The 64,914-nt window shown below is 40.9% G+C and overlaps 1 protein-coding gene and 1 long non-coding RNA gene across 6 annotated transcripts; one reads left to right on the plus strand and one right to left on the minus strand.

Moving 5' to 3' along the window:
- The first annotated feature begins 24,442 nt into the window (after positions 1-24,442).
- GNE (glucosamine (UDP-N-acetyl)-2-epimerase/N-acetylmannosamine kinase) lies at positions 24,443-60,333 on the plus strand. Of its 4 annotated transcripts, none has more exons than XM_032988461.2 (12): positions 24,443-24,656; positions 39,919-40,127; positions 42,873-43,324; positions 44,434-44,586; positions 45,056-45,268; positions 45,957-46,044; positions 47,127-47,337; positions 50,872-51,001; positions 55,064-55,285; positions 56,280-56,462; positions 57,090-57,206; positions 57,915-60,333. In XM_032988461.2, exons 1-12 carry the CDS (start codon positions 24,606-24,608, stop codon positions 58,148-58,150), a joined length of 2,265 nt encoding a protein of 754 aa, XP_032844352.2. In that variant the 5' UTR covers positions 24,443-24,605; the 3' UTR covers positions 58,151-60,333. The 4 variants fall into 4 exon arrangements, with proteins under 4 accessions (XP_032844352.2, XP_042643982.1, XP_032844349.1 ...); XM_042788048.1 differs by having other exon boundaries at positions 56,370-56,462; XM_032988458.2 differs by lacking the exon at positions 24,443-24,656 and adding an exon at positions 34,022-34,091.
- On the minus strand, positions 44,650-47,115 carry LOC116960611. 2 transcript variants are annotated; one of them, XR_004406473.1, is made up of 3 exons: positions 46,431-47,115; positions 45,776-45,846; positions 44,650-44,774 (listed from the first exon to the last, which is right to left on the minus strand). It is a non-coding gene; the product is annotated as an uncharacterized LOC116960611 (long non-coding RNA). The 2 variants fall into 2 exon arrangements; XR_004406472.1 differs by having other exon boundaries at positions 46,393-47,115.
- Positions 60,334-64,914: the final 4,581 nt, after the last annotated feature.

Consider the following 64,914-nt stretch of genomic DNA (forward strand, 5'->3'; position numbering starts at 1 on the left):
TTTAGGGGACTGTAGCATTACTGTTAGCATTATGCAGTATGTACTTGCATATCCCATGATAGTACAGGCTGTTCAAGCTCTCACCCATACAACTTGCAGCCATGATATTGCTTTGGTTGGACTCTTCATCACTGGGAAGCAGCCTGGGTCTCCTCAGGCTGAGCTCTAACCATGGTACCAGCCTGCCTAAATCATGGAGCAAATGGACCAACTTGTAGCCCAGGGTCCTGTCGTTTCAAATGACGACTGCTGAAGGCCTCACAAGACACTTTCTGTCATTGTCACTTCCCCATTCCTTGCCCATGATCTGTCACCTTCCTTCAGTATACCCTGCCTCAACTGCAAAACATCCCCTCCTTATGCCAAGCATGATACCAGGGATGCACAGGACCCTGCTAAGTTCTTGACAGCCGAGTGGTTGCAACAGTCTAGAGATGTCCATCATTGAGATAAGAAAGTGACACTCAGACAAATTAAGAATAATAGGATGCAGGACTGCATTTTTGCAATCAAATATTTTAGCTGTACCAAAGCAAATCTCAAAACAGCATTCCGTTAGAGTGAAAGGGTTGCATTTGCCTAGTTGGTGAATGAACTCAAGCCTGAGTGATATTTCTGGACTCTGTAAGATGAGAAGCCCAAGGTGGTTGACATTGGAATGTACAGTGGAAGCTGAAGCTCTTTATCTGACAACAGTTTAGCTCTACAGATGTAAAATATTTTTTGGAGAACAAAAGCTATGGGAGATCTTGGCATCAGAGGTCACTACTGTACAAAATAGTAAAGCGTAAGGTGGCAGAAGAACACGAAATGTAAGACTGACATTCTTGATGGAACACACAGACCCCAGTTGCGATTCAACAGGAGCCAGCATAGCTTCAGTTTCACTAGTTTGGGTTAGCTCAGCCTTTCACTCTAGCACCTCTTGAGATTTATGTGTAGCCTCTGTCAGTATCTGTCTTCTCTGACTGGAGTGGCTAGCTAAGGCTTTGCTAGGGTTTTAGGAAAAGAAGAGACATGGGAAGAAAGGTAACTCTGTGATTCTGTTTCCAATGGAGGCACAAAGTATACCTATCCTTGGCCACAACAGGAGATAAGAAATGGGAGTATTAACCTAAATCCCTCACCTCAGCCACAACTTGAACCATAATTTCTCAGCTTCTTCTTGCATTTCGCCACAAGCCACGACTCTGTGCACAGCTCTGCCTTTCCCAGAAATTGCTGCCTGAGAATGTGTCCCTTTCTGAGATGGATGCCCCTTTTGTTCCAGTTTTCTGACTGCATCAGGGAGTGTGAGGCCATCAGACAAAGATGGAGACCAGAACTGTCCTGAGGCCCAGGCTAGCCATTACACAGTTTGCTAAGAGCCCATTCCAAATAATATCCAGGCCAGGGGGCCCTCCAGAATGATTGCTGGCTGAAGGTCTACTGTCCAGACTGTCTCTTTCCTCCACCTCTTCCACCACCGCAGGCAGCCCAGGGAAGGAGGGGGCTCTCCACTGGGCTGAGCTGCCTGATTTCTGTACCCACTTTGTCTTCTGCACTGTCTTGTTCCACTTCCCAAACTTAGTGTAAATGAGGATTGTTTGCATGCAGAAATGCAGATTGCTTGTGTGCCTGTTCTTGCTACAAGCCAAATGACTCATCCCCAGGCTGTTTGCAAAGAGAGGCTTCCAGCTGACAGGAAGACAGTGAGTCTTATTTTTCTTTGAGTGTCATAAATGCACAACACCTTTTCCAGTGTCCCATTCGCTGCTACGTTCCATACAGGAGTCTCTTCTCTATGATTCACAAGTTCATCTCCAGACATTTTCCCTGGATCCCCACCCTGGTTTCGTAATCCCCAAGTTGTGCAATGCACTCAAAGACAGCTAACGCTTGGAGGGAACAGAATCACCTTTGCCAAGTGCAGAAGTAAGACACACAGAACTCTGAGCTTTCTCTTCTCTCTTGGCTGTTTGTAACTGTAATGGGAAGTTCTGAGCACATGTGGTTCTTCTGGTTTTCTGCTAACGGAGGACTTCTCTATGCTGCAAAAAGGACTGGTGCTTTACCACCAATAGTAGCCCTCCCTTCCAAAATAGGACATAAGACTTTCCTTTCTGTTGTTTCTTCTTTTTGCACTCTGGCAGGTGTCTCCTGTAGGCACAGAAAGTAGACAAGACCCTGTTCTGAGAGGTGGAGCTCAGTAAGGGCTACAGGAACACTTAGTTCCTGCATGGTGAATACCAGGCTATTGTATGTACTCCATCCTCCCCTGGACTCTGTGGCAACAGCAGCTGTATGCATCAGCCTGGCTGTGCATAGACCAGACCAGCAACCTGCCTCTGGTGCACAGAGTCCAGAAGCAGAAAAGACTGCTGTACTGTGGAGCTGCAGAAATAAGAGAAGTTGGGTTGAGAAAGTCATATACTCCTTGAATCTGCCAGACATGGAAGTTTCTAAGCAGAAATCTGATCCCATGGGTCTGGCAGCAAGGTAAGATAACCAGAAAAGCAAAGTTCAGTCCTGAATTTAGCCTCTGCAAAAGTGTCTCTAAACCACACGTGACCAGGTGTGAAAACCTGAGCAGCATTCAGGAGCTTGTGCAGTTTCCCCACACTTGCCAAACCAAAGCCTGTTAGATCCTCTCTCACCACCACACCCCCACTGCCCTGTGTGTGTAGAGAAACATTTGTGCTGTCATGTGGCCAGTAATTGTGGAGTGGCTGGAAGAGAATAGTCATGTTGTGAGCGATCCAGACCGAGGGGCCTCACAACTGCAGCTGTTGTGAAAGACATATACAAAGTCAAAAGAGATAATGAAATTGTGGGTTTGAGAAACTGTCTATGTTGCAGAGAGGTAAGGAGAATGGAATGTAAAAACCAAGATAACAAGAGGGAGAAATAGAATGTAGGTACAGCAGAATAAGGTGTGTGAACAAGCAGCTTTAACTTATTAGCAACCAAAACGTAACGCGTGCGCTTTGTGCTAGTGTATAAATTGCTGTGTATCCTTTAATAAAGTGGCATTAACTTGATCACAGTGATCATGCATGTTGTGTCCGAGACTTCCGTGTCAAGTAATGGCCATCCCTAGTGTCACCTGCAAGGTTAAAAATGGCTGACTTTCATAGACTTGCACAGTAAGAAACTGCTTTTTGGGAAACATCACTGTTGCTTCCTCTCTTCTCGTGTTGGGACATTCAGATGTAGGCTTCCACAAGCCTACTTCCTTATTGTTATTGTCTTATTTTGATTAGATTAGGAGAGAGTTTATGCTATCAATAATGTCTAAAACTTACACCAGGCTATCATACACCAGTTGAGCCAGTTTACAATGGCAATTACAATGGCAACAATTACAATTACAATGATAGCACAGTGCATGTGATACTGCCATATGCTCTGCACACACCCCATGCTTTTATCTGTGTCAAGGCATGCATTAGTTACCTGAGTCATTTTCTGCAATATTGAATGCCATCTCTGGTCTAAAAAACACCCCAAGTTTCAGTCACATTTATCATGCAAGCCTATCCATAGAAACACAGTTGTCTGCCAACTTAGTAAGATAAATGAACTGCAGGAAGAGATGAAGAAGGAAGAATGTATCACTAATATAAAATCAAAGAAAGATTAAATTATTTCCTAACTTCGGCAACATTTTTCTTTTTAAAATGTGGTTTTTTTTCATTGCACAATCCAGTTTACAACAAAAAGGTTTAGCATGTCAAGGAGATCAGATGTTTAGAAAGAATCCTACTACTCCATTTAAAAAGAAGAATGGGAGAAAATCCCATGAAACTGTAGATACCTAGCTCTCTTAGGACCCCTTAAAAGACTTAAGCTAGTACCCACTGAGCAGGCTGAAACTGTCAAGTGACAAAATAACTGTCCATCAAAAGATGAAACCAGCCTTGTCTGTTTTTGTCACAGGTCCTTCTGGATGAACACTGGTGTTCTGCCTGCAAAGGTTAACTTTTCTCTGACCCTGTTCCAGATAACCTAACATTTTCCATTACAACTTCTGGTTTGATTAGACATATGAGACATATGGTGCTTTCCTTGGAAAAAGAGAAAAATAAAACCACCTTTTGAACCATGGAGGATCCATTCAGCTTCTGTGTCTCAGAAAACTCACTACACATAAGAAAGTGTGGTGATTCACTGCCATTCACCAGAGAACACTAACAGCAGGTTACTAATCACTCCCTTTGCACAGCAGGAGGTCTCCTCCCCACTTTGTGATGTTATCTCTGCTGAGTTTACATTAATCTTCCACTTTTAGACACTTTTAATCACTTGAAGACACCTGCAAACTCTAACTTCAAATAACAGGTGCCAAACACCAGAAATATCTCTGCTAGGATCAAGTGTGAAACTAGCACTCCAGGACTCCTAGTTGTCAGGATCAGCCTGGAAAGACAACCCCAGTGTCACTTGAGAAATACTACCCAAGCTCTACCAGCATGACAGACCCAAAATGTTTGCACCGTTGCCATCACTGTCTAGTCTCTCTGCTTTCAGCAGAGCAAGGTAACCAATGACAGACTAATTTTCTACCTAAGTACTTAGCTGGAAATTTCATGCTGCATGCTATTGTACAATAGTGTGAATGGATTTTGGCAAGGAAGGAAATAGTCAATGCCATGGACACAGCATAGAAGGCTGAGAAGAAAGGAACAGCAAGCCTTGCTTTACTCTTTCTCTCCTTGTTCAAATGACTTCAGCCTTTCAGGGCTTAAAAGTGAAATCTTCAAGTATCTCTTGAAACATGCAACATTTGTTGCAAACATGTTGTTGCTCTACTTCTAAGTGCTATATGATGAACTTTCTCACTGGACCTGCATTCCTAGGAAGGCAGGTGGATTTTCAGTGTACTCTCCTATACTGACTGAAAATGGGAAGAAAAGGTGTGGGAAATGCCTGACACTTCATAATTCGTATTCATATATTCATCCCAACTTGAAATGGAAAACATAATTTTGGAACTCAGGGTTTTTTTTATAGTTTCTATGGGTTCTAAGCACTTTCCTAGAACACTGGTCTGCTTAGTCTTATTTCTTCAAATGGACCTAGACAAATAAAACTGATTCATGGACGGTCACAACTTTTAGGGTCAATTTCTGTTTAGATTTGGGGTTTTTTAAACTAAATGTTGTTGAAACTATAGCAATTTAGTGGATCGTTTTGTCTCATTCAAATTTTTATTTCCCAGAGGTATTACTCTGATGGAAATGTTCTATCCAGCTCTGCACAGGGACTATTAGTAAGGAGAAAAAAAAAAAAAAAAAAAAAAAAATGAAAAGCCACAGTCAAAGGCATCTCCCTTCCTGCCTAGTCAACACACAGTGACATTCAGATGGAAACCTAAGCCACCAAACATACTGATTTGATTCAGCAACATAACTTATTTTTTAAGATGGATGTGATTATAGTAGCTTCAGACACAACCTTAACTCAAAACCATGGGGAAGCATAGTTCAAAAGAGAGGGTGATAACTGAGGTCTAGAAATGCAGGACATGCTCCTGGTGCAATCACTAACTATTTGGGCAAACAGTTTAAACTCTTTATGGCTTTATGGTTTTATTTCTCTTTTCTTTTCTTTTCTTTTCTTTCTTTCTTTTCTTTTCTTTTCTTTTCTTTTCTTTTCTTTTCTTTTCTTTTCTTTTCTTTTCTTTTCTTTTCTTTTCTTTTCTTTTCTTTTCTTTTCTTTTCTTTTCTTTTCTTTTCTTTTCTTTTCTTTTCTTTTCTTTTCTTTTCTTTTCTTTTCTTTTCTTTTCTTTTCTTTTCTTTTCTTTTTTTTTTTCTAATTTGAAACAAAACATTTTATGAAAAGGCTGGTTATACATATTTATAGCATCTAGTACAACACTGACAGACTTCTGTTGCAGACTTTCAGAAAAATATACTGTAGTACTGGAGATGTTCATAAGATCTCATAAATGATTTGCTGGACTTGGCTGGATAGGTTCATTTCTGGACAACTCTCAATTTGATTGTGAATCTGGTTTGGTGAAACCATATGTCCTGAGTTTGAGTGAGTGGTGGGGTTTTTTTAGTAGCAGGGGAGGGGACTAAATCAGTGGCCTCTTGTGCGAAGCTTCTCAAAGCTCCCCAATTTCCAAGTTGGCCCCACCTCTGCACCAAGTCTGAGCCAATCAGCTGCGCCTCTGCAATAACATATTTAAGAAGTGGACTGGTGAGGAGTCATCAGACTCATGAGGAGGAGTTGCGGCAGCTGCATGAACACCAAAGTCAATGGAGGAACGGAGGAAGAAAGGAGGGGGCAGTAGTGCCAGAGCAGACACCCTCCTGTATCCTGTGGTGAGACAGAGCGGCAGCCTTCCGCTGCCACCGCTGAAGACCTATGGTGGAGCAGACACTGATTTATGGTCTGTGAGGGGCCTCACATGGATGATTAAGGTGGCTGTGTCCAAAGGGGGCCAGGATCTTGTGGGAGAAAGCAGCCCCCATTGTTGTAGTTCAGTGCTTGGAGGATTGCAGCATGCGAGGGTGTCCCACACCCAGAGCTCAGGAAAGGCTGCAGCCCATGGGAGGGACTTGTGTTGAAGAAAGTTTGTGGAAGACTGTCTCCTATGAGAGAGGGACCATGATGGAGCAAGGGGAAGAAGTTCCAGAAGCTCCCTCCACCAAAGATGGAAGAAGCAGCAGCACTGACTGCATCCCCCATTCCCTGCTCCTGTGCCACTGAGGGGAGGAGGTAGAGGTATCAAGAACAAAGCTGAGCCCAGGAAGAATGGTGAGGTGGGGGGAAGGTGTTCTCAAGATGTGATAATACTTCTCACTGTCCTACTCTATTAAGTGTTGTTATTGTCTGTAATAAATATATCTTATTTTTTTCTTCCCCTAATGAGTCTGCCTTTTGCCTGTGACCATAATGGGTGATTTTCCCCTCCTTGTCCTATTTTGAATCCCAAACCTAACTTATTTTCTCCTTCTTAGTGCTAGGGGATAGGAGGGGAGTGAGCAGCTGTGTGGTGCTCAGTTGCCCTCTGAGCTCAAACCATAACACCATACAAAATACACAATTGATTTTTGGAGACAGACTTCTTGGATCATTATTTATTCCCCTGCAAATTCAAAGACTTTACTGTTCTTATTGCAGTATCCAATCCCAACATGACTGGGTGCAATCACAACCTTCTGTGACAGAAAAGTTGCTTTATCTCCTGTTACAATGCCTGGATTGATTGTGCAGGATGGCTTTGCCATTACAGGAGGGTAAAATATTTCCAGACATCTCCCATTGCATGTTGTCTGACCGCAGAAAGATGGGGAGACAGGCAGTCTTTCCGTTGGAGTCTGCTGCTTGTTAGGGAGGTCTTTGCTACTCCTTTCCCTTCCTAAAGAAAGCTGTCCAAGACAGAGGTCACCAAGAGAAACAGTCCACAAGCTCCAGCAAGGAAGTTCAACTCTGGCAGTAAGGATTCTTCCATCCACCTGCCAGGTTTTGTGATAATCAGAGTCTTGGTCTTAATCTACAACAGAGATCTAAAATTTCACACACACACACTGGAGATCTTTTTGCAGGGAATCCCACTTATATTCCCGGAAAAAGCCCTTTCCCACACTTAGACTGAAACATGATGTGGTTGTCAGTGAAGAATGTAGGAGGAATGGAGGACAGGAGCAAAACATTCAGAGTCTAGTCCTTCTTCAACACCCTCACTAGCTTCTGACCACCATCCCTAGGCTACATCTGCAACAGCATAGTGCCCAGTGGATGATAACAATGCAATCATAGGAATGTCCCTCAACTTTGAAGACTGGATTCCTGTCTCAGCTAATGTGAAAATATACAAGGGAAAGCTGGTGCTGTTCTCTTAATTCCCCTACAGACTGACAGCAAGATAACCTCAGCTTTCTGTTCAGTGAATGCTGGGAATGTGGCAGGCCTTGGCTAGTTTTTACCACAGTCAAACAGGACTTTCTGCCCTATATATAAAAAAAAAGTATGCTTTGTGAAGAGTCACTTGATTTGTGGTTTACACAAGCAACTTCTAAGGCATGTTGCCTAATGAACAGTTAACTCAGGCCATTCCAGGACTCTGATGTGGAGCCACAAATAGACAGTTGGTACTGTCTGAAGGCAGAAGATTCAACTGATTATACTGGCAAGCACTGTGGTTTTGTCTAACGTCCCTGCTCCTGAAGTCAAAGGTTTTAACCTTCACAGTTGCAGAGAAAATCTTGAAAAAAAGGACACCCAAAAGACTCAAAGACCCAAAGAATACCATAAGAAGGCAGAATATATTTCTTTATGGTTTTGAGTAAATATCAGTACTTTTTGAATGTAGAGGACTGAAAAATACTTTTCAAAGTAAAGAATTTAAACTGTTTTGCAAAATAACTGAAGTTTTCTGAACTCTTGGGGATTAGACATACTCAGTATTCCCCAATTTCTTCTTAGTAGGAACTGAATGTTGAGTTCTGCCAGAAAACTTTGTAAATTCACTCTCAGTTTATAGATAATGGTTTCTAAGCTGAATGTAGTGACACCATTTGATCAGAACATAAGAATGAAGCACAGTTTAGATGTCCTTTTCAGAGTGCTTGAAAAGTTTTTGTCTTTTGAATAACAGACTACAACACATTCACAAGCTGTAAACTATACTATATTTTGTGGCACATACTCTCTGGGTTAATTATCAGCAGTGAATGTGCTTGGAGCATCTGATGCTTAAACCAATCCTAACACTAAAGCGTAAACTACACTGAAACACCTGAATTAAATTATTCTGTCAGAAGGTAAAAACTCTAAGACTTGGTTCTTATTGGTCTCGGAGAAATGAGAACTTGGAGAACTACTGATATAGTGCTTGAGATTTTGGCAGTGTGCTGGCTTCTGAGATGGCAGTAAGGCTGTAAAGCCTCCGCAGGATTTCCACTGCAGGAACACAGAGCACTTCTTGAAGGAATGCCAGGGTGATTGCTTCACCTCTTCCCACATCCTGCAATGATCGCGGAGCTCACTATAGCTCCTGCTTGACCTTTGGTACTATCTCCCTTGCCATGTTACCTGCTTCTTTGATGCACCAGAAAAGCTACTACCCCAGGACCACTCCCTCACCGGAGCAATCACAAAGAGCCAAGTTAACCTGTTTCACCAGTAAAGCTTTCCAGCACTTGGTGCAAAAAAGCACAATGTGTCACACACCTGTTTCCTCTCAACATTTCTTGGTTGTTAGATGTGAAAGTGTAAAAAGTGTTTAGCCAGGATTTGACTACAGGAGGAGGAAGGAAAGAACTGTGGTGGTATCCTGGCCATGTGCTACTAAGCCTCTATCATTTTTCCAAACAGTCTCAGTCACTGGAATTTTCTCTGGCTTCCCACTGTCTCTCTGTAGCTTCATTTCCTGGACAGAAAATCCTAGAAGACAACTGCATAGGTTTGGTTTGGGTAATTACACATGGTTCTTTTCATTGTTGAGAGGGAGCTTTTTACATGACATCACCCTGCCTGAATTTACAGAGACTAGAATATAGTTCAACAAACTAGACTGCCATCCTAAGCAGGATTTTAGTAGATGTTCACAGAAGGAGCTCATGAATGTTTTCTTAAGCCCCATCTGAGAAGCAGAGTTTAACAAATAGATTAAACTGACATTTTTTTTTTGTTGAAAGAGACAAAGATTTCAATGAAACAATTAATTTTCTGGAATGCAAATATATCTGGTCAGCAGGAAATAAATGTTTTGGTTTTCCTCCAAAATGTCAGATACTTATGGTTACCAAAAAAAAAAAAAAAAAAGTTCTCATTTCCAATCCATAACAAGTATTCATTACCTTAGTTAAGCTGAATCTTAGAGAAACAAAAATGAGAGACATGTTTTACTTCTGACTGAAAGTTTTTGTCTCTGAAGAAAACTATTAAGGGTTTTGGGTGATCAGCAAGACAGAAATTTTTATTTGGTTGGTGAGCTTTCAGTCAACCTAAAATTAAAACATTTTTCAGCTTGGCTGGAATATTAAAATAAAAATCTCTGTTGATCTGCAAGGATGAGTAGTCATTTTTCTATGAAATACTCAGTTTCTGATAGTGTCCACCAATCCCAGATCCACTATGCTTGGTCATGTATAAACATACATACAGCCATGGTCTGCAAACTGAAGATAAATTATTTGCTCAGGATTAGGATTCTCCATTTTGCTAACTCCCAGAATATTACGGGGAGCTCAAAGGAGCTGGAGTGACTACAATGAGGATCCAAGTGTGAATTGAAAACAGTTCAAATAAAAAATCTCATCAAATGGCAAACCAGACAGGTATGGAATGGATTAAACAGATGAAAAGGGAAAATACCTGCTCTGGGTCTTTAACAATGTAGCCTCAACCAGATCTCAGTAGCCCACTGAGGCCTGATCCAGACAACAGGGGAAACAAGCAACATGCAATATTTCTGTCTTTAGTTGGGACATGCCAACCTGGATGTTTCCCAGACACAGCCAGCCTGCTCCTGTGTATGGCCCTTACCTCTGCTCTGCTCAGCATGAGAGAGGAGCTGTCACACTCCTGCACTCCTACTCCCAGCACAGTAACATGATGTGAGGGGGCTGCTGCTTGTAAGCTGGCACAGGCAGGCTGACAGTTGAGGTTCTTCTGCCTAACATAGGCCTGAACACCATCTCATCTCTCCACACAGGCAAGAAAAAGCTGACAGAGACCAGGTTCAGAACCAGAAATTACACTTAAACTTTTAAACAAACATTTGCACAGAAATAACAACTTTTAAAGACCAGTGAAGACTGTCTTGCACAGAAAATTTGCATGCATGACTGCCATTGATTTGAGAAATACCTTTTAGCTACCCCATGTGAAACAGACGGTGTTCTCAGAACTACTGCATTGTGTTTATTTTTATCTCACAAAGATTTCCTTCATTAACAGTAGCGGTCAGGATTATTTATTAAATGCTCCAGCTCCTGGAGCAACATGGCCTGGTGAATGAAGCAAGTACTGTAGCATCTGCTCTTTGGACAGCTGTGACTCTGACCTAGATCATCTTTGTAACAGTTGAACATTGCTCAGAGGTGGGAATGAACTATACAAAATATAGCATTTTGAGGGCCTTACACACTATTTCTAAACAATTAGTCATTATCCCCATTGTCTCCTTCAGAAGAGCTAACTTTTCCTGCCAAGGTCCATATGTTATTTCATTCTCCTATCCTCACTCTGTCATATTCACATGAGAGCAGCACTGATATTGAGTCTGTTTGTCACCTGAAGTAGGAGCCATGCCCTGAATTTCCTTTGTGAACCTTGCACCACAGGACGTCACCAGTCACCTTCAGAAATATGAGACCAGTAAAACGCAGAATGGAAAAGAAATGTAGCTCTACATTTACAAGTGGGACTGACTAATCAATGCAAAAAAAAAGTAGAGTTAAGTAAACATCTGAAAAACATGGTGCTGGATTTGAGTGGCAAGGTTTTTGGCAGTGGGGGAGCGTGGCTACAGTGGTGGTCCCTGTGAGAAGCTTCTTAAAAGGTCCCCCGGCTCCAACTCATACTCACCTCTGGCAAGGTCCGAGCCAATTAGTGACAGTGGCTGCGCCTCTGCAATAACATATTTAAGAAGGGGAAGCTGAGAGGGGCTTGGGGCTTATGAGGAGGAGTTACCAGGACACCTATATGAACACTGAGATCAGTGGAAGGAAGGAGGAGGAAGCAGGGGAGTTGCACTGTGGCAGAGCCCCCTGTATCCTGTGGTGAAACAGCAAGGCCACCCACCCTGCTAGCCATGGAGGTCCACGGTGGAGCAGAGTCTGACCTAAAGCCTGTGGAGGAGCCCACACCGGGACAGGCAGCTGCTCTTAAAGCAAGCCAGGACTCTGAGGAGAGAAGCTCCTGCTGTTGCAGTTCAGTGCTGGGAGGACAGCAACATGTGGGGGTGACCCACACCAGGGCAGTATAGGAATGACTGCATCCCCAAGGAAGGACTCATGCCAGAGAAGCTTCATGGAGGACTGTCTCCAGTGAGAGGGGAGCCACATGGAGCAGGGGGACAATGTGCGGTGTTTACCCCACCTCCCAAAAAGGAAGGAGTGGCAAACTGACTATAACCCACTTCCCCAGCCCTTTGCACTGCTGATCATCAGATCTCCAATTGCCTTCAACAACTGAGAGTCTTGGACCCATATATTAAATGCTCTATGTTTATAAAAGTGTCTATAATTATAAAATACTGCTATTAATTCTGACCTGAATGATATCACATACATTCTTCCCTGTGAACACACAGATAAAATTGTATGAATAAGGGAATGTTACAAACATACTTTCTTGTCTGTGGGTTCCAAAAGCCACATACCACAGTCATCAGATGGCCTTAGGAGAAGAACCCCTAAAGACTGAGAAAGTCATGCAGAATTAAAGCTGTAGGATGTCCCCACACTGTAGCCTTGCAAAGCTCTCTCAAAGAAGAAAGACAAAACAGTACAGCTAGAATGAAGATGAATGAGCAACAACAGTCAGAAAAATAGCAAGGCATGGGTTTACTCCATACTGATTTCAATAAGGAATGAGTTATATGTTTAAATTCAAGTAGTTAAATTCAAAAAACTTCTACTCATTCAGTCTGGCCAGCACAACTTGCACATGCAAATGCATACAGATAGGTCCCACAGTGATCTAGGGTTGGTTGTGTCTAAACCAAGTCATACAGATTGGCTATGCTAAAGAACAGTCACCAACCCTAGATCACTGCCAGCCCTCCAGCAGGTTTGTTAATACCTTCCCTACCTTCAGACAGAGCTGATGTCCAGAATGACTGCACTCTCAGTTTCTTAACAGCCTCAGAGCTCTCTGTTTCAGGACAAAGCTGGGCATCACACCATCAGCTTCTCAATACACTGAAGTCCCTACAGATAGAGGAAGGCCTTGGTTGGGTTAGATCACTACTGTCTAGGTACTAAAGGGAAGGGAAGTTCTGAATCTCAATATCTTCCAATACATATTCAAAAATCCCAGTGTTGTCTTTCTACATTTTCAGTTCCAAAGTAGCTTTCAAAATTTGCCCTCCCTCAACTAAAATTCAGTAAGACCTAACTGTTAAAAATGGCTTTCAAAACTAGGCTAAGAATAATTCAGTTAGGCCTGCTATTTGTTTCAGCACATCTAACTTCCTTCATTGTGCATAACTTGCTCAAACAAAATCTCTTTCAGTCTGGAATGTTCTAATCTACATTCTCAAAAGTGATTTATTTTCTTCCTTTATGAAGTATTTCTGTTTGTTTAATTTGGAGTAATTGAAATACAAAAAATAAAACATTTTCAAAAGCTTTTCAGATACTAGAAAGCCCATACATGTGTAATTGCAAAATATATGAAGCACTACAAATTTTCAATAGGTTAATGCTATGAATGCTTGAAACTTGTGCACTCTGCACTTGCTTTCTTATCCTTTCTAGATATATCTATGAAGATGAACACCCTGGGGCACTGGGAAAAGAGTCTCTTTTGAAGGCTTACAGGGGGATTCACCTCAGGACTCTCCGTGTACAGCAGTGAACGTCAGAGAAGCTTAGAGAAATCAATGAGGTAGGCTTTCACTGCAGAATTTGTGAAGAGGTGTCACTTATACCCTACATCTCTGCTTCCTAAACCCTCCCTCTACACTAGGCTGCTGGTGTCACCTAAAGAAAGGAGTCTGCTAAATTCCTCACTTGGCCTGAAAACCCAGTGAAGAAAGAACAAACCATAATGTCCTCCAGAGCCTTCCTGTCTCTCTGTGACACAAACAGATAAGATCTCCCTCATCTCAGCAGCACACAGCCACAGAGCAGCTCAGCTGCAATTAGGATTTCTTCAGTTCTGCCTCAGGAACGGATTTCATCAGACATTCAGAAGAGGAGAATGAAAGCACCAGACTGAACTGCTGCAATAAGGAGCTGTACTGTCGGTCTCTGACATAGACCTGCACAGGAAGGACCCAGAAAGGAAGCTTCAGACCAGCACTTCTATCAGCACAGCTCTGAGGGGCAGGAGTGTGCCAAAGTGCAGTATTAACAAAGCAGTGCTCACAAATATCACAGGAGGGATTCAGCTGTCTCATATTCTGGGCTTTTATTGGGATACCACATCTTGCTCTTGGAGAAGAAGTGATACAAGTGTATAATATGTTTACTCACAGAGCTGAACTGTTGCCAAAGCACTTTGTTGGTAGAGCATCATGTAATTTTGGATGAGCAGAATGCTGAAGTAGTAGGGACCTCACTTGTTCATGAGGTGACCTCAGAAAAGCTACTCCCAATATGAATGCAAGCTTTGTCTTTTCATTGTAGAAGAGAGTCAGCCACACGGCTCATTGCAAATACTTTTGCCAAGAAAAGAAAGACCTGCTCTGTCTCCTGTTCATATCAATCATAGAGTATGAACTCATCTTCAGGGCTATTCTCACAGAGTATAATCAGTGCTGCTCCCCTTGAATTTAATGCAAGAATAGTGACTTGCAAGCAGATGGCTCTGCCTTTCTGTCTTTAAAGAAAAACTTGCTTAATAAATACTCCCTTGAGTTTGGCTCTATTACATATTCCCTTCTGCATGATGCCTATAAATATGCTTACTATATCCATTATATACAGGTAATCTGCATCATATAGGGCTTGTTTTGACACCTGTGGATTTTCAAAGATGTGTTGGAGGTGTAGATCCAGTACATTTCAGATCCTCACTTCAACTCTCATGACAGAATTGGACCTTTTGTTTTTGGGATTGATCCAACAGTAAAAAATGGTCATGAAAGTAAGACTGTCCTGTCAATCATAGTTTGCACCAGGAAAAAGCCTAAATCAGACAGAGATCCAAATTTCTCCAGAGACAAGATTCCAGTACAATGGTATCTGTTTCAGCAGTTTTCTGTTTTAGTCTATCTTATAGTCAGATACAGGCAGGATGAGATCGCAGGTGATCTAGGATGGAAAGATTGTGTGCCTACAGTCAACTGTAGTACAATCTTGCAAATTTTCTCTCATCAATAAAGGGATTTTCTCCTGCTATTCAGCATACCCCAAATGGACCCCAAACCTAGCCCCTCAGCCTAAAGACACCAGTGCCCAACCCTGATTTCAATTCTTCTATCAAAGTCTCCTGGCCCTGACTTTCTCTCCAAAAGCACCAAGTCCCAGGCATTTGGCTCAGAGCCACAGACACTTTCATCTTCACCTTTTTAAGTACCAAGCAGCAAGGACCAGATCTATAAAGGTATTTAGGTTCCCAGATCTTTTCTACCTTGACACTTGAGACCACATATTTCAAATTGTCCCTTGCCACCCATAAGGAGCTGAAGGAATTGATGCCTCAAACATTCATTGACACAGAAAGCCTCAAGGATGAGCTGTGGCCTTTGTGATTAGTAAGCACAGAATGTACTGAAGGGTGTACAGCTTCATTCCCTTGTGGTTGTATTGCCAAATTCCTTAGATAAGCCCCAAAGTGGAGGATACATAGACTGAGTGAAATCAGACGTTGGGTTAATGGCTAAACTTTAATTTATGACTGTACTGTTGAAGAAGGGTTACTAAAGGCTAGACAAGTACCCAAGAAGAAAAAAAAAACTGAGGAAGTAAAGGTGGTAGGGTGGAGCACAACCACTGACTCAATTGGGCAAGGGGGTTGGTGCACCCCATCCCCCCTCAATGCGTATGTAGAACCCATGCTCCACCCTTTCCTCATCTCTCATGGAAATAAGTTTGTGGAGTACCTGCCTCTCTTCAACTCCTACGCTAATCAGCTGATAAAGATGAACTTACAAGGTGACAGAAAGCTTTCCTGTGTGTGCAGCCACTACCCAATATTTCCAGACTCTTCTTTTTGTGCACCCACCACCCAAGATTTCTGGACCTGGAACAACATTGGAACAAGGGGTGGTGACTGGACTTCTCTTTTTCTCTCTTTTCTCTTTTCTCTTTCCTCCTTTCTCCTTTCTCCTTTCCCCTTTCCCCTTTCCGCTTTCCCCTTTCCCCTTCCCTTCCCTTCCCTTCCCTTCCCTTCCCTTCCCTTCCCTTCCCTTCCCTTCCCTTCCCTTCCCTTCCCTTCCCTTCCCTTCCCTTCCCTTCCCTTCCCTTCCCTTCCCTTCCCTTCCCTTCCCTTCCCTTCCCTTCCCTTCCCTTCCCTTCCTTCCCTTCCCTTCCCTTCCCTTCCCTTCCCTTCCCTTCCCTTCCCTTCCCTTCCCTTCCCTTCCCTTCCCTTCCCTTCCCTCCCCTTCCCTTCCCTTCCCTTCCCTTCTCTTCCCTTCCCTTCTCTTCCCTCCCTTCCCCTCCCCTCCCCTCCCCTCCCCTTCCCTCTCCTCCCTTCCCCTTCCCTTCCTATTTCTCTTTCTTTTATTTCTTATAAATTTATCAATAAGAGACCCAATTGCTTACTACCCTTTTCCAAGTAAGTTGTTTCTAGCACAAGTAAAACATTTTAACTGTTCATGTGATGTCGTTTCACCTTCATTTAACCCAAGAGGATCACAGAACCTTTACAACTCCCCAGGCTCTCAGTCCAGGTCATAACACTACCGTAAAAGCTAAGCACTCACCTGGTTCTACAAAGATCTAAACTGCCAAACAATAAAATCAAAACCTTATCAAGAAAAAAAAATAGAGGAAAAACAACACTAAGAAATTTATGCTTGGGAAAAAAGTGCAGGAATTTCTGCAATGCGTCATTTGACACACCAAACGAGCCAACACCTGTAAGTCAAATATCTTTTTCCTTTTCAACAGGATCTACATCCTGTCCCTGACCTTCAACAGATAGAACACTAGGTGGAACAGGTTTGCTCTGTGGAGAAGTTACTGCCAAGGCACACTGCAGGAGTAATTCAGGCATTTAGATATAGGTGTCCAATATCATTTTAGAGCCTTTAAGTATCCCTCATGACCATCAGCAGCCAGTATGTGACCTGCAAGATCTTTTTCCATGTCTTTACAACATCTGTCACAGAATCATAGAATGGGTGAGATTGGAAGCAATCTCTGGGGGTCATTTGGTTCAACCTCCCTGCTCAAGAAGGGCCACCTAAAGCTGGTTGCCAGGACCATGTCCAGATGGCTTTTGAAAATCTCTAAGGAGAGAGACACCACCACCTCTCAGGGAAACCTGTGCCAGTGCTCAGTCACCCTTACAGTAAAAAAAGTGTTTCCTGATGTTCAGAGGGAACCTCCTGTGTTCCAGTTTCTGCCTATTGCCTGCCACTGGGCACCACTGAGATCCTGGGTCCCTCTTCTTTACACCCTTCAGATATTTGTATACATTGATGAGATTCTCCCCTGAGACTTCTCTGAGACAGTATCAGCTCTCTCAGACTTTCTTCATATGAAAGATGCTCCAGGCCCTTAATCATCTTTGTGGCCCTTCACTTGACTCTCTCCAGTAGCTCCATATCTCTTTCAGACTGGGGAGCCCAGCACTCAACACAGTACTCCAGGTGTGACCTTACCAGTGCTGAACAGAGGGGAAAGAACACTCCCTCAGACTGCTGACAACACTCTTCCTAATGTAGCTCAGGATACCATTTACCTACTTTGCCACAAGGGTACATTGCTGTTTCATGTTCAATTTGGTGTCCACCAGGACCTCAAGTCCTTTTCTGCAAAGCTGGTTTCCAGTCAGTTGGCCTCCAGCATATACTGTTGTGGGAGGGTTATTCCTCCCAAGGTGCAAGACTTTGCATTTCCCTTTGCTGAGATGTATTAGGTCAAGGCCCACTAAACAGCAGCACAACACTCTGGTGTATCAGCCACTCCTACCAATTTGGTGTCATCAGCAAACTTGCTGAGAGTGCACTCTGTCCCATCATCCAGCTCATTAAGGAGGATGTTGAAACAATATTAGACCCAATATTGACCTCTGGGGTGCACCACTAGTTACTGGCCTCAAACTTTGTGCCACTGAACACTACCCTCTAAACTCAGCCATTCAGCCAGTTTTCAAGCCACTTCACTGTCCACTCATCAAGCCCACACATCATCAACTTCTCTAAGGGTCTTATGGGAGACAGTGTCAAAAGCCTTACTTATGATGTCAAAGTAGGCAATATCTACTGCTCTACCCTCACCTACCAAGCCAGTCATTTCATTATAGAAAATTATTGGCTTCATAAGCAGGACTTCCTCTTTGTAAATCCATCCTGACTAATCTTGATCACTTTACAGAAATCAGTAGTTTCCAGGGTTAGTTGTTTCACCACTGTCTCAGGAGTCAAGATAAGGCTGACTGGCCTCTAGTTCCCTGGATACTCCTTCTCGCCCTCTTTGAAGACAGGAATGACGTATCCTCCAGTCCTCAGGAGCCTCTCTCAATTACCACAATTATTCAAAGATAATCAAGAGTGGCCTCAAAATGACATCTCCCAGCTCCCTCAGTATTCATGGGTGCATCTCATCAGGGCCCATGGCCTTAGGTATGCCCAATTTACTTAAGTATTTCCTGACCTGAATCTCTTCCAACAAGAAGAGAACCAAGTCCTCCTTTCTTCAGACTTTACCCCAGCTTCCTGGACATTTGAACAAATTAATTCCTATTGTACTTGATAAGCAAACAGCTAAACTGATGCCAAAACATTCTGTGCAAGAAATAAGGCAGTCATTGTTTACTGACCACAGACTGGGGGGTGAAGTTATAGGCCCACTTTCTGACTGTCAATAATGCATGAAAGGCGCTTTCAATCTCCTGTGTCCAACTCTGGGCTCCTTGGTTTGTTATTTGGGACCAAAGTGAAAGTGTTCTGATTGTTCCCAAGTGCTGGGAACTGCACAAATCCACTGGAGAATAGGGAAGGCTGTTTCCTGTCTATGCCTGTGTTTACTCACTATGACACTCTCCAGATAGGCCTGGGAGGATGCTCATTGCTAACTGTGGAGTGACCACCGTTCTTCAGATGAAAGACCCATGTAAACTTGCATTGCTGTTGTCTTCTGACAGGAGCTTATTGTTCTTCCTATCTATCTGGTATTAATCAAAAAATTGCACACCTTAGTTCTCTGCCGCTCAGATATTTTCAGCTGTGGAAGAAAACCTCATATCTTCCCTGCTCTGACCAAGGACAGGGAGTGAGCAGTTGTGAGGGTCATACCCACGCAGCTGAATAAATCCTACCAGGGCAACTTTCAAGCCTAGATATGTGGTGCCACGGGGGTGAGCCACCATCAGAGCAGGCACCTCTCTGAGACTTGGGACAGGAGAATTCAGTGCCTCTTACTGATCTGTCAGGGAAGATCTGACAGGGAGATCTGAGACCACCAGCCAGAGCTTTCTTGTGCTCAGATACCTGACCATAGTGCTCCCCTCATAAAGATCCAACTCTGTGAAGAACCAGGGTTTATTGGAAAGTGCTGGATCTTAGCAGGTCCCCCTGATATACCCCATGACATATACCCCATGAGGTAGAAGGCAGGTAAAGGTATCTTCCCCAAGTTTGGTTAAGGGCAGAGGTTGTCTGAGGACCATTCTCTAACAGTGGTGTTCTCTCCATAACCACAAAGTGCTCTTTTCTGCATACTTTTTCTCACCAAAAATCACATGTGAACTGGCCTAAGAGTCATATGGATCCTTTTCCTGAAAGATTAGTTACACCTCATAACTCCTGAATATGGTTTCAGTCTTCCTTAGAGAACTTTGAAATCCATGTGGCTTTCCTTGAGCTTATTATTCAATTCTCTCAAAATATTTGTTGTTCTCATTTGCCTTTTCTAGCATAGTGCAAGTGTCAATCTGAGTCACAAAGGTATATCAGGATCTGCAATCTTCCCAGGTAAAAACCTGTAAGCAAAATGTGACCCTTTTTTTAATATATGACATAAGATGGGCCCTTCATGTTTTCCAGGTAAACATCCCATGCTGTCTCAAATTAATCCTACCTCCAGCCTGCTTCTATACATATTTAGATTTATAAGTCTAGTGTTCCCAGACTCCTGCATCACAAGAATGTAGTCAGGATTGTAGTTTAATGCTGTCTGAACAATCAGAAAATAATTATCATTATAAATATTTATTCAAATTCCATCTGTGCAGGAACCTGCAAATCCAGCAGAGATTGAAGCTTTTCAAATTAGAAGAGCAGGAGTAAACATGCTTTCCTCTGATACGGCATAGCTTGTGTACTAAACCATTACTCTGAGAACCTCATTAAGTACAGTCACATTACAACAAAACAAAACCTGTTTCAGGAGTACGATCTGATTTCACTGAGTGTTGAAACAGGCTGTGGACATGTAAATAAATTAGATGTTTTGCTCCTGGTAGCAGCAATATGCTATTTATTTCAGATTATATTGATTTTACTTTTAATGAGTTATGGCTAGCTAAAAGTATTAGCCATTCACCACACTGTATGCCACTTGCTATAGAAACTCAAGTGCCTTTACCATGTTAACACCCTTGGACTTTTGGACAGAGCTTTGACCTTTTTTAAAATATGAATGAGCTAATATTCATCATCCATTTGAATCTGAACAAGCTGCTGTGTCTTATTAAGCCTGCAAGCCTAGGGAATTTCCACAGAGAGCTTTCCCGTTTGCCTCCCTTTCAACCTATAGTCCCCACTGTTGTAAGCCCAGGATCCCCTTTCCACTCCTGCCAGTCTGGCCAGGCTCTTACATAGGGGATGAAAAGGACCAGTGGATGGCCCAGCTGGCCTGAGTCATCCATTGCCCCTCACTATAGTGGTTGGTAGAAACCACCTCTTTTTCTGTCATTCTGGAAGTTCAGATCCTTCCTTTCTCCTTCAGTAACCTTACTGTCCTAATTGTTATAGTGAATTCCTGCAGTGCTTGTAGTGATAGTTTTGTAACTGAGCCTACATAAGAGTGTCTGCTATCTTCTGAGTGCATTTTGTTCACATGCCATTCTCACAGGAACAGCCTGAAGGCAAGTAAAGGGACAAAGAGGAAGGTAGAACAAGAAAAGCTAGTATAGCAAGATTAATTGTTTAATCAGAGATTGTTTGAAAACCACTTTCTATCCCTCCATGCCCCAAAGCAGAGAGAAGTAAGTATATCCTAGAAGAGATCAGAGGAGTTAACATTTACTCTGAACTCACACCACCATCTCAGGGCTCTGAATTCCTACACAGGAACAGAAAAAAATTACTGCAAAACTTCCAGGGCCACACTTATGTTTCCTCCATGCCCGATGCCTCCTCACTTGGGCAGGACAGAGGACTCCAGACTGTACAAACTGCAAAACAGAGATCCAGCAAACCTGTAAGATGTTGTTGAAATCCCAGGCAAAATTAGTAGGGAAAGGGTGGTGCTACCTGCCTTTCAACAGGAAAGGCCAGTGGAAGGGTGTGGAGAATAGGCATGGATGTTTGAAGCCATCATTGCGTATCCTACCTATCACTATATTATCCCTCATTTTAATATCCCATACAACTGTACAAAGGCAAAACCTTTTTTCTCCCTTCTCATTACCAGACATCTGGGCTGCTGTTAGCTGTGTGACAGCTGCACAACCTGTCCAGCAATGCAGGCAGAACAGTTTGAGTTCACCGTGCAGCCTGTTCCTCAGAAGAACACCCCTGTTCACTGGGGCTATCTCCATCCCCCAAGCCACTGGTCTGATCAAATGAGAGGAAGAGCAGGAGGAGTTGAAACTTCTTCCAAATTGATAAAAATTGATGAAAGTGTTATTAAAAATTTAGTAATTTTTTAGACTGTAGACTGAGTGGACATTGGGCAACATACCAAGATTTGTTCCCTAAAGAAGAGGGCAGAAGACAAGGCCAGATATGGCACCTGAAGGTCTGGTTTTGTGTGAGAACACAGGCACTCCATTAGACCCAAATAACTTGTACATCCTTAGGTGATTTACAAGCTCAGTCAAGATTAGGGAGAATACACCCCTCTCCCATATTTGTCATTTGTGTAGAGAAGGAGTGGTGGACGTATCACAGAAATGAGTTACTACTCAGTACCAAGGGATAGCAAGGGAAAGCCTTGCCAAGGGTTCACTTTATGCATTCCCCCCAGCCATTCTTCCTGCATAACCTTACACCTATGTGTTACCATGCCTATACTGGTATGTCTGTAGTCTGCCTTAGAGTAACAGTGACCTTTCTGCTAGGGAAGCCAAGGCAAAGGCACATAACACTGAGCTGCTCATACTACTTTGGTGTGGAACCTCAGAAACCTTTGGGGTACTTTACTGCACCTCTGAAGCCTGTGGTCATGTTTTCCTGCACACTGGGGAAAGCACCAGTACAACTCATATAGCACAAGGAATCAGGACAAGAACACTTGACTGCCCCTTAAGTGTGTTCTTTTGTCTGAAGGTGTTTGGTCAATTTTCAGAGCAGACCCAAAAACATCTCAAACTGACATCCCATGCTCTGGGGCTCTGGCTTATGCAGAGTTTCAGGAAAAGCAATAGACGGAGACCTTATGCTGGAAGGTAAAGCTAACACGAATTGACCCAGCAGACACAGTTCTTGGCAGACTTAAATTTTCCACTGTGCTTCAGAATACAGTACTAAAAGAACAATTGAATTAAATAAATGAACTTACATTGGTATTAATCCAAAACAAAGGCCAAACATTCTGGAAGTGGATTAATCATCAGGAGAATATGAAGTATAGGTCCCAAGCCAGACAAATCACTGAGATTTGGAGAAGCAGGATGACAAATGTCTGCTAAAGTGGAAAAGTATAGTAAGAAGGGAATAGGACTTTGGAGAGCACAAGGGAATTTGGACTTTTCTTTCTATGTAATGTTGTCCCAGGAAAAAAACAGAGCCTCTGGCTCCAAATCTAATGTCCTTTTTGTCAACAATGAGAAATTTTAGAAGACAAGTATCTGACATAGGGAAATTTGAATATAGCTTGTTTTCTGAAATCTCCAACAATGAGCAAACATGTTTAAAAAACATATACCTGCATATATATTTATGTGTATGCATACACATATACACATGCATAATGCAGCTCTGGGAGAATACAATCTATTAAGTGAATGTTTCAATGCTGAGAGGCAGTAAGAGCTGCAAACACGTGTGGAGGTTGTGACTTCAGTAGAACAGAATGTAATATTGCTGAATTTCAGATTAGATTGCAGACATTAAATACAAGGTATTTTTCTGAGACAAAGAAGGCAGAGAACTTAACAGCAAAAGAACTCATAGTTAAAATGCACTGTGAAAGAAGAATCATGCAGGTATGTAAGTATGTGGAAAATGGGAAAAAATTGCAATATATGGTTCACAGAAAATTAACAAAGTATGTCTTTGTTCTCTGATTCTACAGGTGCCCACACTTTTGAAGTCTTTTGATGGTGATTTATAATTCTTTCTTTTCTTCTGATGCTTTATTTAGCAGCCTGCCCTGTAGATGTGTAGCAGGATCAAATGACCATCTAGAAACACATTATGCTAACAGAATGCAAAAACTTCCATGGCTATAAAGGGATGAATTAAAATAGATATCAGCATCACACACTGATCCCAAGTTAAAAAAATAGTCATGGCCACTGCTGTTGAATTGTTTGTGTATAGGCATAAATCTGGCCACAGAGAAGAGCCAATCAGTAAAATTTATAGGTGCTGTACACTGATCTGCTTCTGCTACAAATTTATGTGTTAGGCTGAATGTGTGTGTTTCAGGAAAACAAGCAGGAAAGGACAGAATTGATGAAGACAATTTCTCTGCAAACACTAAGGCCCACATATTGGAAATCAAAAGACAGTTAGGAAAGAACTGCAAGTATCCCAAGGTGACCCTGAATGTCAGGGGTTACAAAGGTTCCTATAGCATCTCAGGGACCTATGTGAGAAGGGACTGCAGGGCTCACCTTGGGACAGGGTGAACATGCAGGCCCTAGTATCTGAAAGAGTCTGGGGTACAGCTGCAAACAAGCCACAGCAAGATGCAGCCTTGAAAGGGTGTATGTCAAGACAAGTAGAAGCTTGAATCAGACTTCTAAAGCTCTGGCTGCTGCTGTCTTCCAGACCTGTGCTTGGAAGACTCACTTGTTTGATGCAGGTGCCATACACACATTCCAAGCTCCATACCTTGAGACAGCTCCAGGTTCCTGTTGTTCTGAATGGATCTCTGTAGTCTTGGCAATGTTAAAAACACAAGGTGTCACTGTCACTGATACTAGCTGGTAATACCCACAGAGCAGGCTTAGCACCAGCAAGGTTGCCTGCATCTCCTAACTGTTGTGCATGCACGGGTGGTACCCAGCAGGAAAATGGCTTCCTGAGACGCAAGAACACACTAGGAGGCAATACCGTCTAACACCCAGGACAGCCGGAGTACAGATCCCCGTTTCCCATGTTGCCCTGCAGGGATACCGGCACAGCCTCTGTAAATGCTGTGCTAAAGCCTCAGCCCCCAGTACGCCTGACGACCCGCGGCGCGGCTCGGTGTGGGCTCATCCCACAATAGACCAGAAGTCCTATCAGAAGCCCGGCATCCTACGATCCTCCGGCGCCTTCCCACCACCAAGCGCAGCCCCGGCACGGCAGCGGGCGGAGGCGGTGCTTAAGGCGCGGGGCGTTCCTGGTGTGGCCCCGGCCCCGGGTGCCGCTCCCACGGCGGCCCGGTGCCCCTGGCTTGGCAGCGGCAGAGCCGCTCGGGAAGCGGCTTGGCGCCGGGGACCCGCTGGCCGCCATGGGGACCAACGCGCCGCCGCGCCGGGAGCCGCTCGCTCGCGGTCCCCACGTAAGTCAGAGGTTTCGCTTGCCGCCGGCGGGGGTCCCGAGGCGGGAGGGCCCGGTGGTGCGGGCGAGGGACCTCCTGTGGGCGTGTCCCTCGTGCAGGTGCTGCGGGAGCTGCCCTTTGTCAGCTGCTGTCCCGCAGGCAAGTGAGGGAGCCGGGACGGCGGGCAGCAGCCAGGTGGCCTGCGCCCTCCCCGGCGGGGGCAGCGTTCCGCCGAGCCCGTGCCTACAGGCGGCCCGGGCGAGGGCAGCCCTGTGGGAGAGGGTGAGCCGGCACCCGGCGTGTGGTCGCCCCCGGGATGGAGCTCTCCCCTGCCCCTCGGCGAGGATGTCACGGCAAGTGCCGTCTCCAGGGCCGACGTGGGACCAGCCTCTGTACCTCCGTTTCTCCATCTGGCATATGGGGTTTGCGGCCATGACGGCTAATGTGCTGGGCATTTAGACGTTTGCCGGAGAACAGTGCTAAATGATTGCCCATTTGTACCCATTCTCTCTGGATTCTCTTTTCATTATTCAGTCCATAGGGACTACAGGGAGCTAGTGACCTTCCCAAAGCTAGCACTCTATTCCTTGTCACTTGTCACTGTGATTTACCTGTCTATTATTTGGGAGATGAGAGATTAGGTTTGGACTCACCATGTTGGGATACTACCTGGAGGGTTGTCTCAGCAGGGTTTTAGGATTATTAGGCTCCAGCATGCCAGGTGCTATACAGGCACAGTGGGAAGAAAGGCATGGATCCTCAAAGGATTCACATTCAAGCAGGATATGGACTGGGGCTGGGAGAAGAAACATGAATGCATGCTGGGTAACAAGTGGGATTGAGCTCTATAGGGTAATTTTTTAGGTAGGTTTTCTCACAAGGCATTCAGCTGACAAGTGAACACAACATTGACGGAAAGGCAGAGGAAAGGCATACAGCAAGAAGCAGAAGGACAGCAAGTCCAGAAGGGGAAGGTGGCACTGAAGAGGGCCAAAGAGCCAGCCAAGCCCACTGGGGACAGTCCTGATTCCTTGCCCCTTGTCCAGCACTCCCACTGAAGGAAGTAGTTCTGCTGATGCTGTTGCCCCAGGCTTTTCACTTTGTCAGGTTTTGTGGCTGCCTGTAAACTGGTTTAAGCTACCAGGGGATATGGCTCTACATGCAGGAAGGGTGTGAAAAAGGCATTGGAGGGAGGTGGTATCTGGCAAAATACAAAACAAAAGGTGTGTATCTATTATGCAAATAAGGCCTGTTCCATTTGAATCTGAATGTCTTACCATGTCAGCTGGAAATGCCTTTCTCTGAAGTATTTCTTTACATATCCTCCCTTTCCTCTCGCCTCCCATCCAGCTTTGACTTCAGATTTGGCTCCAGGTCTCCCTGAGATCTGGATGTGTTGAGAAATATTATCACCTTGGATATTCTCCAATGAAGGTATCCAACCAGGACTCAGATTTAGGCTTTAAAGAAAAGGATTTCCAACAAGCACTGAAAATATTTCAGTACATCAGATGCTAAAAAGCAAAAATTTAGGGACAGAAGTGGAGTTTAGCAAGGCTCCCCATTCATATTAAGGAAATCAAGGGCAGTGATGGAAACTATAAAACGTTTGCATGTCCTCCAAGGCTTTAAATTAAAATGTTAGAACACAAACACAAAAACTAAAACTAAAACTTTTTGACTTGGAAGCAGTCTTCTACCAGAAGATTTCTCACCTCTGCTGCATTGCTCCTTTAGCATATCATACTTAACAAGTCTACCTGCAGCCTGGAGAACTTTAGCAAGTAAGAAAGTTGGCAGCCCACACCAGGGAAATAATTAAAGGAGAGGAGATTCCCATCACCACCATGCTACTCAGGGAAAGGGGATTTTTATGGGTAGTGTAAAATTGAGACTAAAGCAGAGTTAAGCATCCCTGTAAGCTTTTCTGTAAACCAGCATGATTTCCTGTGGTAGAAGCCAATCACAGTAGTTTTCCCACCAAATACTTAGCTTTCAAATGGGATCCTTCTTCTTACAATTTCATCGTAAAAAAGATTGAGATGGATTACAGAAGTTTGTTTGAGAAAATACATGCATGAGAGCATGATACACAATGTCAGTATTTCGGAACTGCTTTTCAGAGATACACAAGGTTTCAGAAAGCACAGGAAATGTAAGACGGAGAGCCTCTCACAACATGGAGTCTCACTAGCCAAATAGCAGGGACATTCAGGCTGAGTTTCTAATACTGTCTCAGCAGCCAGACCAGTCAGAAAGTGATCTGTAACCACCTGATTTTGAGTCAACTCCTTCATCCTGGCACATTGAGGGCCTTTGTGAAAACAGACTCCTAGTCTCAGTGGTGTATGGTCTTTCCCCAAGGGACTTGGCATAGGCAACGGACATGTGTGTTGAAGTTAGAACATCTATCAGAAGAGTTGCCCTTCCTGCAAAATCAGGGGGATATTTTAGCAGTTGCTTTTATTTCTTTTTAAATTTGGACCACCTTTCATTAAAACATCCAGTACTAAATCAAAGCCTTAATAAAAGAACATGGATAACAAATCTAGCTGAGAAAATTAAACTATCCAGAAAGTTAAGTCAGAGTAACAGCTGACTCAGATGCTCTTCATGTGACTTTTTCCCAGCTTATTATCAAAAAGAAGGAAGGAAAGAAGTAAATGGTCATTTAACATTTGGAGTTCATTTTTTTGTCTCCTGAATGTCATCCTGAACTCCAAAGCTTTGCTCTTCATCATATACAGGACCCTGGCTTCATGTTTAAGTAAAGCACATTCACAGAAGGTTTGCTGCTTGAAGGCTTTCTATGCACTCTTTAGATACAGTACCTCTTTTAAAATTGTGTGCTTGTTTTTACTTTTCTTTGACTTTTGTTTCTTGACTGGAAAAACAAAACTGTTTCTGGAGATTACTGGTAATGAAAATAAGGTCTGTAGATACTCCAAACAAAAAACAAGGACATTTTATTCTTGACCCAGAATTAAACCCAAAGATGTACCTTTGTGTAATGCCTGATACAGAAAACACTGTGCTATTGACTGGCATTTGAGCCTTCCATCTCTGCAAGCTTCTTAAAATGAAAAATCTGAAATTGTTTCAGGAAATTATAATAGCCATATAATAGTTTAGAATTTAAGATTACTCTAGAGATCACATGATTGAAGAAGACATTTGAATAACTCAGCTAATGATATCATCTCATGTGTTACAAGCTTCCAAGGCAGGAGGCTTTAACCTTTACTTTGTGAACAGCTACAGCTACACTTATTTGCCCATTTTATATTCTCAGCCTCTGAAATTTTCCCCATCTGTCTTTGAAAGTGTAAACTGACTATATGCTTTGTATTGTAACCATCTTTACAATCACATCTTCTTTTTTACATTTTTTGTATTAGTGCAGTTAATAGTCAATGTCCACAACCTACACACAAACCAAATTATTTTAATATGGAAAAAAGATGCAAATACATGTTTACTAATATACTTTAGTCCTGATATTAGATCTATGCTTAACAGATTTTCTTGTAATTATGTAGTATCATTAGTACACCTTAAAATTAGAAATTACCACTGAAGACAATATTTTAAATATTTGTCAGCCAACAGTCACATTGAAAACACAGTTGCATGCAAGTAGGATACCACAGAGCCTCAGAAGGGATAAGAAAGATGTAAACAAAGTTGGACAAGAAGAGCAAACAGGAACCTCTAGACCTGTTCACAACACAGGAGATATTTATTAATAGAGACATGAGGCCAGAGTTTGTATTCCCCCTTCATGGCAGCCATTTAACTTCTTTTTCAACACTGTATGTCAATTTTAAGTGGAAAAATTAAGCAGCCTTATCACTAGATGATAATTTCTGGTGCCTCCCTCCCTTTTCTCCCAGCTTCTGGCCTGTTGGACTTCCTGCTCCAAGACAGCACAGCTCTTGCACCTTTGTTAGAGCTCACAGGCCCCCACAAACCCATGTGCACAGCTGCTCCTGTCTGGACAGATAACATAATCCACCCTTAGTTTCTTTGCACCCACTGAAAGGAAGGTTGGAGTGAGGACAGAGGGCTGCATGGTGTAGAGCAAAACACAAGATTAGAACCACAGTACTACTGGAATATGGTAATTTTGGTATATTCTATCTTTAATATTGTGATAAGACAGTAGGAATGAAGCAGAAACAATGTAGGTTTAGCTTCCACTGAAATCTGGGTAGAGAATTAAGCTCAGTCTTGCAAACTTGTCTGTTTAAACAAATATAAACAACTTGTTCTTGTGATGAAAGCCCAAAGTGACCAGAACTGAGAAAGCTTAACAGAACTTCCTTTCTGGTCTGTCACACATGAGAGCCATTTGCATCCAGATAACTTGGCTATTCTGCATGGTTTCCTCAACCAAGTACGCATAACTAACTCTCCAACCTGTAGTAGAAGTGGAAACTGAGATATGGAATTTGGCAGACTTACTCACTGTTCTTACTTGGTGATGACAGCTTCCAATCAAGTTGATTCCTCACTGGCTTTTGTCCAAATATTATGAGTATGTGCAGTGCCTCTATTCATTCCTGTCTGAACATATCCCAAATTGTTTTAAGTAAACCATGTTGTCTACTGATCTGGGGGTTTAGATGCACAGCACAGGCATCAGCATTGTAAGAGGAAGAATTCCACCTCAAGAATCACCCCAGCCTAGGCTGCCATCATTGTTCATGACCAACTGGTTTGAAGTTAACTTGGGTATGTTGAACTATCATATTCCCCAGCGGATGTTCAATGTGTGTCAACAATCAGCAATAATAATTGTATTTATTCCAGCAGGACTGAACAGTAGCGAAGATTCAGAAGAAACAGAAAAACCATAACCTTTAGAACTTTTAATTCAAGAAAACAAACCCTTTTGAAGGATTAAGCAGGTCACACAAGCAGAGTGAATTACATGATGACAGCAAAAATTAGTCAGTTCCACTATTTTATTTTTAGAGAGATGGAATGGGAAATAAAAGTGCTTTTTTTTCAGCTGAAATTAAGATAAAGGCTCAAGGTTAGAGATTGAACAAATTGAAAAAAAGAATCCTACTGAGGTTGCCAGCACTCTTTCAGTGCTTTGCATGGGTTTCACCCCTCCCCCCCAGGCAAGGAATCCCATAGAATGGAGGTTGCTTTTCATACTTTACCTCTTTTTCATTCTGTAACTCTAGTTACTGGAAACATGACTCAAATTTGATAGGATATAGGCAAATGCAATTATATTGTAATGCACCAGACATCAGCATATGCCGTCTTTCCAATAAGAAAAAACAGGCTGTTAATCTGTTATAGAACATTCACAGATCTAAAAAAAATCCTGTGACACGTTTTAGCTAATTCCTAGTTATTTCAATGAGATTCACAACTCTGCTTGTTACCTGGGGTTTTGATGCACCTGATTTTAACATAGAATCATAGAAACATTTAGGTTGGAAAAGACCCTTAAGATCATCAAGTCCAAGTTAACCTAACACTACCAAGTCCACCACTAAATCATGTCTGTAAGCGTCATGTCTACACATCTTTTAAATACCTCCAGGGACAGTGACTCAGCCACTTCCCTGGGCAGCCTGTTCCAATGTTTGATAACCCTTTTGGTGAAGAAATTTTTCCTAATATCCAATCTAAACCTCTGCTGGTGCAACCTGAGGCCTTTTCCTCTCTTTCCTATCACTTGTTACTTGGGAAAAAAGACTGACACTCACCTCACTACAACTTCCTTTCAGGTAGTATAGGGACCGATAAGGTGTCCCCTTTTCCCCAGACTAATCAACCCCAGTTCACCCCAGTCATTCCTTGTAAGACTGCTCCCTTCACCAGCTTTGTTGCCCTTCTTTGAACACATATCCTCCCTGAGACAGGGAACAAATTTTCGCATAGTTTTGGATTTCCTTTCCCTTGGCCAGGAATTCTGTGCCTAATGATCTAATTTACATGCGGGTCCTCTTTTTGTGTTAAGACACTGAACAAAGATGTGAGAGATCTATGTTGTGGTGAGGGGAGAATAAAACCCCAAATTTCCCTTTGCATAGCATGTACATCATTGCCTTATCCTCCATGTCTTCCCTGTCTCCGAAACATCAGCTAAAAGCTGCAAGCCCATGATGTAATACTGGCCTAGCTAACAGACTGCTGTGGTTGCATACAGTTACCATTAACTGCACAGCTCACCTGGTAGTTTTAACTGGGAAGAACAAACAGGAAAATGCAGGAAGGTAGTAACTTGTTATGCTTTCTCTGCTGTGTGCGTATGTTTATATTCTCCTTATATCATGTGGTATGTGTTACTGGGTCTTTTCCTATAAGGGATATTCATAATGGAGTGTATTCACAGCAGCTGAGCACTGCTGTGCCAGAATCTTCAAAAGTTATTAGTCTGGCTGTGTCAGAAGAACCTGCTCTTCTGAAAGCACTATGACCCTTACCTTTAAAATTCAAGTTGCTTTCAAGTGGTTTAGGCTAGACAGTACAGAATTGACATGGACAATGTTCTAGTTGCTTTTGAAAATCTTAGCCAAAGGTTTCCTTACAGTCAGCAGCTGGTTTTGACTTAAATAAAATGGATGTAAATTAAGAGTTGAGGAACGAAGCAATGAAACCATCTCATTTAGATATTGATTTAAAAAGACATACTCTGCCTTCAGGAGGGAAGAAGTAACATGGTCCATAGCCGCAGTGCAGATCACAGTGCTACTGACGGTTCACACCATCCATCTCCTGGACATAGTTATACACTGACAAATCCCTTGTCAGACCATAGTTTAGCACCTTTCACCTCTTTTGGGGTGGGTTTCCAAAAAGTCTGATCTTTGAGCCCGCTGCAAACCAAAACAGATGATCTTGGTCCTTCTGTTCAAATCTTAAGCAGCATGACCTCTTTAGAATGAAGTAAGCTCATATCTCCAGCATTTTCCAACACTTTGTGTATTAAAGTCAGTTTAGTCTCTGCACAGCTGTTACCATTTCTGCATAGCTTTTTGGTGAGGATAGGGCAAATTAATTAATGTGAACACTGAGACCCTACTCCTGTAATGAGCCCTGGAACTGCCTCAGGGCTTGGCAAGGACAGGAGGCCATCTTCACAGTGTTGTTGGAGATTTTGAGCAGCAAAGACTAAGGCTGACTGGAGCAGGAAGATCATGAGTTGAGGCTTCTCCTCCCATCTTATATTTCTGGAGAGCATTTGTCTATCTGCTGGAAAGACTTGGGACCAGATTCACTCTGTAACACAAGATAAATTTAATCCTATTTATGTAATACATGAGGTCTGTGTGGGAGAAATAACCAAAAGGAACATAAACCTTCCCCCTTCTTCTGCAGCTTGTGCTGCAAGATGCTTAAATGCCATTAGAACACTTCTGGAAAAAACACATCAAGAGATGCAGTGATGCTATTGTAAGAATAATTAACTCTCAGTGAAGTTGCTTCTAGTTGCATAAGTACTACTGTATTTCAGAATTTCTAAATATATACACACTTTCATACACTCATGCTCAAGCATGCTCTTCCTCAGCATGTTGTTTGAGTGAAACCAGCTGTAGATAGATTGGTGAGCTTACTGTAACCCAAAAGCATTTACACTGAGACAATTCAAACTTACTTATAATGACATTTCCAGAACGCATATAGGTTTTTAAGCAATGTGCAATATGCATAAAGAAATCTAGTGATGCAGAGGACAATGAAAACAACTTAAGTGGGACAAGAATTTAACCTAAGGTGCTGTCCAGTTGCTATTACTACCTCTGGTTAGCATTTCAAATTAAGATCCCTGGTGATCTGAGAAGTGGGTGTGCTGCAATATTCTCAAAACACTGCAGCTTTAAAGAGCTATGACTCACTGGACCACAGCTGTCTGAGGACTTTCTGAACATCAGCAAATGATGTTCTCTCTTCAGAAACGGTCAACACAGTTTTAAATTCCCAAGGGCAAGTCTAAAAGTTTCTTTACTTCACATTTTAAATTATATTGCCATAATTCTTACTTAAGATCTCTTTTTTAGTTGACAACTTCAGTATTTGTTACTCAAAGCCTTTCTAAACAAATATTCCTAACTGCTAGAAAGCCAACTTTTTCTCCCTAGTAAAGGACAGGAATGTAACCATTCCAATTCCTTGCATCTATTTTCTTTTAGGTATGTAAGACACAGGAGTCACTATTAAGGCTAATTTTCCTGAGAAGTAAAGGGTGAAAGCAGAAGGGATTTGAGACACTTCAGATATTATATGGATGAACAATGATAGAATTTGGTCTGAAAAACTGTCACAGTACAGGTACCAAACAGCAGATTGTGGCATTGGCTTGATGGCCCTATCACACTAGACTGTTAGGTTCCAGCCACACAAGCATGAAATCTATCAGAGGAAGAAAAATGGGTGAATTCTCATTTTACTAGCATTGTGTGCCACCAGCTACCAAAATATTTTATTTATGTGCTTCCATAGCAAATATAGTGGGTATAGATTGCTGTTGTTATCCATGGTGCCTAGGCTACTGAACTTGAATCCAGGACACAGTAATCTAAGAGACCATTTTGACCCCAAAACACATTCAGTGTGTGAAAACAAGACGCATCTCTTACAATCCACTGAAACACACAGATGATCAGTAATACCCGACAACTGGTTTAACTGCTTTCTTGATTGTGTCACACACCAATGAAGGAAAAAGGATTTAAGGAAATGGAGGCATTCTTGGCGGAATTAACACCAAAAGAATTCTACAGCGCACTGCGAAACAGGCAAGTGCTCTAACCGTAGAGGGCTATAGCTCCTTACAGACTGTGAGATCAGGCAACCTCCACATTCTTCCATGCATTGCTGTGGGTTGTGCGTGCTTGCTTTGCACCTCCTACAAGCAACATCACAGTTCACAGTTTTCAGACAGCTCTCATTTTAAAAGCTCTTCACAATAGTAATCCCCACTGAAACTGCAAAATCAGTCAGCAGTTTTAACCTGATTCCTCTGATGTGTATCACATCAGGTTATTCCACATATAAACCGACTGTAAGAGGCTGTCCTAAGACAAGGATACGGTTCCTCATTATAAAAGCAAAACAGCACATGATCCTACAAACACCACCATGGGCAGCCCCGTGCTCAACCCCTCGTCAGGGCGACACACAGCTCGACGCTGCTCACGGCTCCTGCCCCGTCACTCTGCAATGCCAGCCGCTGGAGAAAGTGTGCGATGCCAAGCCAAGAGGGAATACCACGGCCCCTCGCTGCAGGGCGCCTGGTGGTGGTGGAACTGCGGCAGATCGCGGCCCGGTAAAGGCTCACTCCTCAGCACGGCCAGTCCGCCCCTCCCCTCGGCCTCCGCGGCGGCGGGCTGGGCGGGACCGCCCTGCTGAAGGCGGGGCTTTCGCGCCGGCCCAGGCTGTGATGCACTCGGCTCCAGCGCCGCCGTTGCGGACTCAGTGCGGATAAAGGTGACGGCAAAACGGGGCTGCGCCGGCCTGGCCTAGCCCGGCCTACGCGAGGTGTCTGGGCGCCTAGAGGAATCGGGGCCGCTGAGACCGTGCTGCCAGGCGCGGAGGGACGCGCGGCATCCGCTGAAGGGCCCGGGGTTACGGGGGGGTTGGCGGGAGCTCTGCAGAGCCGCCTGTGGCCGCGCCCCGGCACTGGGGCGTCATAGGGCAGGAAGAACTGCGCCAGCTGGGCGTGGGCTGTGGTCGCGCTCTGCGGCTGTCGTAGGGCTGGGGGTGGGTGCGCATGCGCCTGGGGGGAGCTGCTGCGAGGTATGTGCTGGGCCCAGCGGGTGGGGTGGGGTGTATGGACACGTGTGCGGCGGGGTATGAAGCGGATGGGCTTGCGGCGGGGGTACGGGCACGGGTCTCTTGCTGAGTTCCGCGGGAGTGGCCTGGCAAAGGCATGTGTGCACATATATGTTTTGGGGAGATGCAAGGTACTGTAATGCCTGCAGATGGAAAGGTGTGTGTGTCTTTTCTGTGGGAATAAAGAGAACTGGCCATAGTGTGTACACATGGGCACATTGGTGTGAATGGAAGGGTTGTCCACAGAAAGGCACGTGTGCACTTCTTCATATTGGAGGTGTGTCGAGGGACTGTCCTTGCACACATGGATTTATCAGGCCTAAAGAGGAAATGACCCTGCACACAGATACGTGCGCACATCTAAGTTGTGTGGCAGGGGTGCATGATAGTGTATATTGGGGATGTACATCAGGAATGGCACTTTAATGATGTGGAATAAAGGAGGTACAGAAGGGCAGATCCAGCACTTTGATAATAAATGTATCTATATTGTTACCGGAAAGTGGTAATTAATTCACTCTCTAAGACTCAATTTTGGAGTTTTAGAAAGCAGGTATTCTTTATTACAGCACCAGACACACAGGGGATAGCTCCTCCTAATGTGTGTGTGTGAGAATTAAATCAACAAGCATTTATACTACTTTAATCATACATATTCATTGCAGTTTTATCATATTCATAACTTTTGGGGGAACTCATTTAGCATATGTTCATGTCTCTTGCGCATGTCAGTTGTAGTCTTCAGGTAGTTTTCGGGGGTCTTCAGATGAAGGCTCATAGTCTTCTTCACCGTGTTCCCCAGTTGACCCTTACTTCTGCCCAAACTCAGTACTATAGTCACATACATCTTGTCCTTCAAGTCTGGCCTGGTCTGGTTTGTTGCTAATTTACAGCTTTATGTTTCTTTGCACCTGCCACTACAAGGCCAAACCATCTCCAGTAAGATTATTTATGAGTTCCTTATCCTACAGTTATTCCAACTGTTCCTCATAAGATCAGTATTTGTTCTGCAGCACAACTGTTAAATGATTAAAACATCTTAAATTGATCTTAATAATTCTATTCCATAAATATGTATTTTCTAATAATTTTAGTTTGCGGCTATCAGTATACTTGAGAGGTGTAGAGAGGGATGATCCCACATACACACAAAGAAGGAGGTAGCAATGAAGTTGATCCAATTTGTGGGGGGAAATGGTGGGAAAGGTTTCTCACCTCAGTACGGGGTAATATGTGCACAGAATGAGACTAGAAACAAATACTCAAGATGATAGAATGCTTTTTTTCCAACTTGCACAGATGTGTTCAAGGGAGTGTTAAAGGATTTGATTTTGTATATGGCCACCTGCATAGGGCTGCAGGAGCAGGCCCCAGCTGTGTGTGCATACAGGCAATATGGAAGAAATGGCCACATGGGTAAAGAAGGGTGGCATGAATACACATACTAGTACATGGTGTGGGAAGAGTTTTGGGCAGAATAACCTATGTGTATCCCACACAGCAAAACAAGTGGGAACATCAAATGACTCCACGAGCATACAGGCATGTGTAGAGATTCCAGGCTCTTTGATTTTGAAAATCACTGCCTCAGAAATGTGAATGCGGAATATACAGCTGGTATCATTTGTTGGTGAAATGCTGATAAAAGGGTGTCTCATGCACTTGTGACTGCTAACAGAAATAGTAGCTACTTTGTCGATGTAAAAAGTGGCCCAGAATTTCCCAGTCTTAAAAAGTCCTTGAACCTCTAATAGTCTAAAATCCTCAAGATGGGATATGGAAGAGCAGTAGACCAAAACAAGTAGAGATTCATTATTTCAAGTAGTCCTTCATAGAGCACTGTTTTATTTCTTCTTTCTGCTAAAAATTACTAGTCCCAGCAAGGTGGAAGAGGTAGACCTTGGAACAGGAAGAACCTGGACTGGAGAAGGCTGTGTAGATCAAACTCAGTATATCATCAAACACCTACAAACTAAGAGGCAACTGTTGGTGATTAATTATTTAAAACAATTTCAGTGAACAGTTCTGAAAAGAGATGGTTAGCCTGCAAAACCTGTTAATAAATTCTCAAATCATAGTGGTAACAAAATTATGTAGCTAGGACATTACATCTCAGCTTGAAGGAATATATTGTTAATGGTTGAAGCGACTTTGCCATTATTTGTTGACAGTGAATTCTATCTGAAAAAACAGAATTATTTTTGCATTTACAGGCTCAGAATAGGTCAGAGTCAAGATAGAATTATGTCTTTTTTTTTTAGACTGCAATGTAGCAATACATCACATGTTTCTTTAGAAGTCATCATCCAACTTAACATGAAAAACAATAAACTGGTTTAATCAGTGGTAAATTTCCCCATGTAGTTAACACATACTGGATTGTTATCACTGCTTTTGCTAGGGTAAATATTTTGGTTGTTCAGAAAAACAAAACTGACAGCAATAGAAGAACTGTGTCTGCACTAAGGCCTGTGTGTGGCTTACTTTTAATTTTTTGTAACTATTTGTTACAGAGGTTTAAGGCAGTACTAAAAATAATTCTGCTTTGGGGCTTACTGAAACCTAACATTACCAGAAGTGGAAATGCACAAATAGCATGAATTGCTTTTGATTCTGGCCAGTTCATATGCCTTTGAAGTATCTCCACATCTACCTCTGAAATTATTTCAAGAGACCATTATTGCAGTCCATAGGAACTGTAATTAAATGTGATCTGTGTGGCCAGAAAGATGTGTGATGTCGCGATTCAATTCTAGTAGAACTAGTTATGGTGAACCATGATATTTTATTTTTTTTTACAACTTACAGACTTAGTATTTTAGGAGGTGGTATTTTCTGGATTTTAATTGAAAGATTCTAGAATTTTAGACACTACTTGAAGATCAAAGAGGACAGAAAACTATTCTTCTTAAAAGCTTACTCTTTATAAAATAAAAGATAACTACTCTGTGATAGGGGAACTGATGGTTCTAGCTCAGGCACTTAACTTTGCGTAAGCTGACTGGTAAGCTCACTTTGTCATTTCCTTATTCTGTGCCCTTTTACTTTGGCTTCTCAATTTATATAGTATAGAATAAGCATGCATCAGTGGCTGACTTGAAGAGTCTTGTGAGAGGTTTGCTTCTAATTATACTAAGATTATTTATGCAGTTTCAAAGACAAGCATATAGGGATGTCAGAAGTGGCCTTCACATATTGAACATGATTTTATTTCAATTAGTGGCTGTTTTTATGTATGCAATGACAGGATATCCTGGTCAGAACCATCTCTGAGGAGAAGTTTCAGAAATGAGAAAGCAGTGGTTCTGTTATATCTGAGTCTAGCTGATGTGGTTTAAGGTTTCCCTTGGTGATATAGGCTAACATGCTGTCTGACCTACATTTATACAGCATCTAAAATCCTGCAAAGTAGTCTACATTTTCAACATGAGGTACTGAATTTCTTATATATGTTTAAAATATTTCAAACCTATTGGCAAAAAGAAAGACAAGATTAAATTAAAACAGCCATCATATACACACGCATAACTACAGATGTTTTCAGCATGAGGAAATAATTTGCCTGAATGATTACCATCTGACCCTTTGAAAGTATAAAACAGTAACTAACATACTACTTTTCAAGTAAGGTTCAAATGTAAATTCAAATGAAGGGACCCAATATAAACCAAACAATATGTATTACTTTATGGCTGAATCCACAGAACTCAGCTTAATTTGTCACAGTAATCAAATGCTGAAATTCCAGGTTGTATGTATTTTACCAGAGTTGGTTGGTGTAGTCGTAGCTGCTTTGCCTGAATAAAGGAGAAGTGCTGTTTCCTATGGACTTAATCATGGCAGCTGTCTGCTTTTCATCAATTCAGTTTTATTCTGAAAGGTAGTATAAAATGTGCTTTCAGGAATCATGGTTGCTGGAGTTAAACTAGAAAAAACATCACTGCCACTCACAGTTTTGCAGAGCCATAATGGATTGCAAGTGGACACTAGAAATATCCCTTACCTTTGGCAACTTGGGATATATTCCTGATCACCCTGATGTTACTATTACACCAAAATATTGTTTCATTATGTATGATAAAACCTAAACTAATCTGTGTTAAAAATAGGGAAATCTTTGAAAAGTTGCTGAATTTTGTAAGTTTTGTATGAGTGGGATGTCACAACAGACTTTCTTTTAAAAATTTTCTGAAAAAAAAAAGAAATGTAATATAAAAGGAGCATGAAATTGTATGTCAGTATTGTCATGCTTGGATAGCAGCTGCTCAGAAGGAACTTCCCTAGCTGTCAAAAACTGTAGAGATTGAACTGCTCTGAGTCAGATGAGCAATGCTTGTGCATGGAAAAAGTTTACTTGTCATTAAACTGGAATAAAAATCTGACATAACATTAGATTTCATACCAAAAGGATGGTACTTACATAAAATGAAGTTATTTTTGGAAGGAGAACAACAAAAAACTTACAGCTGGTCTGATAACCTCTGCTACCAATTTAGTAATTTCTGTTTGTGGGGAGAGAAAATTTGGGTTATTTTGGGGGAGTTACTGCTGTATCCCTTTTTAGTAGGCTTTTTTTTTCTCTAAAATGTTTTTTCTAATTGCTAAATGGAACACAGTATCTAGGCAAAATGGTAAACAGAATAGCTAAGCATTAAAAATTATTACATAGTTTAATAAGCTACTAAATAAGCTGTAAAATTTGATTAGAGAAGGTGTTACGGTAACTGTTGATGTTGCTTGTGAGAATACTGAGTTTGTGGCATTTCAGTTGTTGGAAACCCTTTTTTTTTTTTAATAGCCTTCAAATTCCCTGATGATAATCATCATCCTTACTTGTCTACTTGTCTCCAAAAGTTGTCTTATGTAATCAAATATTGTATTATTTAATATCTTGATGTACTTTGGCCTGCAAAACAGTATAGAAGAGTTTAGAAGTCAATGTTTAACTCACTTCACCTCACCAAATTGTATTTAACAGATATGTAAACTGACTCAGGCAAAAACTTTCTCTTTTTGTTCACAGTGTCTGTCAGTGGATGTATCTTTTAGCAGTTTGCTCCATTCTGTGGTTTTGGAATATGAGACTTTTTTTTAATTTCATTTACTAAGGTATCAGTAATTTTTCAGAAGTATCCATCTGAATAGGAAAAAGTCAGTTTACTGTTTAATTACAGTTGAATTTCTATATAAACAATATTTAAGTATTATGAATTTATATATATTATTTATAGAAATAGAGGTATTAAAATTACCTGAGTTTTAACTCAAATAAATAAATTTTTAAAAATAAATCTGTCCTTTTCTAAAATCCTCTAATGATAGATACTATAAGGTACCAGTTGTCTGTTACCAATGGATGAGTTAGTATGTGTGCATAATTCTGGGCTGCACTTCTGTATGCCTTTAATAAAGTAGACTATTTATTTGCTATAAAGATTATTATTAATGCTGGTTTTTTTTTTCTTTCCCCCTATTATTTCAGGAAGTATATTTCAAGAATATTTCAAAACAGAAACAAAAGGAAATCATGGAGAAGAATGGAAACAACCACAAACTTCGTGTTTGTGTTGCTACTTGCAACCGTGCTGATTATTCGAAATTAGCTCCTATTATGTTTGGTATAAAGGCAGAACCACAGTTCTTTGAGCTTGATGTCGTAGTGCTTGGTTCCCACCTTATTGATGATTATGGGTGAGGTGAATTTTTGTCTCTCTGCCAATCTGTTTCTGGGGTGTTAGTGATAACATCATGAATGTTAGGTAACAAAATCCTTGTCATCATGAATATACACAACAAAATTTTAAATTTATTTTTTCATATTTTATTTCATATTCAGCTCTGAGATTGCATATGTCAGGGTTTTTTTCAGCGAATCTTGGAATTTTAGAAAGTTTTGTGTAAAAGCTGTAATTGAGATCTTCAACAGAATCAGTACATGGAGTGAGAAACACAGTTCAGATTGCCTTAAGAATCTGGTGATTGTTGAATGAAAATGTGTTACAGCTTTTTAATTTTCACAGAGAAAAGATAATCTTCAGTCATTTGATGTTGCAGCTCTTCTGCTTTGCCTAGTTATTGGAGAAAGTACTTATATATTCCGTATCCCAGGGGAATACTGTTAGTTCATACCTCCAGGATTTTGGAGGAAGGTAGTCTCTGACAAAGTTAATAACTGAGAGGTATATTAGGTATGGTTTGGCAGGAGAGATTAAGGTCCTCTCCATAACACCCCATAAGTAAGCAGTCAGATCACCTGCCTGAGAGGATGGAATGTCTTCATCCAAATCCCTTCCTTTGAAAGGACTTTCCACATTCCAGGTGAATATTCTGCTGTTTGTTGGGAAAAAGGCAGAAGGAACTGCTTGCATATTCTTGCTGGGGTTGTGGTGGTTGGTTGGTTGGTTTTGCTCAGGCTGCATTTACCAGATTGGGCACAGTAAATGAAATAGATAGGAAAACACTTTGCAAGTCAAAATCAGACTTTAGCATAAGGCTTGCAGCATATAAGCATTGTTGAACTTTTAGAAATATGCATATCTTCAAGTAAAGACACTCTGGACTTTACAGTGAGAAATTTTGTCACTTTATAAGTTGGGGGGTGAGCAAATTATATTAATTCAAACTATTAAGGCAGGAAGTTCCACTGCTTTCTATTGTCAGTATAGTGCTGGTTCCTTGCTTTATACTGGATGTTATTTCCATCTAATAGCAGGGCAAGGTGAACTCAACACAAAACTAACCTGATTTAAAAAAGCAAACAGAAAAACCCCAATCAAACTTATTGCCAGGTTTGTATGTTGGAATACTTCCTGTTTAATTGGAGAAATAAGGTAATCGCATTTTATTTGCTGAAGAGGAGAAACACAGCCCTGATTCTTCTATAGTCCTGAACCCCTTGCTCTCTGCAAGACTTGTGCAAAGTAATATGAAATACTACTTTTCCAATTCCAAGGTGTTTCACACCCACCTCTCTGATGTAAATTATTTGTAAAGCATGAAGCAGTAAAGGCTTTGATCTGACAAATGTTGCTGTTAGCTGCTTTGTGGTAAGTATTCTTAAAACCTGGTACTGCTTGGAGGTTTTTTCAGGACCTACCTCTGCACTCCTTAATCAGGGGGATCCTAGAGAATTAATGGGTCCTCAAAAAGTATGTGTTCTAGTCATCTGAGTAGGGTAATCAACCGTAGCAGAATTCAAATGATAGTAATTCTGTGTAATATTTCTTACTGAAATGTTTGGAGACTAGTAAAAGAAACAAAACAACAAAAATGCAGTCTTATTTATTCCCTGGATTTTGACCTTTCAGAAATGAAAGAATATAGAAGAGAAAAAAGGTTTTTTCAGATAAATGTGCATAGTAAGGAAAAAGGCAGGTCTATGAAAGGTAATTGTAAATGGAGTTGGAAATGTAATGCAGTTTATGTTATAAAAATCTGAGCTGCTTCACTCAGTCACATAAGAAAGATTTGCCTTTTTAAAAAAACAAATTTCCTGACAAGTTACGTGTACAAATGTATCCTGTGTGTTACAGAAGTGAGCAGAATTGAATAAATAGATAGGGTTCTCTTTAGTTACACAGCATAAAGATTGCTTCTTTACTTGAGCTGGAGCACTTTACAGTAGTGATTTATTGCAGAGTGGATTTAATGAATATGAAATCAGTTCTAAATCAGTTTAAAAGTGTAATCCTTTGAATAAGACAGTGAATGTGTCAGGTGGGTTGAAGGCAAAATTGGAAAACTTCTGGGTCTTCTTTCTCTTTATTCCAGCCAGAGTGTGCAATTGCCTAGGTCAGGTTTAGTGAATGTATAAGACAGGTAATCTTATACAGATGATTAATGTTTTAACTTTCTCATTATGGAACGAAGCTGGTATTATGGGTGGAAAACGTCTTCTCTTTAGCGCAAAAGCCTGTTTCCTTTGAACTTAAGGCCTTTGTGCAATGATTTCTTAAGTGTTTAAGTGTATAGAATCTGAAAAATGAATGTTAGCCGCAGGATGTTTTCCTTGAAAATACAGGCCTCAGCTTTGCATAATTTCTGTTGTATTTATGCATTTTCCAGCAAAGTAGATAAGTTGGTGAGTAGTCAACATACCTTTCCTAAAATGAAATCGTGCCATATCTATTCTCCAAAAGGTGCTGCAAACACATGAACAAAGAGTTTGATTTCTGGGTATTTCCAGAACACGTTCAGCAAAGCTGCTTGTTAAGGGTGTCTAGAAAAACTTGATGCTTGCAATATGAGGGAAGATCTTCATATAGATGAAAACATTCTGTTAAAATCTTAAAAACTAGTTCTCTCGATGAAGGAAATGTGATAAGCAGGCCTTTGTTCAAACCCAGTACAACTGTTCTAATACACAGTTATTTTGTAAAGCTATGTTGCTGTAAAACCAAGTTGTATTTACTCTAACCCTTTTCCTCTTACCCTCAGTAATACCTATCGTATGATTGAACAAGATGACTTCGATATTCATACAAGATTGCACACCATTGTAAGAGGGGAGGATGAGGCAGCTATGGTGGAGTCAGTGGGGCTCGCATTAGTCAAGTTACCAGATGTCCTGAACCGCCTGAAACCTGATATAATGATAGTTCACGGGGACAGATTTGATGCTTTGGCCCTGGCCACATCTGCAGCCCTGATGAATATTCGCATTCTTCACATTGAAGGTGGGGAAGTCAGTGGGACCATTGATGACTCTATCAGACATGCTATAACCAAACTGGCCCATTACCATGTGTGCTGCACAAGGAGTGCAGAGCAGCATTTGATAGCCATGTGTGAAGACCATGACCGCATCCTTTTAGCGGGCTGTCCCTCATATGACAAGCTTCTCTCTGCCAAGAATAAGGACTACATGAGCATTATACGCATGTGGCTAGGTGAGCAGTCCACTTACATTTTTCATATGACTTTCAGCACTAGACAAACTCTGTAACGCAGTTAGCAGTCTCTGGGATCTGTTGACCAGTGGCTCTGAGAAAAGTATAGGAAAGAAAGAAAGATACTTCTTGCTATTAAGTTTGTTTGCTTAATTGGAGATGATTATCAAGCATCAACCTGTTTCTTCTCAGAAAACTAGTATATTTGGTAAGAGTATCTACTATTTTTTTCTTTCTACATTTTCTTTTGGTCTGTGTTCTACCATGTATAGCTGGAAAGCTACAAATCTGTCCTAGTAATCACATCTGGTCCTTTTGCCAAATCAGAAAAACAACTCCTTAAATGGGTAAGTTCTCTGAGCTGAACAATGTTAAAACAGTTATCTTGGTATAGAGGATGTATTTGAATAGAATCAAAACTGTTCAGGGTTAGTCTAAAAAAAAAGTCAAAGGGAATTTTTATTATGAACATTCTTTTGAAGAACACAGGACAGCTAGCACCAAAGGCTTTTGGTGTTTCATATTCACTGTTTTATATATAATTCCTGTAAACAATGGGGTTTTGTGTTTGCTTTTTATCTTTGACAAAGCAATCTCCTATATGGCACTAACTTGTGTAGTTGGAAACTAGAATTTTCTTACGTCAGTAGGTGAATATTTTGCAGATAAACTTTTTTATCAAATGTACTAAAACAAGTATGACTGACTTTTTTAAAGCAATGGGAATGAGTCTTTGCCTGAAGACGGACAACTGACAGAAAACCCAAGCAGCTTCAGGAGTTTCATGTTATTCCAGATTTATACTGGTGTGAGAATAGGCTTATGACCCTGCTATAATGTTGCAAAGCTTTAGAGGTAGGCCTGAAAGCTAACAGTTTGTTGGGGTTTTGGTAGTGGTCTCTAAAGTTATAAGACTTACTTAGGCAAATAACAAGCTGGATCCTCCTGTTACTCCCTGGAGTTTTATTGTAGCATTGAAATTTATGTGTTAGATATACCATTCAGTGCCTTGACTGTTCAGGCTTTCACATCAGTAGTTTCATAAGTATGTCCTCCCTCTTACTATTCTATGCCAGTAAAAAAACTTCTCTTTGGCTCCATTTGGACAGGTGAAGATGTCAAAATCAGAGATTATATAGTTGCTCTGCAACATCCTGTAACCACAGATATTAAACATTCCATAAAGATGTTTGAGCTGACACTAGATGCACTCATCTCCTTCAACAAGAGAACACTTGTTCTATTCCCTAATGTTGATGCAGGTGAGTAAAATACCTTCATGACAGAGGGACACAAAACCAGTTGCCTTTAATGCATACATTGGTTCTTACAGAGTGCTTTTATCCCAGAATCTCCAGTGTAGGGGTGATCTGATGCTGGGTGGTCTCAGCATCATGTGTGCATCTACTGCAGCTCCATGTTCACATTGCTGGAGGACATTTCAGCTTTTCTGTGTGGGGAGGAAGATGAAGAGAAACCACGTGACATGTAACGCAATATTAGTGCCTCTTAAATTAACTAAAAACTACAGAAATATTTTTGCAGTGGATTTTGCAGACAGATTTGGGCTTAGATGCCCAGCTCTGCAACTTACACTCTGATGATAAAAAGAGAACAAAACCAACTCACAGCTGGCAACTAAATGAACAGCCGTTAGTTCCTTTGCATGTTTGGACTTTCAGTTTAACAACACAACTTGACTCATTGATTGTACCTCTCATTTTTCTGTAGGAAGCAAAGAGATGGTTCGGGTAATGAGGAAGAAAGGCATTGAACATCATCCTAATTTTCGGGCTGTAAAGCATGTCCCATTTGACCAGTTCATTCAGCTAGTTGCTCATGCTGGTTGTATGATAGGCAACAGTAGCTGTGGTGTCAGAGAGGTGGGAGCATTTGGTACACCTGTCATCAACTTGGGGACACGTCAGACAGGAAGAGAAACAGGTACATGTTTGCTTAACTATTTTAATTTCCTCATGTTTCTGGGGTTTTTTCCTTCCACAGGATAAAGTCAAATGAATGCTTGACGGAAGCCATCTTGCAGTATCAGTGCAACATAATTTTTGACCCATTTTAAAGCTTCACTGGCTATTCCTGTATCATGGTAGTGCTGCTTGTGTGTTTACGTAAGATAATGAGGCTTTTATCTACAGACAAGTTAAAATACATCTCCCGTTGAAGTGGATTCCATTTAGCAGAATAGGCAACTAATTGTTTCCTTTATAGCTAGTTTGGTGTTTGACATGTATTAAAATTTCACTTTAAAAAATAAGAACTTTTTACCACTTCAGGAAGTAGCTGTATTATGGTATTTAGTAGATATGTAGACATGACACAAATAGCCATTTACTCCCTGTTTTCATTCATGCCTTTTTAATTTAATAATAGAATTCTGTTGAAGGCTAATATTCTACTCTCTGGTGTTTTATAATGCATGACAAAGTATCATACCATTGCATTACCAGGAGCAAGGGGAGGCACATAATTGATGAAGAGTCATGTTGATCTGGCTGGAGTCTTTCCTGTTTAGAGGAAACAAAAATAATTATTTGTTCATTTGTAAAGCAGTTCTTAACCTCTAATGTAATCTGAGGAGGTGACCTGTTTTATTAAGTTAACTTTTGTCACCTAGGTGAAAATGTTCTTCATGTTCGCGATGCTGATACACAGGATAAGATTCTGCATGCTCTACAGCTGCAGTTTGGTAAACAGTATCCATGGTAAGTACATTAATATTGATTCATTGGAGGGGATGTTAAAACAGTAGAATAAAAGGCATTTAGTCCCGAGGTGGTTCATCATATATGATTGGAGTGCTTTTAATGCACTAATCTGAGGTTACAAATTATTTTTCATTTCACATACTTCATTCAGAGTCATAGCGCTATGTCTGGTACACAGATTAGCATTGGTAGGGCAAAATGTTACTAGTAATGTTTTGATATAACTAGTAACTTAACATCCAACAGGAAGTCAAGAGGACAATATTCCATGTTATCTTAGACTAGCACAATTAAGAGAACTTGTTCCATACAAGCAGAATGGGGGAGAACATCCTGTTTGCCTACCTGTGACTTGTGCCTGAAGGACACACTACTGGATTTACCTCAGGCATGACATGTAGAGTCCCGAGTGCAAGCTTCCAGAGGAGCTGCAGGATCATAGCAAGATGCTTTTTGTTATTCTTCAGCCATAGAGTATTGACCCTCAGCTCTTTAGCATGTAGATTCTTAGAAACCTGAAGAGATAGTATTTGTCTAATTAAGGACATTAATCAAAAGTATATTTCTTAAGAACCTCAATACAGTAATAAAACTGAATTCTGTAAAACCATATGTTTGACACTATGTATGATGCTATTTTAAAACCACACTTAACTGTTGAAAATTGTCATAAATGTACAGTTTATTACTGTCATCTGTGTGGTAAGTACATCTTCTCTAGACTTGTCACATGTACATAAACTTTCCATCTTGGTAGAGCTTTATTATGTGGGTACTTCATTAAACTTATTTTTTAAATTTATTTATTTTTCCTTTATTAGCTTTCTAGTTTTCTACATTCCATGTTTCCTATTCCAAAATGGACCTAGTGTCAAACTTTCCCAATCGGTTGTGTGATTTTCAAACTACTGACACTATCTACCATATTCCATGACAGACTCAAGTAGTGTAAGCTGCAGTATCGTTATAGTAGCCATATCGTAATTTTGTAGTGACATAGTGTTACAGCCTTCTGTCAGATAAAGAACTTATAGATTGCAGTGTTATTTCCAATTAATTTTTTTTTTTACATATTATAGCTCAAAAATATATGGAGATGGTAATGCTGTTCCAAGGATTTTGAAGTTCCTTAAATCTATCGACCTCAAAGAGCCATTGCAAAAGAAATTCTGTTTTCCTCCTGTTAAAGATAATATTTCTCAAGATATTGACCATATTCTAGAGACACAGAGTGCTCTGGCTGTGGATCTAGGTGGAACAAATCTCCGAGTAGCAATTGTCAGTATGAAGGTAAATACTCTGTTGTGCTTTTAGGTATTCTGCAAACTCCATTGGGCTTGTGGTTCTGTTCCTACAGTGGGGATATGGGCTTGTGATGCAAAAGAGCTCCAAAACAAAGCAGCCCTACTGGCTTTTGCTGTTGAGAGGTAAAGTAGATTTCCCCTCATTTCTTGCACCTCTCATACAGTCTTGATACAACTTGCCTGCTGGTTTCCTCTTCTGAGACAGCTGTTTGGCTAGCAAAGCCCATTTACTAATGCATGCTCTCTATGGGAAGTCACACAGACCTCAAAGAATAGGACAACTTTTATATGTCTTGATTCTCCATAAAAGGTGATTCAGTTCACCCTGCAGCTTTTTATATGTCAAGCAAAAAAGGGAAGGGCTCTGAGAGCAGTCGTCTTACCCACTGCCTTATAAAGCCATGTAATGGATACACAGAACCATTCTGATCAGCAACCAGCATCTAGCAAAACAATTTACTGAGGGAGAGCAGTGGGTTCATGGTGGGTGGGTTCAGAATACAGAATTTTATATCTCTTCTACCAAGAGAGGAACAGCTGGTAATCAAAAGTTCCAAGTGTCTTCCTGCATAGAAGCATAATGAGTAAGACAGTAGTGAGCCTCAGCTGGAACAGTGTTGACTGTAATACATCACACCACAGAGATGTAGACCAGCTGGAGGGAAAATCAGGAGGAAGACCAACAATAATTATTACAGACTTGGAAAACAGGGAAAAGTTGAAGAAAATAGAATTGTTTAGTTTAGAGAGGAGGAAACTGACTGGGGAAGAAAAAAAAAAAGCTTGCAGAGATACAGAAGCCTCTTCCATGAAGAGAAAAATCAGCTTCACTTGTGCATGAACAAGTAGTAAAGTATTAAAACAGTGGAAGAGAAAATTATTTTAAAGTTTTTCTTTTTATCCAGCTTAGCTGTCAATGCAAGAGAAGGCTGCAGTAGATATACTGGAAGTGTATGGTGTCTTCATTGCTGAAATAGTAAGAACTGGTTTAAGGAGGTCTGTTAAAAACAGCTGAATTATAGTTTCTTGATCTTGCATTGGAAAAGGGTGGTGAATTTGAGTTGTATGATGATCTTCTAAAATTTCTATCAGGGTTTTTGTTTTGTTTTTTTTCACTGTGTTGACTGTGTCCTTTGATGTATGAAGAGAGGTGCTTGATGGTTTATACTATCATCAGAATAAGTAGCATTTGATACATACAGTAGAATTCATAGAGACTTCAAAGACTGAGGGAGTTTTGAGTCTGTAGAAGTAGTCCGTTTGAAACAGGCTTGAAGTTACAGCCTTGTAAAGGCTGTATGGAGAGATGTTGAGGTTTAGGGATACTGTGTGATTTAATGGTGTCTATGCTTTGAAGTTCCTCAGCCCATTTCTCTGGTAATGGCACAGTTGGAAGCTTTCCTTTGCATGTGTCATAGCACGAATAAGTATGCATTGCTTGCATAGCTCTGCCAATCAGCTAACTTAGAAAGATGAAAGTTCATGCCTGGCAAACATAACGAAAACTGAAGTTTTAAAAAACAGCAAGTGAGGCTACGAAAATGGCATCAGTATCAATCTGGTGCAAATCATCTGCAAAGGAATCTCACAGTGAAACAAGTAAATACACCTATGACAATCAGCTGACTATCCAGATCAGTGGAAAAATCACAGAATTTCTATTTAAACTTGTGAGCTTCAAGCTTATGGGATAAAAATTACTTGGTGATGCTGTAAAAATATTTGAAATAATTCTTATGCAGGTTGGTAAATGAAAGGATAGTTAGGACTGAAGAATTCTAACTCACTTTGATACCCATCTTCGTGTTTGGGGATAAAAACACCCCATAAAAATCCTGAACTCTGCAGCACTTCAAAGATGTGAATAAAACTCATGTTGAGAAGTCTTTGGCTTTTATTCTCAACAGTATCGGACAATTACTCCTCTACTATTACACTGTATACTTCCAGATAACTATATCAGTTAGACGTAGGTACCCAGAAAGAAAAGTTGCCTGCAGAAAGGTGAAGAGCTATGTAAATGGACCTTATACAGTCCAGAATGTTTGCAGTCATTTAAAAGAAGATGTCTGGCAAATCTTTATGGCCTTAAAGACAACATTTAAAGGTATAATTTTTTTAGAAGTAAAATAGACACCACAGTTTCTGCCAAAACAGCCTGGGGAAAAAAAAAAAAAAAAAAAGGAATTTAAAAAAAATCCTGTCCATTTTGCAGAGTGTAGTTTGAGGTGGCATTTATGAAAGTTGAAGTGTTAACAAAACTAAAGTGAAAAGGATCAGACTTTCATAATAAAATTTATAGAACATATGTAAGCATTTAAAAGGAAATGGCAGAGTTGAAGGTGTAGTTCTTTTTTCATGAAGAAGATTACGGAGTTTTCAAAAGCTTCTTTTAAAAGCTGCTGTATCTTCTGATAATGCTTGCTGCAGCCTCACCTTTCAAAATAACTTCCTCTGATTCTCCTGTTCCAAACCAAAAGTGAAGAGGAAACTGAACATAAAAAGCCGCAAACTCTATTGCTGGTGTGATGCTGAGATGATGAAATCTAATACTCAAACCACTGACATCATGGACTTTTCTAAGATATTTTGGCAGCAGTGACTCAGCCATGTTGCATATAGACTGTCTTTGTTACTCCTTTTTGCTCAGTTATATTAATACAATGCTGTTCACTTAGGTATATTGTAGAGTAGAGGGGATGTAACAGGGAGAATAACATGGCTAAGCAGCATATCTTCTGCAATTTCCTGGCCTAATCCTGCAATATTAACATTATATTAAGATAGTTCCTTAGTAGCCACAGATTCAGGCATGCATAATCATTACTACTGCCTCATTCCAGGGGTTGAAAATAATCCCTTCTTCCTGGACAGTCCCTCCCTGGTAAAACATACATCACAGTAGATGGTACTCCAGAAATATTTCAAGTGACTCAGAAGTAGAATTGCTTAGAAGAAAAGTTTTTTTTGAAAGGATAGTAAATTTGACATTGAAATTTCTAGCATTTCTCTTTGGCTGACTCTCCTTGTGCTGGTAAAATAGCAGTGTCTGTGACACCATACAAAACTTCTATGTAGTCAAACTGGAAATATTTTATTAAAGCACTATGGATTTTCTGTCCTTTTTAGCAACTGCTACTGTTTCTTTTTTTTTTTTTTAACACTTCAGTATTGAGCTTAAATGCATTGCTGTATCACGGTTTACTCCTAAAAACAGTTTCAGTAGCTCCTGTTATATTTTCTTACACAATCCATGTGTTACTTAAAATACGTATTTTATTTCAGTTAGGGAAGGTTGACTACAGAAGCAGAATGTAATGCCTAATCTTGCAAACTTGTCCCCCAAAGTTGTCATGAATCTTGCACAGAACAGCCTATAGGACCAAGATCTAAGGCATGCGTCTGTATTTTTTTTTACAAGAGATAAGTTACGACTCTCCATTTTCAAATTGACCTGTAGTTTAATTTTCATCATGAAGTACATTTCTGTGGGGCACGTTTTGTTATTTTTCATTTCTAGGGTGAAATAGTTAAGAAATATACCCAGCTCAATCCTAAAACTTATGAAGACAGACTAGAATTAATTCTAAAGATGTGTATAGAGGCTGCATCGGAGGCAGTAAATGTGAACTGCAGAATTCTGGGAGTAGGTAAGTTAACAAATACTAACTTTGTCTTTTGATCTAAGTTTTTTTAACATTAAATGAAATCACTATTGATTAATTTAAAACACCTTCCTAAAATAGATTTTGTGTATTTTAAGCTCTTAAATTATAGTCTTAACACAAAAACTTTTTTAAATGGCTGTGAAAGTGAGAAGCTGACTATAGACTCAAGTTGCTCTAGTCTGTTACAGTCATGAAAGCAATCTGCTATCTAAACTATATCTAAAATATGTGGTATATAGTTTTTGTGGATTTTGAAGCTCGCTGCAGTCTCAGAACTGAGTCAGATGCTTAGTGTATACTGAAACAGTGCTTGAAACAACTGCAGCTGAGTCAAGTTTCTTTTACTGTCTATAACCCTTTCCTTATGGCCAGGATCAACTGTGCAGCAGAATTCTCAGTTACACTAGGGCAGAGTAAAAAGGCTAAAATGTTATATTAAATTTGCAGCTAATGGAGACAAGCTGTGTGTTTATACCAGACAGGACTTTTTCAGTTTAATGATGACTGGGACCTTTGGTCTTAGATACTACAATTATTTATGAAGGTATCGATGAATGTGTCCTAGATTTTTGAAGAGGACATAAAATCTGTTTTAGCTGTGGAATGTTCCAAAAGAAAAGTAGTTTGCTCCAGACCAAAATTTACTTGAATCACATAGTATGAAGAAAAGTTAATTTGAATTTCTTTTACAAGTACTTCAAAACAATGTTAAGTACACAAAGCCGTAAGAAGAAATATGTCAGACTTTTAGATCAAATCTTTCAGACTATCTGTTGGGTAGTACATATGATTTAGTCACCCAGATTATTGTTATAAGCCTCGCAGTTACTGTAGAAAAGATGGCAAATTCTGCAGTAGTCACTTCTGAAAGTACCCAAGAACAGTTTACAGTCAGCTACCTTTATTAGGACAATGAAACTAGACGTTTATATATGGGAAAAAACTTTCCTTTTGTTTGTCATTTTACAAGAATTACATTCCTACTTATTCTTCAGACCCCTTCCTTCTGTGACTGATTACTTACTGTTCAATTACTGAGTAATGAGGGCAAAAGTTGTGCTACAGAATAAGAAATTTCTTACCTGGCTATTTTTCTTATCTGCTCTTTTCCTCATTCAGACTCATAGTTCGAATAAGAATACTAGCTGAAATTGAAAGTTCTCTTTAGAGAATAATATATATGGGAATAATTAATGTATTAGATTCTAGTCATTTCCTTAAAGCTAATAATCATAAGATGGAGAGTTCTTAGAACTTTGGAGAAATTTCTGCAAGACTGAGCAGAAGGGCTGGATTTTTTATCAGTAAGTAACGCTGGCCTTCTGCCAGATATCATAGGTAAGGCAGGTAAGGTAAGCATTGGAAATGAATAAGGAGAAGGAGCTACTAACAGAAAGCAATGAAAAAATGTGTTTTCTTTCTTTTAGTCCTATAAACTGCTGTCAGCACTCAAAATACTAGCTACATGAGCATAACTTTGATTGAAGAGCTCCCACTAATACAAGACAGGTCTGCAGAGTGGTTAAAAAGTAGGATTCTGGAAAAAAAAAAAATCATAATTTTCAACATCTTTTTGTCTTGATGATCAAATAAGACTAGCTTGCAACAGCTCTGCAATTAGTTTCATTTTTTTTAATTTTTGTTGTTGTTTATCACTCAAAACAAGGCATTTATATTAGAAACAGCTTTATGAAAATGAGGGAAAATTAAAGACTGTCAGGCCCAAGGAACATTAGCAGCTGTTACTGATTTTTTTTTTGTACTTTTACAAAACACAAATATTAAACCAAAGAACATCCAGATCTATACACAAATGTTACACAGAGGTACTTGTAAGAGCTATCTATTTACTGTTATTAGGCAGTATTTATCTTTCTGGAGCTGACAGTAGAGAAAAGAGAATAAAGAGAGAGCTTCTGCTGCTTCCCTTAGTTTACATCAATTACAGAATTATGGTATTTAGAAAAAGTACACGTTTTAGTAAGCTATTGCTGAGTTAGCAACTAACTATTAAATAAGGTTTTGTTGTAATAAACATTTAGTTCATAAAATCCTAGGGAGACGTTCACAGATTGACATTAGGAATGTTGTTTCTATTAGGTACTTGCTGACAGATTCTCAGATGATTTGTTCTTTACAAAGTGATATTTTTGGGGGGGTCTTACAGCTTTAATGTTAATTCAGCTGCTTGTCTTGTAGCTTTTGTGGCTGGTTTCTATCATATTAACCATGGGACTCTTTTTTTTACTGAACATCTTTAGATAAGTGACACAATTATATAATCACTTTACAAGAATAATACATAAAATGTTCAAACTTTGTTGTCTAGAGTTAAATACCTCCACAATAGAGTGGCCTAGTTTTCAAAGGTCCTGACAGAGTCCATCACCTTTGGAAGCCTCTCCAGCTAGAGAAAACTGGCTTGGTTAATAGTTGTCGTGGTTTGGGCCTGGTTGGCAGCCAACCACAATGCAGCAGCTCTCTCTCCCCTCCCCTCCGGCAATGAGAAGGGACAGAGAGCCAGGCTTGGGGTTAGAGATAGGACTGGGATAGGGAAAAATGCCCCTTTATGATCACGAGCAAAAGGCAGACTCGTTAGGGGAAATAAAAAAGAACATACATTTATTACAGACACTAACAACACATAACAGAGTAGGACAGTGAGAAGCATTGCCACATCTTGAGAACACCTTCCCCCCACCCCTCCCTTCTTCCCGGGCTCAGCTCTGCTCCCGATATCTCTACCTCCTCCCCCAGTGGTGCAGGGGCAGGGAATGGGGGGTGCAGTCAGTGCTGCCACTGCCTTTATCTTCAGTGAGGGGAGTGTCTGGAACTTGTTCCTCCTGCTCCATCGTGGTCCCCCTCTCACAGGAGACAGTCCTCCACAAACTTTCTCCGACATGAGTTCCTCCCATGGGCTGCAGCATTCCCCACACTGCTCCGTCATGAGTCACTAACTTCCTCCGACTGGATTCTCTCCCACGGCTGCAGCCCTTCCCGAGCTGCTCCAGCGTGGGACTCCCCCGCATGCTGAAATCCTCCCAGTGCTGAATTACAGCAACGGGGCTACCTTTTCCCATGAGACCCCGGCCTTCTTTGGGCACAGAACCTTGATTATTCCGAGCAGGAGCAACAGGCCATAAATCAATGTCTGCTCCACCGTAGATCTTCATGGGTGGCAGGGGGGCTGCCCTGCCATCTCACCACAGGATACAGGGGGGGTCTCTGCTCCAGCACACCTCCCCCCTCCTTTCTTCCTCCGTTCCTCCACTGACCTTGGTGTTCACGCAGCTGCAGCAACTCTTCCTCACAAGTCCGACTGCCCGTCACCACGTCCCTTCTTAAATACGTTATCACAGAGGCGCAGCCGATTGGCTCAATTTCCCAAACAGAAGTGGAGCTGACTTGGAGCTTGGGGAGCTTCAAGAAGCTTCTCACAGGATCCTCCCCGATAGCCCCCTCCCCTGCCACCAAAGAACTCCACCACTCACTCAACCGAGAACAATAGTGCCTATTATTAGCCATTATTCTGTTCAGTAGGCAAATCTCTGAACACAGTCTTGATTTTTTTGGAAAACAGTGTCTTTTTAAATAGAAATCACTACTCCAAGTCCAGTGATTACTTTTAGTCATTCTAGATCTTGAGAGTTACAGCAAATTTCAGGATAATTCTACCGTTCCAGGGTTTGAACAATTTATTTTGTACAGTTTGCTATTGTCTTTCATAAATGACTAAAAAGAAGCACAAGTATTAAGTAATTTGCTGCAGTCTTGCCTGAAGTAGGAACATTAACTCAACTAATCTAGTTAGTCTTAAGATACTGGATGCATTGTGATTAAAGCAATGGAGTTCTACAAATTATCCTTACATGTCAGAAATTGCACTGCCAGTAATACTTAGCAATTTTTGCTTTCATGCTCTGCTTCAAAACCTATTATTAGAAATAAAATCACTTGTCATTGCAAAGAGAAAAACAGATCTTTTACTTAAAGTATTATACATATTTAGTTTTGATTTTTCTCTCCTATATTTCTGGGACTTAGGTATTTCTACAGGTGGACGGGTAAACCCCCGAGAAGGAATTGTGCTTCACTCTACAAAACTCATTCAGGAGTGGAGCTCTGTGGATCTCAGAACTCCAATATCTGATGCTCTGCACCTGCCAGTATGGGTAGACAATGACGGAAACTGTGCTGCTCTAGCAGAGAGGAAATTTGGTCATGGAAAAGGAATAGAAAATTTTGTAACACTCATTACTGGTACAGGTGGGTATGTTTGAGTCAAAATACCAGCACCATCAATCAGAGGTTCAGCTGATGTTAAAAGCATAAACACCACCACTTTGCCTGGAAAACCCTCATACATTAGTTTTTAAACCAAAAATCCTTTTGCCACTGTTATCTGTTTGTTTATTTTAGGGTACTTTTTCATTTATTCAGACAAATGAAACTTTTTGTATAGTATAAACTTCTTGATAAAAGTAGTTCTGCTGATACAGCTATGCAGGCAAACCATTTTTTCAAAATTAGGAAAATCTGAGCAACTTTAGCTGGAATAATTTTGCTTATTTCAGCTTTATAGCTTAATTGTCCTCCAGCTGCAGAAATACAAGTCAGAGCAAGACACGCATCTACAAGATAAGCAACTGAATATGAGGAATGATGCTTAGTATATCTCAAATGCAAATGTGGGGTAACTTCTCATTTGTTAAGTATATAGTCATTTAGAAAGGTGGCAATAATAACTACATGATGAATCCCCACCCATGGTTTGGGGAGGGGCAGCAGAGGATTGCAGATTTAAGCATCCTGGCTCTTCAGCACACAAGTTTAGCTGTCTAAATACAGCATTAAAACATCTCTGAAATGCAAAATTTTAAGGCCACTTGAAAGGTTAGTTTTGTCCATAAAGAGCATGACTCACCAAGTGTAAAAGATCTGTCACAGTAGTTCTGTACCATCAATAGGCTTTTTAAGAAAGGAGAAGCATATACCATTTTGATACATATATGAGTAGGAGGGAGCTATGAGTTTGTTTATTAGGTGTGTCAAACAGAAAAGTTCTTCAATAACCAGTAATTTTTGGTTTCCAGTACAGGAGACAACTGATGCACATATTTTTGTCTTGTCTGTATTAGTATAAACAAATGTCAATGTCCTGCAGAATTGGGGCCTTCAAAATCTGTTGGGTTTGTGATTTTTCTTTTTTTTTTTTTTTTTTTTTTTTTTTTTAATTGTAGAAGTTTTCATATCTTTGCAGGAATTGGAGGTGGAATTGTTCATCAACACGAATTGATCCATGGCAGTTCTTTCTGTGCTGCTGAACTTGGGCATATTGTTGTATCTTTAGGTGGACCAGAGTGCCTGTGTGGTAGCCAAGGATGTATCGAAGCATATGCCTCTGGAATAGCATTACAGAGAGAAGCTAAGAAACTGCATGATGGTATCTATATACTTTATTTTTGAAAACATGATTACTAAATTGCAGTACTGGAAGAAATCTGAAAAGGTGATATTAAGAAAAATAGACCTGCCATCTTTTTCTAGGAGGAGATGATAGTAAGTGTACAAGCAACCAGTGTATGGCTCACCCAGGAGCTGCCACAATCTGCACAGTACAGTATAATTCTCTTTCAGTGATGGCAATATCCAGGCAAGTCACATTTAGAACTACAGGTCTCAAAATTATAAGGCATGTAGTAGAGTTTAGTCTCTCCTTTTTAAGCATGCTGTGATCTGACAGGCATTCTGTGAGGTTTGGTTTCACACTGATTGTCTTGCAGCAATAGCTTCTCAGTCTTAGATAAGTTTGAGAACATTTATATTTTATTTTACTAATTTTTGGAGCTGACAAGACTAGTGAATTACCATACTATAACTGTTTAAGTTTGATGCCCTGCTTCTACAAGTAGTTCCCTAAATAATGTGGATAAGACCGCTTTGGCTAAAGTCAGGGTTGGACACATTGCTCAGGATTCAGGCTTCAGCTTGCAAGTGAAAGAGATGTAAAGGTCTTACTTGACTTATCACATCACCGTGTGTTTCTCTTGGCTTTCTCCTCTTCAAACAGAGGATCTGCTTTTAGTAGAAGGAATGTCAATGAAGGAGGAGGAGGTTGTTAGTGCTGCACATCTCATTCAAGCAGCTAAACTTGGGAACACAAAAGCAGACAGCATTCTCAGAACAGGTGAGAACATAGCCCAAAAGATGGAAATCTTCCATGGTTATATTTTTGTGGATACAGAAATAGTAATGCACTGTCATTCTACAAACACAACTCTAAACGTTGAAGACCTCTTTATATAAAAATTACTCATGGTGATGAAATGTTAAATATAAAAGTTGGAGGAAATGGGACCACAAGTGTGTATTGAAAGTCTCTGTTCCGATAAGTGAGAAGATGTAAAGCTTCTGCAAAGATCAGCTTAAAAAAAGTGAGGTTTCAACATTCTCATATTATAAAATTTGGGGACATTTCATTGTAGGCAAGTGAATAGTTAGCCTGAGCAAGCAAAGGCAATTTACGTATTACTTTATATGGGATATTTTACTGACTTTCAACATTGTCCTCTTCCTCATACATAGCTGAAAGCACTAAGATGGCTGAGTAATGCTTTCCTATTTTCTCTACTACAAGTGTAGTAATGCGTTGTTCTTTCACATCCATATCATTGGATAATGCATTATTGTGCAATAAAATTGCCATTTTTTTCTTTACTTTCGAAAGAAAAATAAATGGCAAACTTGTATTATCTGATAACATAAACTCAAAATTGTCTGCCATATGAAATAGAACATATCCCTGACAGTGTCATTTGCTGCTAACAGACTTATTTCAATTACTGATGCCTAGACTGCTTTGAGTATTCTATTTAATTTTACTTTATCTTTTCAGCTGGGACAGCATTAGGCCTTGGAGTTGTGAACATTCTGCACACCGTGAACCCCTCTCTTGTGATCCTTTCTGGAGTTCTAGCTAGCCACTATGTTAATGCTGTCAAAGATGTGATAAATCGACAGGCTCTGTCCTCTGTTAAAACTGTGGATGTGGTGGTCTCGAATCTAGCAGATCCTGCTCTTCTTGGAGCTGCTAGCCTGGTACTGGATTACACTACACGCAGAATATACTAGGTCCCAGAAAGAATTATAAAAATGGACTATTCAGATTCCTAACAGGTGGAGGGAATACTTTGCCCAAAATTATTCTTTGAGAACAGCTATTGAATCAGAGTAGCATTCTGAAGAGTTAGTGACTATTTCAGCATTTTCTAACTGAGATATTATCTTTTTGTACTTTTCCTAAATTTCATCTGACTTCAGATGAACTAATGTGCAATTCTGTTGTTTTTAGTCACCTCTGTTGGTAAGCCCATATATTGCTTTAAGTGTAGCTGAATTATTTATGAACATATCTTGATGTATGGTGTGTCAAACTATAGCTAACACTTGGGGATCCATATCTCATTTCTCACCTGCGTGAAATGATAAGTCTACAATGTGAGTAGCTTTTCTGTTACCAGGCTTCCACACACAAAATAAATATGATGTAATCACCAATAGCAGGAAATAGTTTCAGCAGGAGGAAATGAGGAAAGTTGCCTCTACAATCAAAAAGGCTGCATCTAGAAATAGTGGTTCAGGAAGGACCTGGTGGAGGCAGTTATTCATTACATCATCTTTAGAGGGCAGAATCCTATTTTAGAAGCTTTGCATATTAAGGAAAAAGACCATGGCCTAGTGAGATTACACCCTGAAGAGCAATCCAAACAAACTGACAAGTGTAGCAGCAAGCATCTTTGTCTTCTGGCTATGGCCAGTAGTAAATTACTTAAATTTCATTGTCTGGGGTTTTCTCAAGGGACTTAGTCCTACTTTGTCTGCCAGATTACCAGAGAAAGGACTGTTTATTCCTTGGTAGCTAGTTAGCTGAAATTCAGCTATGTGGCACATCTGATCATAAAGGCTCAACCTTTCTAGAAAACTCTTCCACTGCAGAGTGCCATCGTGCATCTCCTCAGCAGTTCTGGTGGCTGGAGGTACACTGTTCTTGCCTTGCATTTACCATCCGCTCACAAGATGGAAAGTCAAATCTGAGCCTCATCCTTACCTTCAAGACATTCAGAAGGCTGTGAGGAAAGTATGTCAAATACCAGTGAAGGCTTGCCTAGGTAAACCATGGTTTATGTTTCTTTAACTAGTCCTTCTTGATATATAGCTCTGTCTTTATCCATCTGCTTTTTAGCACACTTTCAAGGTACTGTATTAATAAATATTTGACACAAGGAGAAACTGAAAAACAGACCCATCTAACTGATCAGCTCTCTCAGAATGATATCTGTGGATCAACAAGCCCCAAGACCATCCTCTATCCTGCATTTAATGGCCTGTTTTCACATATATTCTCAGAAGCCCAGTAATGTACTAATACAAGGGAGTAAAAGGGGCTATTTCCCCACTTAAACTTCACCAACCAAAATGAAACAACATTCTGAGAACACTGCCATTTGCTGTACAATAATCTTGGACTGAATAGCTGTTAGAATAGTGAATACTGTACTGGCTAATTTTAGGACATAATCTACACAATTTGCCTTTACTTCATCCTCTCTTTTTCAAGGAATGCTGAGAACTCACATCTTCATATCAGATTTTAGAAACACCACCAGCTCTCCTTCTTGATTGTCTCCAAGAATAATGGCGCAGCCTCAATACCATAGTTTTTCACATAGTCAGCAAATACTGGCTCTTAACCATTTGCAAAGTCATAGTAGGCTTTATGTCACTGTGGTTCTTAGTTCTTCCTATGTGTCTTGATAGACTTGGTGATTCCCACTAACTTCAATACCAGAGCAGTAGCTCTGTGAGCAGGTCAAGGAGAAATCAGCTTTGCTCTGTGGTGACAGTAGCTCATGTCAGGAGTAACAGTATTGAGGTTCTAACAGAGGGGAGCCCTGTTATTTGATCTTTCCATCCTCTAGCATTACAAGGAATGCCTGAGTAAAAGTGGGACCAGGATTTTGCTTTCCAGACCTCCTGAAGCTTTACGTTTTTGATATCTCATAGTCCAGATATGTTTTTCTCTAGCAGCTGAAGGGACAGTGCAGGCATAGAGAAAACATGAAATACACTTGAAAAGTTTTACTTTAAATGCCTTTAATGTCTAGTCCTGTTAAGAAAATGTTTTTTTCAAATGCTTCTGAAGATGTTTTTTCTGTCAACTGGACAAGAACCTCCTGCAAAAGTCCTTGCAGCACTCCCTGAGAAGTCTGTGGGTTTATAAAATCAGAAGGAATAAAAATTCATATTCAATAGCATAATAGTGATTTTGTTTGTTTCTCCTTCCTACCCTGTTCAGGAACCTCCTTTGCACTTCAGGCGCTTTATTGTGGACCAGAGGATTTATGGATACTAGCTCCCAGTTCGGTCCAGTCCCAGGGGGGAGCAAACATCAGATGTTCACAGAACATCGGCAGTACTGTGCTATCTGGTTACTTGATACTGGCTCTATGTCCTTTAGAGCAGCCCCTACCCTGAAAGTCTTGACCCCCAGTGAGGGTAAACCAGCCTTTATATCCATTACCAGGGGGGAAGAAGGGAAGTAAAAGAACAAGGCAACATCTGAACTCTCTTTCCCCATCAGTTATCAGCTTTCAGAGCCCAAAGAAACAGTGCATTCTCATTACCTGCATTGGCAGCATCTGCTAATACTACTGCTTGGAGGAGGAGGTTTGGTTTTGCAGTGCTCCTGGTAAGTGCATGCAGTATCCTAACTGCTGAAGCCCTAGCAAGAATGCCACTGTCCAGCCCTCTAAACTGAATTGCATATGACACTCGAGCTTTGGCAGGAGGAATCCCCTCATGGACATGCGTGTTTATAATTGGCATTGCATGAGCAAGCACCAGCAGTACTTCAACAGCAGAGTTGGAAAGTTTGAAAAGTGACTTAAAAACTGGAGTTCTTAGTGCTGTAGCTTATAATTCATGTAACCAATGTAAGACCTCTACCAGTCCTATACTGCATTGTTCCTCATCCTTGCATCTGGTTGAAAAAAAGACTGCTTTGTCCACAACAGCTCTGCCTAAGCATAGAAAACCAAATCAGCTAGGACCTGGAACCATGAGGAGGCCAAATCACTGCTGATGCTTTGCAAGCCACATAGCTAATGAGAACAGTATCAAGGTTTGGAATTTCTTTCTGGTCTCCTAAGCAGCAAGTTTATTTAGTATTTTGAGTCATTGGTCTGCCACCCAGACACTCAGAATTAACAAATGCCTTGGCCTTCTGGTAGTCTTGAAGTACTGTCCTTCCTCCATTTAAGTGTAGCAAAATTGCCAGCAACTTGGACATATAGAACACCTGCACTCTACACCCCTTGGACCATTCCAGATAATTGTGTTTGGAAAATTGTTTATAAAAGGCACATTATAACTAGTGCTTTGACAGCTGAAGTCTAAGTGCTAAACCCATGTACTTGGTATAGTTGTTTTAGTCTAGCACCAAGCTATGTTTGCTTTATAATCTGAAAGCAGATGCTTTGCACTGTGGGCACATAATATGTTTTAGTAACAGCTAAAAAATGCTGATGAGATTCTGAAGCCTTGCCTAAGTTTGCACATACAGCTGTAGCACTTCTGGGTTGGTTCATTTGCCAAGTTCACACAAAAGGTCAAACCCTGTACTTTGCTGTGGTGCCCAGATCACAAACTACTTGTACACTATAGTTTGATATAAAATCAAAGATGCCTGCTTTTTCAGATTGAGCAAGGCAATTAGAAGACAAGTAATATAGCCAGTTCTTTCTGCTGCTGTCGTAATTGAGGGAAACTTTGGGGCTCACAGCCCTCCGTCTGACCTCATACACACTGTCAGTTGTATACTTAACAAATCACAGATTACTGTTAAGCTGTTATTGTTAGCTGAAAAAAGCTTTGCATGCTTGAAAGCACACATTTCTCCCATAGTCTAAAAAGAGAAAACACATCTCCATCCCACTTTTGCCTTGCATGTACTATTTAGACCACCATTGTAGTAACTCTATATCTGCAGGTGTTCTGAATACTAGGTCTTCCAGCTTTTTTTGCATGAAGCACATTATACAGAAATTTTAAATGCAACTGAAGTGCCAAATTTGTGCTTAAACAAGTTTCATTTGTGTATTTCATTTCTGTATGAAGACTGTAAGGTAAAATTTTAAAGAAATAGCCTGGTTTTTTTCCAGAGGTTCCTTTAATTTCAGTTTCACAACCCTGTGGCAAGTATGATACAGCACTTTTTAAAAAGCTATTAAGATCTTACCTTATCCATACCTTATACCTTGAGCAGGGTAAAACTTCTGCACATGGTAACCAGCTGTGGCATTGCAACAGTGTAATCATACATAATTGTCAGTAAACAGACGATTAGTCAAGATTAGATGCAAGATCTAATGAAACTGCCATGTTGAACGGTGTAGCCCTCCCTTTCTCAGACTAGAACACACCAAACACTTAAAGGGACCTCTCTCTACGAAGTTAGACTGCAAAGGCCTGGGTTATCAGTAACCTTGTAGGATCTGAGGACCCTGCAGATCTGGCAAGCACACTACCACGCGGTGCCAGAGTGTGCTGCTGCAGCACAACGGTTTTTCAGAGGAACAAGCTTGTCCACATTACAGGTACTACTGAAGCAATCCCCTTTTGGCATAGACACCCACCTCGTCCATTCTAAAATACAAGCCAGTAAACTACACGTTTCCCTCTTTACCAGCTGCTCAGAAAAAAAACTGCAAGAAACAAGCAAGCCATAGCATGTTGGCTTATAGTTACTTAAAACTGTTACCCATGTTCCTCAGGCTAAGAAGGTACAGTGCTCTTGTTTTTAGGTTCCCTACTTTCTAACAAACCCATTACCTTCTCTCCCTCCCCCCTTCTCTACAAATGCTTACTATAATTTCAGACTGACTGCCACAAGATAAACAAAGCAAGTTCTATACCAGGATGTATTCAGCAGGAATATGCAGCTTCTCTCTGAACAATGCATGAGATATATGTGGACATGCACCTGGGGCTTTGTTTGAAGGATAGGAAGTATCCAGTTTTTCTTCCAGATTCCACTAACTCCGTTTTCTGCATCAGCTACATGCTATGGAGATAAGCAGCAATAGTGGTAAGTTAAGGCCAATAAACAGAAGAACGAGTACACCCAAGTAGTCCAGAGGTAGCACAGAATTGTCACAATGTCACAAAACAAAGTCACAGATGCTGACCACTGAAGGAAACAGGTCAGTGTTCAGAAGTACAGACAAGGGCTCAGATTTGCCTAAATTAAGCTGAGTTTTCTTTTGTTCACTGTCACAAGATCTACTCAGCACTGGTGAGACCACATCCGGAATGCTAGATCCAGTTCTAGGCTTTCCAGTATAAGAGACATGGACATACTGGAAAGAGTCCAACATGGGGTCATAGAGATGATAAGCAGCTAGAGCATCCCTCCTGTGAGGAAAGGCTGAGAGAGCTGGGACTGTTCAGCCTGGGGAAAAGAAGGCTCGGGGGGGGGGGGATCTCATCAATGTATACCATGAGTTTCTGGAGGATGGGTGCAAAGATGACAACCAGGCTCTTTTCAGTGGTGCTCAGTTACAGGGAAAGAGGCAGTGGGCACAGACAAATACAGGAGATTCCTCCTGAACACCAGGAAACACTTTTTCCACTGTGAGGGTGACCAAGCACTGGCACAAGTCCAGAGGTGGTAGACTCTCCCTCCTTGCAGATCTTCAAAAGTTGCCTGGACATGGTCCTTGGCACCCAGCTCCAGGTGGCCCTGCTTGAGCAGAGAGGTTGGACCAGATGACCTTCATAGGTCCCTTCTAACCTCAGCCTTCCTGTAATTCTTTGACAGCACTGACACTGCAGTTAGGAGGGAAACAGAGAGCTAGCATACTTGAATCTAAAATTAAGGCAGAAGAATCTACAAAATCTCAGCCCAAGAGCTAGAGGAGGTAACCAAAACCCAAAGCTGCTTGTTAAGTGTTCCAGATTGATGGTGTACACAAAAAAACATGCAGACACATTGTTAGCCCCTACAAACTCAGCTTATAAAACACTGCTTCAACTTCTGTAACATTGCTTTGGCCTTGAATTTGACAGTCTTTGCCCATTTTCTTGGGTTGCAGTTCCAAACCTGCCCATAACACAGATAAAATGTCTTGTAAGATAGGATAATGTGATTAAACTGTTCCATAGCCTCAGCATGCAGGAACCCCTCTAATGTGCTGATCTTTCAAATTCCAGTAAATTAAAATTAACATTTTAGACATTGTATATTTAATGGAGTTTTCTTAATATTGCTGTTGTCTACTATCATTTTCATGACTACTCATCAGTGCTTCTGAATACACTTGCAAACATGAGAATAGCTCCAGCTCCAGCTTAACTACTGAAATCCAACTGGCAAGCATTTATTCAATATCTTATCCACCAAAGGGACAGAGCTGCTAGTAAGACAGTTGCTGTGCAGTAACTAACTCCCTGAACCTTAGTAAATTTTAATCTGCATCTGCAGCCCTCTTCAAACTACCTGGACTAACCTTCCAGTTTATACACAAAAGGTATTAAAGCAATTCTGCTACACACTAGTAAAGTTACTGTATCTTTGATAAAAATGGTTAACTAACGTATGAGGCTGAACAGACTATTCTCACAAGACCAACAGCTAAGGTAAGTCTTACCAGAACAAGGTTAGAATATGCCCCTATGAATGCTTGGTGAGACTAGAGAACCAAGAAGCAGCAGAAAAGCAATTTTCTGAATCAGTTTGTTTCAAATTCAACCACCTCGGCAGACAGAGCTCCAACCTTGTAGAAGAGCAGCAGTAAGAGCAAGTCTTCGCTTCTCTTGCTCTCCAAACCTTCAGTCCA

The sequence above is a fragment of the Tyto alba genome, unplaced genomic scaffold (assembly GCF_018691265.1).
Source record: "Tyto alba isolate M040663 unplaced genomic scaffold, T.alba_DEE_v4.0 Super-Scaffold_13, whole genome shotgun sequence".
NCBI lineage: Eukaryota > Metazoa > Chordata > Aves > Strigiformes > Tytonidae > Tyto > Tyto alba.

What these genes read in the sequence shown, in the direction of transcription:
- GNE (XM_032988461.2), top strand. Translation starts at nt 24,606, where the DNA reads ATGGGGACCAACGCGCCGCCGCGCCGGGAGCCGCTCGCTCGCGGTCCC. An exon ending in TCAGACAGGAAGAGAAACAG is followed by an intron (nt 45,269 to 45,956) that starts GTACATGTTTGC and finishes TTTGTCACCTAG; the next exon opens with GTGAAAATGTTCTTCATGTT. An exon ending in AGCTAAGAAACTGCATGATG is followed by an intron (nt 56,463 to 57,089) that starts GTATCTATATAC and finishes CTCTTCAAACAG; the next exon opens with AGGATCTGCTTTTAGTAGAA.